The 55,244-nt window shown below is 35.7% G+C and overlaps 4 protein-coding genes across 5 annotated transcripts in view; all 4 read right to left on the reverse strand.

The window, feature by feature from the left end:
• Window positions 1-3,550: 3,550 nt before the first annotated feature.
• LOC6044713 (cytochrome P450 4c21) lies at window positions 3,551-5,585 on the reverse strand. Its single transcript, XM_038262532.1, has 6 exons — window positions 5,058-5,585; window positions 4,747-4,996; window positions 4,566-4,692; window positions 4,352-4,498; window positions 3,832-4,255; window positions 3,551-3,770 (listed from the first exon to the last, which is right to left on the reverse strand). Exons 1-6 carry the CDS (start codon window positions 5,401-5,403, stop codon window positions 3,610-3,612), a joined length of 1,455 nt encoding a protein of 484 aa, XP_038118460.1. The 5' UTR covers window positions 5,404-5,585; the 3' UTR covers window positions 3,551-3,609.
• Window positions 5,586-5,677: 92 nt separating this feature from the next.
• LOC6044712 lies at window positions 5,678-7,240 on the reverse strand. The gene is made up of 3 exons (XM_001862143.2): window positions 7,163-7,240; window positions 6,021-7,106; window positions 5,678-5,966 (listed from the first exon to the last, which is right to left on the reverse strand). The coding sequence occupies exons 1-3, from the start codon at window positions 7,196-7,198 to the stop codon at window positions 5,745-5,747; spliced, it is 1,344 nt and encodes a 447-aa protein (XP_001862178.2). The 5' UTR covers window positions 7,199-7,240; the 3' UTR covers window positions 5,678-5,744.
• Window positions 7,241-13,033: 5,793 nt separating this feature from the next.
• On the reverse strand, window positions 13,034-44,844 carry LOC6044711 (cytochrome P450 4C1). 2 transcript variants are annotated; one of them, XM_038262531.1, is made up of 5 exons: window positions 44,415-44,844; window positions 19,260-19,515; window positions 18,849-19,194; window positions 13,473-13,893; window positions 13,034-13,407 (listed from the first exon to the last, which is right to left on the reverse strand). In XM_038262531.1, exons 1-5 carry the CDS (start codon window positions 44,758-44,760, stop codon window positions 13,238-13,240), a joined length of 1,539 nt encoding a protein of 512 aa, XP_038118459.1. In that variant the 5' UTR covers window positions 44,761-44,844; the 3' UTR covers window positions 13,034-13,237. The 2 variants fall into 2 exon arrangements, with proteins under 2 accessions (XP_038118459.1, XP_001862177.1); XM_001862142.2 differs by lacking the exon at window positions 44,415-44,844 and adding an exon at window positions 33,093-33,606.
• Window positions 44,845-51,220: 6,376 nt separating this feature from the next.
• Window positions 51,221-55,244, reverse strand: part of LOC6044707 (cytochrome P450 4C1) — an 8,257-nt gene continuing 4,233 nt past the window's right edge. Inside the window, 5 exon segments of the mRNA XM_001862139.2 lie at window positions 51,221-51,462; window positions 51,520-51,641; window positions 51,643-51,932; window positions 52,003-52,173; window positions 52,234-52,360. Coding sequence (XP_001862174.2) covers window positions 51,305-51,462; window positions 51,520-51,641; window positions 51,643-51,932; window positions 52,003-52,173; window positions 52,234-52,360 — 868 coding nt within the window. The 3' untranslated portion in view covers window positions 51,221-51,304.

Raw genomic sequence — 55,244 nt, forward strand, 5'->3', positions numbered from 1 at the left:
ACGAATCAGAGGTCCATTTTTTTATATCTCGTGACGGAGGGTCGGAACGACCCCTTCCATTTTTGAACATGCGAAAAAAGAGGTGTTTTTCAATAATTTGCAACCTGAAACGGTGATGAGATAGAATTTTGGTGCCAATGGGACTTTTATGTAAAATTTGACGCCCAATTTGATAGCGTACTCAAAATTTCGAAAAAACTTATTTTTTGCAATTCCGTCGTGAAACTACTTACTTTTCCTGTCATTCTTGAACGACGAAATAGCCTACTTTTCTATACCAAAAATAACAGAATCGAATAGCAACACTTTTCAAAATAAATGCTGAAAAGTTCTACTTTTCAGCACTCAAATGGGTGCTGAAAAGTTGAACTTTTCAGCACTTGTTTTGAAAAGTAACACTTTTCAACATTTTTGATTTAAACGATTTATTGACAAAATACATGAAAATTTGACATAAAATTTCACTCAGTGTGTGTTTTTTGGAATTGCAAAAAATGTTGTATGGAACTCGTTGCAAAACTTGATTTTTTCAGCACTCTTCGTATTTATCCAACTCGGTGAACCTCGTTGGATAAATGTACGACTCGTGCTGAAAAAATCCTCTTTTTGCAACTTGTTGCATAAACTACTATTTCATCGAAAAAAAACTACTGAAAAAGACTTAAAAACTCTGCCATTTTCCGTTACTCAACTGTAAAATTTTTTTGAACATGGAATTATAAGGAAAATTTAATTTACTTTTCGAATCTACATTGACCCACACCCAAAGTTAAAGAACGAGGGGAAAGTCCTCCCGAAAAGAAACGTGAGGAAAGTACTATTTTGCATGAGTAAAGACCTCTCGCGTGTTCATTCGTTCATTGACGAGTTCATCCTATTGAGTGGCTTATATGGACAAATGACCGCCACTTAGTCACCGAAACATGAAGGCCTATACGGCAAAGGCACGGTTCAATAAGCCGAAGATCTTTGGTTCGAATCTCGGTACCGGAACTTTTTTTTTTTTTTGATAGATGAACTTTCTTGGAAAATGAACTCATGAGTAAAGTACTCACGGCAATTTCGGGATTTATCCTCTCCGTCCGCACACAGTACCATTTTACTACCGAATCGTGCTCTTTATTCTCTCGTATGCCGATGCCCAGTTCTGGGTGCAGAAGGGTCATTTAGAACAAAATTTGTCATTTGTAGATTTCGTTTTTTTTAACTTTGCAGGGTTAGTTTATTTTTCAGAGTGTTCTAAAGTTGTAGTGCTGACAATTACAAAAATTGATACCAAAACATAAGAGGTTTGCCTATAAACATCACGAGTCATCGCGATTTTACGATATTTTTTTTTTTTGAAAAAGTTGGTTGTCGTTGATTATAACCGATCATGGTCACCCACGACATACACGGACGACAAAACAAAGAGAAACGCAAAAAGTAACTTTTTCAAAACTTTTTTTCGTAAAATCTTGATAGCTAGTGATGTTTATAAGCAAACCCCTTATGTTTACATATACAATTTTTTTTATTGTCTGCTTTACAACTTTGCAGAACATTGTAATACTCTTTAAAAATAACCCTGCAAAGTTAGAAAAAACACTGAGTTTTAAAATGAAAAATTTTGTGCTAAATGAAAAAAAGTCAATGTAGATTTGAAAAGTACATTCAATTTCCCTTTAAATGACATGTTCCAAAAAAAAAAAATTACAGTTAAGTAACAAAAATTGGCAAAAGTTTTAAAACTTTTTAAAGTGTTTTTTTCGATGAAAAATACGTTTTTTCAGAATTTTGAGTATGCCATCAAATCGGGCGTACAAATTTAAATAAATGTCTCTTTGACACCAAATTCTCATCTCATCACCGTTTCAGGTTGCAAATTATTGAAAAACACCTCTTTTTTCGCATGTTCGAAAAAGGAAGGGGTCGAACCGTCCCTCGGTCACAAGATATAAAAAAAAACGGACCTCAAATTCGTGATCAGGGACAAAATGTATCCCTTAGGACAAATTTTCACGCAAATCCAAGAGGGGTCGGGGCAACTTTTCGTGTTAGTAAGTAGATAATTACCCACGTGTTTATGCGGAATGTTCAGAAAAAATAGGTGCACGGAAAAAAAATCTTGCCGGTTTTTTTTAATAACCTTTTGTCACAAAAACGAAATTTTGGTATTATTTGCTATAAAATGGTCTAAGAGACATTGAAGATTGGACCTCTGGTTGCTGAGATACAGCGGATTAAAGAAAAAGAAATAGGAAAATTGGGTGCTAAAGCCTTCAGTAAATTTTTATGTACAACGGTAAAAAACACCATTAATAATCATTTCTGGTCACTTTTTTTCTGAGTCTGAGTCAAACGAACCTCCATTTTCTAATCCGATGTCTCAGTTCCCAATGGTGCGATATTCAATGTTAAAAAATGAAACATTCGTTAAATTTTCCGATCTTCCCGCAAACAATATTATTTTCAAATTGATTTAATCAAGGCTAACATTTCAAAAGGGCGTTATATTGAATGTTGGCCTTTTCGTAATATTAGTGTTGCTTGCTTGGTCCCAATAGGTATGTGACGAGAAAAGGCATATTTTTTTGAACTATTTTAGTTTTTTTACGTTGAAAAATACGTTATTTGAAATTCTTCGGGGCAATTTCATCCGATTTCGTGTGAGTTGACGAAGAATTACCCTGTATAAAATAAATATTATATTAGTACCACCAGAAAAACACAAATATGGTATAAATTTCAAAGATAGCATCCGGGAACCGTGGTGTAGGGGTAAGCGTGATTGCCTCTCACCCAGTTTGCTTGGGTTCGATCCCTGATGGTCCCGAGAACGCCAAGGTAAGGCTGTAGAGTGAATAATTTGATTTTATTGATTTCAAAGATAGCACAACTAAAACAAAAAAATTAACTGATATGTTAAACTGTCACTATGGTTTTTTTTAAAATCAGATTTGATTTTTTTAAATAAGTTTGCGAAGTGAACTGAAACCAAACATATTGGATTGATTTTCATTTTCACCAAAAATTCGGATTATTTTTTTAGGCAAGGGGCCATCCGTAAACCAGGGGGATGAGAGAAGGGGGGGGGGGGGGTATTTGTTTGATCAGTTGTCCACAAGAAACGGTTTTTGGGATATTTTAAGCATCTGTGCAAATTTTGAGTGGAATTGGTTGAGATCATCCCACTCATAACCGGGCCTAAATCTGTTTAAAAAAAATGTTTTCATATAAAAATGGCTTTTTGAAATCCGTAATAACTTTTCAGGATCGAGTTTAACCGATTCGGTATGTTATACAAAGTTTTAGAGCATTAAATTCCCAATGGAAAACTCACTTTTAAGAATATTTTGATGGAAAAAGCACATCGTGCTGGCCAAGTCATACGTAAATTGGGTTGCCCATACATTTTTTTGATTTTCCCATACAAACTTCACTTTCGTGTATCAATGGGTAAATGTTGTCCAATTTTGCTCATATTTGGCCCAGAGTCCCAAAATAGCTCAAGGAACAATATTCAGCGTGTGCACACGTGTGGAGCGAGGTTTTGAGAAAAAGTTCCATATTCTGGGCAACCTGATTTTTATTGAAATTTTATTTATTGTTTGCAGAAATGAAAATAATTCAATTTCGTCTTTCAAACCGAATAGAATGCTCCGGCATCAGAGTCAACAACATTGCAAACTTGAACTTCACGTCCTCCATTGTTAAGCTCGTAGTCAACTTGAAATTTCTCAACAGATGTACAAGCATGATCTTGAGAGTCATCATGGCGTAACGATGTCCTGAAAATGAATAAAATCGTATAACCCACATACATTTGGTAACCTACTTTTCGCCACTGACCAATGCAATTTCTCGGCCCTCCACTGAACGGAAGATACGCAAACGAGTGCTGTGGTTCCTTGCTGCGTTCCCCGCTGAATCGATCCGGATTAAATCGAGTACTGTCCGCACCCCAAAGATCCTGGCGCCGGTGCAGCTGGTAAAAGTTTAGCAAAAATATCGTTCCCTTGGGAAATCGCACCCCATCCAGCTCGAAGCTTTCCCCCGTTTCTCGGGCAATTATCGGTGCGATCGGGTAGAGCCGTAGCAGTTCTTTGAGGAAGCTTTCCGTTTCATGAAGAGATGACAGGGATTGGGGTGAGATATCGGGGTGCGCGTCTGGGAAGATTTGCGTAATTTCCGAGTGGAGCTTGTTTTGTACATCCGGATGTAGAGCGAGTAGCAAACACGCATTAGCGATGGTGTAGGCCGTCGTTTCGCTGCCCTGTGGAACAGACATTAATCAAAAGTTTTATCAATTTTGAATCAATCGAAATGACGCAGAACTATGCGTGAACTGCAAAGTGTTCACGATACTCACCGCTGCAATCATGCTGTAAGCATTTTGGACTATTTCGGTGTCTGAAAAATTGCGTTTCACCAAATCGTTATCCAAAAGATGTTCAATAAATATTTTAGAGTTTTTGCTGGAGCTTGCGCTGTTCTGATGTTTCTTTTCGTTCAGAATCTTAAAAAAAAGAAGATTGAAATAGAAAATGAGAAAGCTTTCAAAAAAAAAAAAATAAGTAGCAAACCTTTTTAGTAAAATTGTAGCACTTTTCACGATGTTTCATTTCTTCGCGGAAATTTGGTGTGGGACGATAAACTACATCTGGTTGAAGATAGAGTGTATTGAAGCGATTACCAACGATTTCTGCAAGACTGTTGAAAATTATCAGTTTAGTGAAAATCACTTTGAAAATTTATTAAAATTGCCTGTTAAAACTCTTGATAAACTCTTCCATATCAGCACTCTCGGTCACGCTGATTCCCAGCGTTGTACCACAAACCATCTTCAGGGCACAAGGTATTGCATACTCCAGCACGTTAACCTCAGCACCATCAACAGAGGTCAGCTGGCTTATCAAATCCTCCGTGCACTCGTTGATTGTCGGAATGAAGTCGTTCAGAACTCGAGTGGAAAATGCCGCATTGACCGCTTTGCGCTGGCTTTGCCACAAAGTTTCTGAAAATTTCAAACTCTTCAATTTCCATGAATCAACGCTTAATTAACTCAAGAACCGTACTACTGGCCGCCCACAGTCCCTGATCCACTCGTGAGAATCGATAAAAGTACGGTTTCTCTAGACAGGCCGTGCTGGTGAGAACCTTCTCCACCAGATCCGGATGGGACACACCGATGACCGGTCTGGGGCCGAACCACAGCTGGAACAGACGGTTATGGAGGGCAAACAGTGCGTTGACAGCGTTGAAGAACGTTTCCGGGGATTTTCCCACCAACAGCAGCGCATTTCCCAACACGGGATACCACGGTTGAGCTCGCGGAATTCCAGCCAAGTAAGATGGCACTCTTGCGAGTTTCCAGTACAGGAGGAACAACACGATTGCCCCAAGTAAACAAAGCGAAAACATGGCTTTTCACACCTGGTTTGCTCTAAATTCCGACAATTACTGAATGGGAGGAACTAGCAAGCAAACATCAGAAGCGTTAGCTTCATTCATCTTTGCATGCTAGCGTTAGCTCGTGATCAAATGCGTGATTAATTTGTAAACAAAAATTTATTCAGCGGCAAGATGTGTCGAGATTACTTACTGTGTTATTAATTGCTAGATTTGTGGTTTTGAGGCTATGAGCTTCCTCTGTATGAACTCAGAAATGGTGAGTTCAAATTAAAGTTTGTTGAAAAGATCAAATTATTTGGATCTTTGTTTTCAGTATATATTTCATGTAATAATTTCATGATGTCACTACACTAAAACATTGGAAGCATTACTGGGCCGTCCGTCTGAACTCCGTTGCAGCTGTAGTACTGCTGAACCTGCTTGCCAAAGCTCAACACACTCTCGCGCAGCTTGTTGCCCAAACAGGCCTCAATCATGACCCCGTTGAAGATCAGTGCATCCTCCACGTGGTAATAGATCTCGGACGTCTTATGCTCGACAAACTCCTGTGTTTGCTCCAGCAGCTCGTCCATCTGTTTTGGAAAAGTTACGTTTAGATTAGATTCAAACTTTGACAGAATTCTTACCCCAAGAAGGCAATCGTCTAGTGTGAACTCGTCAAATTCTGCGACTACTTTTGCACACGTTAGATAACTCCTCATTAGAAACGTGATCACCTTATCCGTGGAGTCCAAAACGGAGGAAACCTGCTGGAATGCTTTCGTCATCTCCTCTTCGAACTCAACGCACTGGTAGAATCCGTTGAACATGTCCAGAATGGCGGGATCAATGAGCTGGAGATAGCTAGCTGCGCACTTCAGCTCAGAGTTACCGTCCAACAGATCGTCGAGGAGCTTTACCTTCAAAAATCCCACGACCTCTTCGGTGCCGTTGCTTATGGCCAAAACCACTTCCTCGATTTCAGAGAACCAAAATTCAAGAAATTCATGCAATTCACCTTGCAGGATGCTAGTTTCGTTGTCCAAGAAGTCCAAAAAGTCGAACAAGTTTGAAACATCCGGTTGTTCTTCGGAAAAGTCCTCCGGTATCGACAAAGTGAAGTTTCGATAACCACTAATCCACTTGGAAAAGTAGTTTGTAAAGTTCTGCTCTATCGGTTCGAGCAGAGAAGAGTTTAAACTGCTCAGGTGATCCAACATCTGAACTTCCTTCGATTGAATCCTCGTAGAGAACGAACTGTCTTCAAGCTTGCTCAAAATGACGGCAATGTCCTTCAGCGTTTGATCCAACTGCTCCCGATAGCAACGGGCAGTACGTTCAACCTGTTCTAAACTCGCTTCAAGCTCCTCAATTCGATTCTCCGTTACAATCTGGCACAGCCGTTCAACCTGATCCAGCAGCGGTTTCGTGACGTTCACAAAGATTCGATTGCTCGACTGCAGCGACTCAATGTCGAAGATTCGAACGCAGTCCTGGATGACGTTCTCCAGGTCGTGGTCAATCAGCTGAAGAACGCGCAGTACGGCGTCCAAACCATGCTGGTTCTGCTCGATGAACTCGTTGAACAGCTGGTGAACCCGTGCGTTCGTTTCGATCTGAGCTGCGTGATTTGAACGATGCTTCGAAACTACTTCCGGTATAGATTGAAGCTCTTTCGAGAGAGATTCCTTCATTTTGATGACTTTTGGGGGGAGTTGAGCCAGTGCTGTGCCCTGGAATTTAAAGTTTTGAGATGTCCTGTAACGATTCCATGAAAAAAAAAACTCACCAGAATCAACGTCACTATGAGGATATGTGAAAACATCTTGTTAGTACGACTGATAGCTTAAAATTGATAAGAGTAATGCACTTTTGATTCGTTTCATCCAGCGGCATGATGCATCAAATGACCACTTCCGCAAATCATTCCCAACGTTGCAATTTCCCCATTCGGAAATAACAGTTATCAAAACGTTCTAACGTCACCCCGTACATCATTCAGAGCAAATTCAACTCAGCTCTCATAGTAAAAGAAAACAACATTTCCCTCATTTTCCCCGCAACCATTTAGCTAAAACGATCAAATCCAAAACCACCGTTCAGCTCAACGAGCGGTGACAATTTCATTAGCGGTTTTTCCTTAATATGTTGGTACCTCAACAACAATTCGCCCTCCCCGATTCAAGTTTGTTTTGGACTCACGCGAGCAAACCGCTATGGAGCCTACAATTTTCGTTGTAGAGTTAACGAAGCGCGGAGGCAACAGCAGAGCCTCTGGTGGGAAAAAGGGTGAACTTGTCGTTGCTTATGTGTGTTGAGAAATTGAATTTTATGATTCGCCAAACCAATAGTGTCTGATTTATGGGTTTTGAGTACGCACTCGAACACAAATTTGTGTTCATTCGTCCATTGAAACGGTTTACTGCTACTGGCGAATGACCATTATGATTCATCGAACCATGGCAGCCGAAACGGTGGAGATTCGATAAGGCAAAGGTTTCGGGATCGAATCTGTTATCGAGTTGCTCGTAGAACAGCAACCGAATCGTGAAACCCTTAGCCTAATGTTGGTTCTTATGGCAATTTTAATCAACTTTCCGAATCTGTATAAAAATTGAGGTGTTTTCTTTGAAATTTCCGAGTTACAGCAAAAAAAACTTAAAAGAAGCGTCAAACCGTTGTAACGTCACGGCAGAATCTGTCTTTTACATTTTATTTGATTTGTTTTTGTTAAAAGCTAAAATTTTCACAAATTCCGTATTTTTTCGAAAACACTCAAATTATCAAAATTTGCAACAAGGGCATCAAACGAAGAGACATTTTGTTTGCTTTTTCACTTTATTAGAGTTTTTTTATGGAAAATACTAAATTGTTCACAAATGACTGTATTTTTTGTATTTTTTTTTTTTGAAAATTTTAATATTTTCGAAAAAAACAGGGTACAGTCATCCCTCATATTCGGAACAGTTTACAGATCATTGGCCGTTCAAAAAATCATAGAAAATCGATAATTGAACCTAATGATTCGCTTTTCCCTTCTTGTGAAAGCTTTTCTTGCGATCTTTCGAATGCTGTATCGAACAGCTGCAAATTTTAACTTTTATATTATTTTTTTTTAAAGAAAAACTTTGACCCTCAAAATCCACAAATTTGGATCACTTTTTTGTTACGATGTAAACAAACTTTTTTTCTCTCCAGGAGTACTTTTTTTACAAAATACTGACTTCACACTCTGAAACCAATAAAACTCATGATTAGTAATGTTTTATTTTAATAAAATAAAATCGTCTGATAACTTTATTGTGAAAACATCAGTTAAATTTAGGTGTTCCACAATTGTGGGAGGCACAATAAAATCTTACAATCATGGAACAGGCAATTTGGAGGTAGTGTTGCTCTGGATGAAATAGTCTTGAAAGGCAGGTTTTTGTTTAAAAAGTATTACTTTTACTTGTGAAATAGCAAGAGAATGTCCAAATAAAGGTCCTACAAATAGTAGGGTCGAAAGAAAAGTTGCATTTTGCATCCTATTGACAAATTACCACAAAAGTGTTCCAAATTTGTGGGTGTTCCGAATATGTGGGATGACTGTAGTTTGCAAAAATTTAGTTATTAAAAAAAACCTACAATAAATTTTAAAGCATTCGAAATTTCAATTCGTTTGATTTCCAAATTGCAAATTTCGATTTTATTTTTGTATTTTCAGGAAAATACAGTACTTTGTAGAGGTGGGAAAAATCGCTTTTTTTTGGAGCCGCTCCTTTTTGTTCGCTCATTAAAAAGAGCCGCTCTTTTGAACGGCTCTTGCGCTCTTTTTCAAAATTTTGATGAAAAGGTTTTTTTAAGAATCGTGTGATTTTATAAGTTTTTTGGCCAGTCCAGGCAACCCAGCAGGAGGAGTAGCAGCTGGAGGAAGGGTTTTAAGATACTGATGATGGCCGAAAGGAGAAAAGTAGGCCGAAACGTAAGAAAAAACGTTTTAAAAATTGTGTTTATATTCGTCGAAAAATATCAATCTAAACAAAGAAAGTAGTGAATATATTTCAAATCCCATGATGGTTAGAGAAATGCTTGACCATTTTGAGTGGTGTAGAAAAATGGCCCAACGGAAACCGGTATCCAGAACATCAGGGGGTACCATTAGGGTGTAATATGGTTGTATGAAAAACAAGTTGTCAAAATTTAGTGAGCACAGCAACTTTTCAGTTCCATTTGGGGTCCTAAACAACTCCCCAATGTTTGAGAACGATTGGTTAAGTCCCCACTTTGCGCAAAGCTATTCAATTTTCCATATAAATTTGTATGAGGAAAACCATTTTTTTGGATATTGATATTTAAAAAATCCACGTTTCACGCTACATTAAAACTGGATTCATATTCGGATGGTCTGGAATGTGCTCTACAACTTTCTCGAAGAGAGTATGGTGCCAACTTGCTCCTATAAAAGGATACAACGTGTTCAAAACTGATTCCTTTGTGGACCACCAATCAGTGAGATACTCCTGGATATAAGCTCCTGAAAAGTGCTTAAAAAGTGCAAAAATGCCTCACGGCAAGAAAAAGAGGCGGTCCTCACCAGCAGGATCGGCAGATTTGAAGAAGCTAAAGAATGCCGAAGCGCTACCTGCAAAGCCAGGCAGTTTGAGCAAGGACGCTCAAAATTCATCTGGAAACCCGTTTGCTACCCTCCCTGTGGACTTGAGCGAGAAGGAAGAATTTGAACGACGGGAAAAGTTGCCACACAATTTTTTGAAAAAAAATTCATCAGATTCGGTACGAAAGTGGCTTACCGGGTTTATCAAATCTGGTGCTTTACGAGCTTCTATTCGCTTGTGTGCTGATGGACTCAAAATTCTGCTACCTACCAGAAAGGATTACAACTACGTTCGGGATTTCCTGAACAACACAAAGATTGAATACAACAGCCATGACGATCCAGGTAAACGCCCCATGAAACAGGTCCTCCGTGGCCTGTATGACATGGATGTGAGTGTGCTGAAAGAAGAGCTCAAAACAATCATCGTGACTTGGGAACGTTATCGTCCAGTGCACCGTGACGTGACGCAATGTTCGAACTGCTTGCAGTTTAGACATAGTGGAAGGAACTGCGACCTGCGGAGGTGAGCACAAACTCAAGCTTGCGAAACAATCAACGATAACATCGAAGCGAAATGCTTCAATTGCGGCGGCGACCATTCCACCAAGAATCGAAGCTGCCCAAAACGTGCTGAGTTTGTAAAAATTTGGCAGCAATCGACGACGAGGCACCAACCAAATCGTCGCAAAACACCACCACGGACGTGGATTTTCCTGCTTTGGCGTCACCAGGAGCAGGATCAGTTTCAGTGGTTCCAAATCTGCAGCCATTGCCGTTGAATCAGCGGCAAAGAGTTGCAGAGAATACAACACCTCCAGGCTTCAGTCAGCAACCGAGGGAAAACCAACCAACATCAACGGGTGAAGGCAGTATTGACCTGTTTTCACCACAAGAACTTCTAAACATTTTCATCGAGATGACAACTACACTGTGTAGTTGCAAAACTCGTACAGAACAAGTAAGAACGCTTGGAGCATTCATCTTAAAATACAGTTCGTAGCTTACTCGTTCTAATGATTTTGAATATTTCAATGAATTTATTTTTTCTAGTTATGTTAGGTTTAGTTGTTAAAGTTATTTTTTTCTTTTTTACCCAAATGTATTCGATTCAATGCAATAATGTAAAACAATTTGAAGTAAATAAAGTAAATGTGATCAGTTAATAATAAAACGAAAAAAACAAAGTTGAAGAGCATTAGGCCATACCACTTAGGACCCCAAAAGGAACTGAAAAATTGCTGAGCTGGAAAATCGATTGTATTATTACACCCTAGTGGCCATACTGGGGTCGGATTGGTTTTTTTTGCATCGATGATAGATTTTGAGGATGACAATGAAGTTTCAATAAGATTTATGACCAAATTCTGTCTAACTCCAATAACCTCCATAATCGGTATCCGGAACATCCGGTATCGGCTCTACGTGACTGGAAGTTGATCCATGTGACTCAGAAGGGTTAAAAGAGCAAAATTTGTTGAAATTAATTGGTTTCCCAATTTTTTACACTGCCATATTTTGAGTAAAGAACACTGTTTTTGTAATGTTGTTGATGAAAAATGGAAAAAAATGAAAAAAAAAATTAAATGAAAGTCGTTCTGACACCAAATCTCAAACCTACTTCCATTTCAGGCTGCAAATCATTGTCGTACCGCCCCTCGCTACAAGGTATCGAAAGGTTGACCATGGCTTCGTGATCATCAACATTACACCTCAGAACAAACTTCCACGCAAATCGAAGAAGGGTCGAGCCACTGTTGTAAGAGTGGGCGAAGAATGACCCTTTAAGGTTAAGTTTTTTTTTTAATTTCCAAGCACTATTTGGTTAAAACATTATCAATTTTCCAATCTACAGCACCGCATTATCTTTGAAGGTCAATCCGACCGAAAGTGCTCTCGATGCATTGATTCAGAGCGCACTGACAAGTTCGCACCAGACCAGTTTGATGTTGTAATTGAACATACCTGCCAAGACCATTGATGAAGTCGAGCGGGTTTGTTGCAGGTTGCAAACCCGCATCGAACTTGGTCCATCATCAGATCCCCACCGTCTCCGACTGCTAATTTACTAGTGTCAGTTAGCTTATCTTCGCTCAACCTGCCAATAAGTTAGATTCCTGTGCTGATTTTCCCTCAGCTGTGATTGCGCCATGATGGAAAACCATCAACGCGAGGGGAGGTTGGGAAAATATGCGCTCAAGGAGTCATAACTTTTGCGTTAACCACACTTTATGGTTCAAGTCGCTTAGCTCAGACTTCGAGAAGCCAATGTGTGCATGTTTTCATGGGTGCTTTCGATGGTAGGGCTCTGCTAGGGTGAATGTAATTTGTCTCGAGCACGCGTAAATTTTTAATTTACCTGTCCGACCGGTCCCCATAATTATAAGTATGATTTACTAGCCCAACATTGAATTCTGGTTCTTGAAAATAACGTAACTATAATGTTTTTTTGTTGGTGGCTTTTCGGAAGTAAATTTCCGTTGACTTAGCATAACACAAATTTAATGATGTTCAAATAAAATTTTAAGGGTTAAGGGTCAAGGTTAAAATAATAAAATAGTACAGTAGAATACAGTAGAAGTAGAATATAACACCAATTTTTCAGACAAAATTAAATTCCTGGTACGTTGCAACGACTTTAAAGGATATCTAGAACAGTTATTTCAAAATGCGTTCACAAGCTTACCTTGTAATCGAATCTCTTTTTTTTTTTCGCTGCATCTTAAGAATGCCCAAGAAACCTTGCCAACTCCTTCTCTGAAGCTCACCGTACCTTACCATTCTTGCTTTGCTCACCACGGTAGCTCCTCAACAAGGGTTGCTCGACATCGATCAGGCGTAATGGCTAATTATACCTTTTAGACCGCCGGCGCGAGCTTTGGATTGCGTGCAGAACTGCCCAGCAACGGTTCCACGGGCTACTTGCTACTTGGACTGGTGTGATAACATGCTTGCTTTCGGCACCTACTACGATCGCATATCGCACAGGCAAACATGGCGTGACTGCCATGAATGTAATCGAATCGAAATTAATTCAATTTCGACTTGTTAAACAAACAAACCGCATGTTTTATCAGGTTTCTTTATTGTTGTTCAACGTTAGCGCTTTTGCAACACCCAACATACTTAAAGTTTAAAAAAGGGTTTATTTGTTCTTGGTAACAACGGTACAAGTGGCTCGTATTTGGATCAGTTTTATATCAGCAGTGTTGGATTAGGCTTCTGAAATGGCTTCAAGTTGTGGTCTCTCTCTCCCTCCTCTACCTCTCCTCAACCGTACAGGTTTCTCGGTTCAAGAAACACACGATGGTCGTACGCCAAGTGCATCGATACCTTGAACTTGAACTCCATGTCCTCGTACCGGATGTCGGTGGTGAGCTTGTAGTTGCGCAGCATTTCAGATAGAATCGTCTTCAGGCTCATCATGGCGTATCGGCTTCCTATGAAGGCGAGGGGGAAACAGTAGGGTAGAATCAACTTTCTAAACACAATCGATTCAACTCACCAATACAGCCCCTAGCGCCACCGCTGAACGGCAGGTACGCGAACGGGTGCCGGTTCTTGCTGTTCTCGGGCAGGAACCGATCCGGCACGAACTGGTCGGCATCCTCTCCCCAGAACTCTTTCCGGCGGTGCAGCGCGAAAATGTTCAAAATAAACAGGTTGCCCTTCGGGATGACGAACTCGTCGAGCTGCAGGTCGTTCAGCGTCTTCCGGCCGTAAACCGCCGCCACCGGACACAGCCGCTGGGACTCCTTGATGATGCGTTCGAGGTAGACCAGCTGCTTCAGCACCTCGTGACTGTACTCGGTGTTGGGCGTCGGGAACACTTCGCGAAGTTCGGCAACGGCCTTCTCCTGGATGTCCGGGTGCATTGCCAGCAGGAGGGCCGTGTGGGCGGCTTGGGTGGCGGAAGTTTCGTTACCCTGTGGAGTAGTTGGCGAGTAGTTAGTTTAATGAACTTTAATGAAAATGTTCAGATTTTGCATTTTAAAAATAGTTCACGAAGGAAAAGCAACCCTTAAAAAAAATCGAAAAGCTTTAATATTCATTGCAAAAAGTCAGAAATAACATATTAAAATGGCTGTGTCTCTAAAACTACATCAGCAAACCTTCTGAAACTTGGTCCAGAAATAATTTACAGTCATATAAAGCAAAATCTATCATTATCTCAAAATGCATATTCTTTAAATTGCTGAAATTGTATCGATTGTTTTGGATTTCTAATTGAAAATCGGATGTAACATCTTAAAAGGGCTGTATCCCAAAAACCACATCAGCGAATGTTTTAAGTTTTGCTCAGAGTTGCATTGCATTATAACGTTCATTATAACGGTATTTTGAGCACCGTGGCGGTGTCTGTATATTCTTAACATTAAGTCTGCAGGTAGTTGAAATTTTTATTCAAAACTTTTATTGAGACATTCGATCGCTTTAGGGGACCTCCATAAACCATTTGGACCTAGATTTGGACACTTTTGGTGAAGAGGCGGGGAAAAGGGTTTACTCTTGAAATTAAAGGAAGGCACCGACCACCTTAATTAAATTAAATTAAAAAACTTTTTTTTTAATTTCACCTAAATACGCCTATGCAATGAAAAAGAGCAATTTATTAAAAAAAATCAGCAAATTTTGACCATTTTCATTTATTTTATTTTTTATTTGGCTCATACTTTGAGGGGGCTTTCCCTATGACCATACAAGTCTCAATACAATTTTGGCAGCTGTCCATACAAAAATGGTACGTAAATATTCGAAAATCTATAACTTTTAAATGGAATTTTCTGATCGACACCAGTTAAGCAAAGTTGTAGATATTGATGAGGACTATTTAGAAAACAAAGGTACACGGAAAAAAATCTTGTCGAATTTTAATTTGAATTTTTTATACAAAATAAAACAATTTCCCAAAATTAGAATTTTTAAAAATTTTGATTTCTTTTTTGGTATATTTTGGGACTGGGACAAAAACCGCAACTTTTGAGCCATAGAGAAGTATAATAGGAGCAATTCCAGTTCAAATCAGGAATTTTTCTGGTACTTTTGTTCCCGACCCTCTCCGATTTTAATTAAACTTTTAAGACATGTTATCCTAGGCCTATATAAGCCATTTTTGTGTATATGGAGCCAGTTGCACTCGATAATGACAATTGAGAAGGGCGTAAGAGTTTTATTTTATTTTTTGTATTTTGTAATTTAAATATTGCTGTATCTCTAAGCCATTGCATCGTATCAAAAAGTGGTCAATGACAAACTTGTACGAAATTAGACAGGCTTTTAAAAAAAATACACTGAAAGAAAAATGCCCGCCTATACTGTGAAATTTTTAAATTTTTAAGATCAAAAGATAAATTTTATGGTAATGTCACGATTTTTTTTTCGTTAAAATTTTTTGTGAAGCATAAAAATATCAACGAGACTGAAAAATCTTTCTTTTTGCCTTTCTTACAAAAGAAAGGTTTAAGGTTTGCTTTTGGAAAAAACACTTTTTTCAGAAATCTAAAAAAATTCGTGCACGGCGAGGATTCGTCCCAGGAAAAAATCCTATTACTAAATTGAAGGTTTAGATGCGCTCTTTCGATTGAATTTCGGCCCGAAACCCGGAACTCAAAGTCTGATTTTTGAGAGCTCTTTTTCTGAAATACATGGCCGATGTCTGTATCCGCTCTTAAAAATTTGTGTCTTCCATCACTGGAAAACCGCTCGTAAAACCCACAATTTTTAAAAGCCAGATCTGTAGCCGTGGGGTCGGAGACGAACATTTTATTTTTCGATTCACAATTTTCGACCAGTAAATGTGGTCAAAGCCATTTTTAGAGGTATTTTTTGGACTATTTTACAGATAACATCATCAAATTTAAAGAATTCAGTTTCAAACAAAAAGCCGTTCGAAAACATGCGCCATAAACTGTTTGGGCCCAAAATTTGAAGCTTTTCCAAAATGTATTTCCAGAGATATAGCGATTTTAGTGTTTTTCGTCTTATTTTTACCCTATTTTTTCCTATTAAATTTTTGGATTTATACAAAATCATATACTGAACATCAAATTCAAAGTCCCAGCCCATTCTCGATCGAAAGCATTTGGTATGAATTGTATTCGAGTAAATTTGGGTATTGATCAGACGGTTGGTTCAAAAGTTATAGCTGTATGATTTTTCTTTATATGCAGAGTAAATTTCTCAAAAAAGGTAAGGGGTTATTCAGAATAATTCTCCCCAAGGATTTATTTGTAATTTCACTTAAATTTATCTTTCTAACTGAGTGTTCACGACTCGATCAAACTTCTCAGCAAATTTTACATCGATTGGATTCCGCACTTTTATTTGAGAGCGTTTGACTTTTTGCCTTTCTTACAAAAGAAAGGTTTAAGGTTTGCTTTTGGAAAAACGCTTTTTTCAGAAATCTAAAAAAATTCGTGCACGGCGAGGATTCGTCCCAGGAAAAAATCCTATTACTAAATTGAAGGTTTAGATGCGCTCTTTCGATTGAATTTCGGCCCGAAACCCGGAACTCAAAGTCTGATTTTTGAGAGCTCTTTTTGTGAAATACATGGCCGATGTCTGTATCCGCTATTAAAAATTTGTGTCTTCCATCACTGGAAAACCGCTCGTAAAACCCACAATTTTTAAAAGCCAGATCTGTAGCCGTGGGGTCGGAGACGAACATTTTATTTTTCGATTCACAATTTTCGACCAGTAAATGTGGTCAAAGCCATTTTTAGAGGTATTTTTTGGACTATTTTACAGATAACATTATCAAATTTAAAGAATTCAGTTTCAAACAAAAAGCCATTCGAAAACATGCGCCATAAACTGTTTGGGCCCAAAATTTGAAGCTTTTCCAAAATGTATTTCCAGAGATATAGCGATTTTAGTGTTTTTCGTCTTATTTTTACCCTATTTTTTCCTATTAAATTTTTGGATTTCTGCAAAATCATATACTGAACATCAAATTCGAAGTCCCGGCTCGTTCTCGCTCGAAAGCTCGACAAGTCGTCAAGACGAAGCTTCAACGCCAGCGCTTTTACGCTTGCGCGTTTTACGCTGCGCGTGAAAGTGTTCTTTCTGGCTTCTCATAATTGATCGACTAAGTGCAATAGCGATACATATTTTTTTAAGTTAATCATAGACTAACATTATAGACTGAGTACCCTTTTTTCTAATAATGTCAATCCAATATGTTTTTCTTATTTATATTTAAATGTTTTGCGACAAATAATGTACTTCTGAAATTAAAAAAAATGGCATTTGAGGTTTAGCCTTAAAAGATTCGAAGCTTTAGGTAAAATTCTTACTGGATGGTATCATTATGTTTTTGAAAAAATAATTGCACCAATATATTTCTCGGAGTTTCATCATTTTGTAAGAAAGGCTCTATTTCACCTCTGGTGATATTAAATCGGGTTTTTTTCGAAAAATTAAGTCTGCCATGTAGAAATTGCCAAAAACCACAAAAAACCTATTTTTCAATATTTTTTATTTTTAAAACCGCTATATCTTCACAAGGATTGGACATAGGACAATGGCCAATATAGAGACTTTTATGTAGAATGGTCTGAGGAATCCATTCTCATATTTGGGTTTTGAAAATTTTGAAGTTGAGACCACTTTTCAAAAAAAGTGATAGTAAATGATTTTTGTATTTTTTTAGGAGAGACATACCATCCTGCATTTTTCGTGAGTCTTTTTGTCACATTTGAGCCAATTTTCACAAAAAATTTGAACGAAAAAAATCGTGACGTCACTTTAAAATTTAACTTTTAAACTTGAAAATTTAAAAATCTTATAGAATTTGCGTGCATTTTTCTTTCAGTGGTTTTTTTTTCTTCAAACAGCTCGTCATATTTCCTACAAGTTTGGCATTGACCACTTTTTGGTACGATGCAACGGCATAGAGATACAGCAATATTTAAATTACAAAATACAAAAATATTTAAATCTATTCCGCCCTTCTCAAATGTCATTATCGAGTGCAACTGCCTCCATATACACAAAAATGGCCTATATAGGCCTAGGATAACATGTTTAAAAAGTTTCATGGAAATCGGAGAGGGACGGAAAAAAATAATCATAAAAATTCCTGATTTGAGATGGCATTGCTCATAGACAGAAATGTGTTATGGAGAAAGTAGATTTTTTTCAAAAAAATGTTTTGACAATTAAAAAGAACTTTACAGATTTTTCGTAATTTTGAATATTTGGCCCTTTTAAATTGTTAGTATTGATAACAAAATTTAAAAAAAATCGAAGGGAGTTTCAAAAATGAATTATTTTTCAAAATTGAAAATTTTCTTGTTTTTTTTTTTTCTTATATTCGGTGAATTTTCTTGAAATAATTCGAACTGTCAAAAATTCTCCAAAGCATCTACCACATTGGTTACACAAAACACTGTGATCTACTTGGATCAATTTTTGACAGTTCAAAGCCAACGAATTTTTTCAAGAAAATCCACAGCGGTTAACCAAAATCAAATTAACAATACAACTCCAATATTCAATGTATCTTGGGCAATTTTGTTAAAAATGTTTGAAACTTTAAAAAAATATTTTTAAAACAATCCAAAAACATTTTTTCAGTTTAAATTAAATTTAAAGTGGCATTTAACATCTCCAGCACCATTCCCTTAATCATATCAAAAAATCTAAAAATATAAAAATGGTAAAAAAGGTAAAGGTAAAAATGTGCAACACAAAGTGAAGTGTACTTGCAAGATGCTACCACACAATTTTAATAAGTGGTCTTGAAAACGAGTTGTTGGAAATCGCAAATATTTTTTCTTTTATATAGACAAAGATATTTTTCACAGAGATGACGTCTGGTAGATTATATTCGTTATGAAAAAAAATCGAACTTCCTATGAAACCCGACCAACAAACTTACAGCGGCAATCATCGTGTAGATATGATCCTGGATTTCGTCGTGCGAAAACGGCGTCCCGTCGGGCAGCGGAATCGTCAGCAGCTGATCGATGAAGATCTGCGGCTTCTTGTACGACAGCATGTCGTCCTCCTCCTCCTGCATCAGCTCGCCCGGATTGTTGTTCGATTCGGCCGCTCGCTGCTTCAGCTTCGCAAATTCCAGCTGCTTCTCGTGGATGATCTTATCGGTGAAGGCGTAGCAGAACTTGCGAGCCTTCATCTCCGCCCGGTAAAATCTTGTAAAGCGGTACACCCAGTTCGGGTGCAGGTTGGCGTTGAACATGCGAAGACCCACGTTGTGAAGGATACTGCAAGGGACCCCCCTCCCAATGTCAACATTAGGGTGAAACATGTACGATTAAGTTCTACTCACACTTCAAGCCCCTCGATAAACTGTTGCGTTCCTTCGCGTTCCAGTACCTTCCCGCCGAGCGACGTCCGGCAGATCATCCCCAGCGTGCAGGGTGACGTAAACTCCAGGATGTTGAGCGGTTTGCCCGGCTGGTAGTGTTCCTGCATGCTTTCAATCATCTTCGCCACGCAATCCGTGAAGATCGGGATGAAGCTGTTCAGGATGCGCGTGTTGAAGGTCGGATTCAGCACCTTGCGGTGGTTTTTCCACGTGTCGTCTGGAACGGTAGTAGGTTTCAGGGTTAAATTTATTATTTGATTTTAGATGTTGTATTGATTTGTTGTGCTTGCCCATTTTCCTCTTTGGTGCATTTTTTTCCTGTGAAAGTCCTGGAATATTAATCTAGAAAAGAGCTGGAGTGAGCTTTGTGTTACATAATGGTTAAAAAGAACATGGTTACTAGGGTGGCTCAGCATAATCGATTTACCAGTGCAAAATGGCGTTCTTAACACAATTTTGGCCAACAAGATAGCACGAGCACGATGATATGCAACTTGATATTAGGTCGGTGAAGTTTTAAGTGTCAACTACAATGTACCGACCTCAAAGCTGTGTTGAATTGGAGCCTCAATCAACACATATATATGACGTCAATTGCGGCACACTTAAATTTATTATGTGTTAAAACAATTTAAAGCATTGAAGTGTCGAAGCCATGTAACTACAAGTGTACAACACATTTTTTAATCGTTAACCATAACAGGCTTACATTTTTGGAATGTTACCGTTGGCATAAGCCTCAACTCAAGTTCGATTCCCTTCAAGTGGTCAACAGATAACAACTATTGTCTTTGCCAAGAAACGATACAACATAAATTGCGCGGTTTCATAATCGGTTGTACCAAAAGTTACCTTTCCCTTGTGCCACGAGTGTGTCTCCAAAGGGAACATAAAATATAGCCCAAATCGACAGATCGTGACATTTTAATGCTTGAATAAATTCTGCCACCGAAGCAAGATTTTCCCTTCATTTTCCTTTTGCCGATGGCCACCGGCAGCGACGATGTGTGTAGGTTTTTCCCCCCATCGTGAGCAATTCATTTATGTTTTCTGGGCTATTAATTTCATTACTACGATCCATTCAGAAGAAACCACGTGTGAGTTTGTGGTTTGGCTATGCTGACTTTTGCCTACAGGTGCTGCGGAAAAGCATATTATTTTCCGTTCGTTCCACCATCAGTCAGCTAATCTTGGGGGGGTGAGCCCGATAGCTACCTGAGAATACTATCGCGAATCACGAAACCTTGAAAGAATGGCTATGGTCCGCGATACGACTTCCGATCTGATGAATTGGCGATTGTATCGCAAGTCGAGGTTAACAGTTGCGACACCCTTTGATCATTACGTGGTTCACTGTACCACTCGGATCATTATGGTAAACAGCTTTGGTAAGTTACGCTGATCTACGCTGATAGCGGTGCAAACGGTGATTTATCAATCAGATCAGTGGTTGTCAGCCCTGTTTAGGTATTTTGTTTTTTCTTTTTGCTCAATATTGAACCACCTACTTAATTTTAATTTTAAATTTATTAAACAAATTTTGTGACTTGCAATTTTTTGCTTCGAAGTAATTCATTATCATCAAAAAATTTAATTACGCATAATTTCCCATTTTCATTTCATTTCAACCAGTTGAGAAACTAAAAAAAATGAAAAAAAAAAATTATCTAAAGCATTTGTTTCTATAAATCTGAATCCTTAAAAGCAATTTTATAATAGATTTGGTGCCCAGCAAGCAAAAATATGAGCTCTATGAACTTTTGAAAAAAAAAATATTTTTTGCAATATATTAAGGCTTTAGACCTTTCCAAAAGTAAGACTTGATTTCGGAAATATTGAAATAAATTCGATGGAAAAATCCAAAAATTTCACGAGGATATTGGCGATCATATGAATCTAATCTAATCTAATCTAATCTAATCTAATCTAATCTAATCTAATCTAATCTAATCTAATCTAATCTAATCTAATCTAATCTAATCTAATCTAATCTAATCTAATCTAATCTAATCTAATCTAATCTAATCTAATCTAATCTAATCTAATCTAATCTAATCTAATCTAATCTAATCTAATCTAATCTAATCTAGAGAAAAAATTAAAGCAGCCAGCCTTACTGCGTTGTGTTTATCGCAGAGAGGATTCTGTGAACGGATCACATTTCACAGAATCTACAGGAGAGGATGGATGCGTGGACATACCGTACCAAACGCTCCGAATCAGTTAGGTGTGGTGTGTTAGTGTGAATTTGGCAGAAAATTAAATTTTTATTGGGAAAAAGGGATTGGGTGAATTGGAATTGGGTTATGGGATAGAAGGGAAGGGTAGGAGGCTTTAGACCTTTCCAAAAGTTAAACTTGATTTCGGAAATATTGAAATCAATTCAATACAATAATCCAACAATTTCACGAGGATATTAGAGATCATTTTAAGAAAAAATATAAGTTTTAATAAATTTCGATGAAATCCAAATTACTTCCATATTTCATAGGAGGCTAATATGACCAAACTTTTGAGGTAACTTAGACATAGTTTGTGGAGTAAATTAGAATTACCTTGATGGGTCATTTGGACACCTATTGTGAGATATTTCGAACATCATTTGTGGGGTAGTTTGGGCAGATTTTGAAGGATTAGCTGAACATTTAATTTTAAGAACATATTTCTTCCGTTTAAAAATATAAAACAGGTTAAACTTTCAAATATAGACTTGAAATAAAATTTTATGTGAATAAAAAGACAAAAAATGTTTATTGGACATAAAAAAAACCCTTTTTAACATTTTGATTCTGAATTAGGCACATTAATAATATAGAATTTAATAACATTATAATCTATTTATCTTCAAGCCCTTTAATATAAAAAAAAATCAGCATAAGAAAAGTCAGAGATTTTTTTTTTAAATAATCAAAATTGGATTTTATATAAAAGCAATATGAGCTGCAATCCGATTTTAAAACATTCAGATAAATAAAATAATTATAACAAAATTAAGAAACTTATGGGTTTATTAACATTTTTTGTGCTTCCATTGCTTTCATAGTGTTTTGATGTTTAAAATCTCTCTTAAAACTCAACCAACCTTAAAAGTTAGTTAAAAGTACTTAGAAGCGTTGTTCACGGGTAAATGAAAAAAGACAAAAAAAAATCGTGCATCAGCTGGAAATTTCAAGTATTATGAACACAGAAGCTAGCGTGAAAATTTGAGCTCATTTGGTAAAGGTTTAGTGTGTGCAGTTATTACCTGAAGTTAGTGTAAAATCAAAAAAATAATAATTAGCTTTTCACTTTTAACCAACGGTTCTGATTGCTCGAAAGTGACTCATTCACTCGCGACCACAAATTAAAAGCGACAAAAAACTGCTCAGACCGTTTCCTACCGTTTGTCGGCTCCACACCAATCGTTACAGAACACTCTCTCTTTGCTCTCCCTCTCACTTCAATCGGGTAGTACAGCGAATGGTTCAGAGAGACCGATTGCGGTATGTCGCTCAGTCGCTGAGTCGAAATAGTTTGCGAAGGACTTTGTTTTACTAAGTTATCAAACTGCTCAAAATCTATGTCATCACGACATCAAAGACACATTTACAAGCAATTTCCAGCATGCCAAATACAAATGTACAGCAAACTGTGGTAGTGCATGCTAAAAGAGCGTCGAGCTGGTATGTTGTTAGATTCTCTCCTCGCTGAACGTATTCGTGTGTGACTCGGGTCGACGCGACGGAGTGGGCAAAGAAATTCACGAGTGTTCGCTCGCGACTGATTGCGAGCTGCAGTCGGCAAAGATTCGCTCAGCGAAGAGTGAGTGATTTCTGATCTTTGAACCGAAAATCAGACCCTTGACATTTAACGCTGTTTCTAGAAAGTATCTACACCAAACTCGATATAATTTTCTCGTCTTAGAGATTTTTTATAGGTTTTGATCCGGGGAACATCTTTGTGCAACATCACAAGCACTGGGAATTGATCCCGAAAAGATGCAGGTTTATTTTTGAGCGTGTTTATACATATTACAAAAAAAAACTTCTAAAACATCCTGGATCACTTCCTAACGCTTTGCGATGTTCTATAAAGTTGAATCCGAATTAAATCTATATGAAACCAAAAAATAGGAAAATTTGGAGGAGTTTTTTTCCTAAAAAGATGTAAAGTGAAAATTCTCCAAAGTAAAGTAGTTTCCTTCAGATCATCCAATACGAGAATCAAACTCACCGCCTCTGGCTTGGAAACCCAGCACGTCGAAACCTATTTTTTACCGGTTAGTATTCCTAGTGAGCAGATTAACTCTTTTAAGGGATCTGACTTTCCCGAGCCAGACAGGAATCGAGCCCATCACCTTCCGCTTACAAGGGGAAACCCGTAACCGGTAGATCATCAAAAAATCTTACATTCGAGGAAATTTAAATTATTTTTTATTTAGGGTCTGAGATTTCAAAAAAGTGTAGTTTATGGACGGACTCATAAAAACCCTGAAAATGACCAAAAATCGATATTTTGACAATTTGGGGCAATTCTGAGGGCAGTTTCGGATTCAAGGGTGAACCTATACACTTTTCCCTTGAAAATTAGACATTTTCAAATCAAAATTTCTGGAGTTAAAAAAATACCCCTAAGATTTTTTGAGCATTTGTAATGCTAAATCACGCGTTTCAAATGCAATGTGTTTATGTTTTAGATTTGCATCTTTTTTACCTTAAAATGAGTTTTTACCCTGAAGTCCAAATTGGCATGTCAAAAAATATAGATACAGTCGACACTCTGGTTGTCAATATCCAAGGGACATCGAGGAAGAGAATCATCAGTTTACAGAACGATGCTAAATGAAAACTCGATTGAAAATATGTTTTTCTTGGTATCCAGCTATGGGTGAGAATCATGGCAACGTCCAGCAAACAAAAACAAACTATTGTCAAACACCCTTCAAAGCTTCGTTTCGCAAAGAAAAATGTCTATGAAAGCCATGAGATAGTGACAAAATTGACAACCGGAAGAGATTTTTAAAGCAAACAGAATCCAAGGGACCGTCGAGGAAGACACCAAAGCTTCACCAATTTTCGGAAAATCCATTTTCACTTAATTTTGCGATCTGAACCAATGTGCACTGATCAAAAAGTTTGCAATGTTTGGCTGTGCATCTAGAAGAGTAATCAATTTCGGTGAGAAAGGAGCTTGTCTTTATTAAAATAACAGGTTCTTTGTTCCACCTTCCTCCACACTCTAGTGGGCGTTAACTATAGTTAAGTTTCAATAACCCAGCGACTGTTTTATGGCCTATCTACAATCACTTAGCTTAGAATAGTTAAGTAAAGTAAAACTTAGAAAATGTACACAACTTACGGCCGTCATCCACAATCAACTTAGAAAATTTGCTGGGCTGATATACGTTGCTATGCAGTTGTTTGTTTACCTTTGATATGGAAACGTCAACTTACCGTAGATTTTGAAATTTTCCAAACCATACGTCAAGTTTCTAATTTTATTCTTTTTCATTGTAGAAGATCAGATTCATTTCCATTGATTCAAACTCCTAAGCTAAGTGAAATTTTCTAAGTTAAGTGATTGTAGATAGGCCATTAGTTTTTGGCTGAGCCATCGGAAAATGTTCGGGCGAAATTTATTAAATTAGCTCATTAAAGAACCTGAGGTCAAGTTAGTTGGTTTTCCACCCTGTGCAAACGAGTGCAAAGTAAAGCAAAGTAGCCATAACGGTCTTCAAGCTGAGCTGGGTCGTACAAAGGTAAACTGGTTGGCCACAGGTTGTTCGACCAGTTCGAACAAGGCTTGTGAAAATGCAGGGAAACTTGGCTTACAGACAGCCTCACACACAAAGCGATCAGTGAATGCGAGCGCACGCGACTTTTCATTCAACAGAGGCTTTTCACACCACACGAGTTGAGACAGGTAGAAGTCGTCAGCTGAACCTCGATGACCGGCGGCTGATTGCATCGGAGCTCGGGTTGACGGCTGATCGGTTTACCGCTGCTAATGAGCATAAAAACGGTCAGTTCAATCGCATTACAGTCTACGATCAGACGCGCTGGCTGGCTAATACGGTATGCCTATTATTCATACCCAGATAAGTGAATTTGCTGATGTGCATAATGAATTTTATCGGGTCTAGAATGGCTTGCTTTACATTGTATTGTGTGTTCGCACCGTTTTTTTTTTGTCTTGACTGGGATCTTCTGATTAAGTCATTTTCGTGACACTCTGATAGACTAGAAATTATTACTTTTTGATTTTGGCTGAAGTTTCTTTAAAATCAAAAATCATGTTCAACAGTTTAGCAGGATTTTTCTGCAATTACAAAATTATCCCTTAGTTTTTTTCAACTTACCTCAAGAAAATTTCTAACATTGATAACTTTTATAGCATTATTAAGAGCGAGTTTTTCACCAATGTGTAACAGGTCGTATCGAGGTGCTCCGATTTGGATGAAACTATCAGCGTTTGTTTGTCTATACATGAGATGAACTCATGCCAAATATGAGCCCTCTACGACAAAGGGTAGTGGGGTAAAATGGGCTTCGAAGTTTAAGGTCCAAAAAACTAAAAAAATCTTAATATTTCTCGCATTTCCGTAAAACTTCATCAATTCCAACGCTCGTAGATGCATTTGAAAGGTATTTTGAAGCACTTCAAAATGGGCCATAGACATCCAGGATCGGTTTGACTTTTTCTCATAGCTTTTGCAAATTACTGTTAATAATTGATTTTTTTAAAACCTCAATATCTTTTTGCAACAGTCTCCAACACCCATACTCCCGTATGTCAAAAGATAGGTAATTATATGGACTATAAGCCTACGGTATTAACTTTTTGGCCAATCGCAGTTTTTCTCATAGTTTTTCGATTTTTCTACAACAAACATTTTACAACGTTAGTTTTTGCCCTGTAGGCCTCCATAGCGGCTTTTTTTGGTCTCAATTTTGTCATATTTGGAATCCTGGGAAAATTTCACGTTAGTTAGAAGTATTGGCGTGGTAAATTTGATTTAGAAAATAATTAAATAAAACATTATTGAAAAAAGAAATTGATTTTATTTACCCTATGATCAATACGTCAAATGCTGTATCAAGTAGGCGAAAACCTGTTTTTCCCCTAATCCAACAAATTGTTGAAAAATATTTTAATTCATTCTAAATGGCAATTTTCCCAATCAAATTTACAACTCCAATACTTCTAACTAACGTGAAATTTTTCGATGATTCCAAATATGACAAAATTGAGACCAAAAAGTGCCGCTATGGAGGCCTACAGGGCAAAAACTAACGTTGTAAAATGTTTGTTGTAGAAAAATCGAAAAACTATGAGAAAAACTGCGATTGGCCAAAAAGTTAATACCGTAGGCTTATAGTCCATATAATTACCTATCTTTTGACATACGGGAGTATGGGTGTTGGAGACTGTTGCAAAAAGATATTGAGGTTTTAAAAAAATCAATTATTAACAGTAATTTGCAAAAGCTATGAGAAAAAGTCAAACCGATCCTGGATGTCTATGGCCCATTTTGAAGTGCTTCAAAATACCTTTCAAATGCATCTACGAGCGTTGGAATTGATGAAGTTTTACGGAAATGCGAGAAATATTAAGATTTTTTAGGTTTTTTGGACCTCAAACTTCGAAGCCCGTTTTACCCTACTTCCCTTTGTCGTAGAGGGCTCATATTTGGCATGAGTTCATCTCATATATAGACAAACAAACGCGGAAAGTTTCATCCAAATCGGAGCACCTCGATACGACCTCTAGAACAAACCGAGCAGAATTTACAAATACTGCCTCTTAAACATTGTTACAGCACGCACATCCCAAACCAGTTTATATTTTAAACAACTCGATATTTTTGAACTGGATTTCAGAAAACGCTTCAGTTTTGAAAAACATTTAAAATTTTATTATTATTATTATTATGACATCAACTTCAAAAATGTCGAGTTGTGTTATCAGTGAAATATTAGTGAAACAAATAGTTTTTAACACAGTAATAAACCTCACTATCGCGACATCTTTGCAAACATACATTCATGAACAATAAAAAAATAGGCCAATTGATAAATGACACTTTTTGTATGCCAAAAACTACTGTCAGCCAAGCGAGGTTGTACTGTATTAAGAAATGCTTTGTACTAAAAGAAAATTTAAAATGTTCAAAGTATTCTAACTACTGATTGCAGAATCTATGCGTAAAAATAAGTTTTAAATTATCCATCCACATAAATTCAATGCCGAGAAGTGTGTTAGATTAGTTAGTGCATAAATCAGCAGCTTTACCCACCTAGTTACGTTCTTTTCTGCACATAATTGGAAAAAAACGAACAGGGTGTGGCTTCTTTTCAGCTGCCAAACCATCACTCACAACGAAAACAAGTGATTGGTGTTTGCGCAAAACCAATTACCTGTATCACTAATATTCACTGGTTTCATTAGGAGGCGGTTACTACTTTAACGTTCATTCATTTTAGATCATATTGCAAAAAAAAAATAGCTGAAAATGTTTTGAAATAAGTTGAGATGTATTAATTAGTCCTCTTTTTATAATAAAAATTAAATAAAAATGTTTTTTTTTTCGACAACTTAAGAGGAAAAAAGATTGCCAGAATGTTTATAATAAGAGTGAATTAAAAAAAAAAACAAACAAAACTTGAGCTCAGTTGGACTACTTTGTAATATTTTGTTATAGATTTAATAAGGCCGATGCTAATATTTTTCAAAGTGTTCCCAAGTGACCGGAATCGATGGGAAAGGCAAAAAAAATAAAACAATATAAATATAGAAATAACAATCCATAGTTTCAGCATTTGCATTATAAAAGTGTTTTAAAATGCATTTTACAATAGTTCAGTTGTTTTGCAATCATTAGTTTTCAAAAATGAGTATTTCTCTACCAACCCACACGAAATCGGGAAAAGTTGCCCCGACCCCTCTTCGATTTGCGTGAAACTTTGTCCTAAGGGTAACTTTTGTCCCTGATCACGAATCCGAGGTCCGTTTTTTGATATCTCGTGACGGAGGGGCGGTACGACCCCTTCCATTTTTGAACATGCGAAAAAAGAGGTGTTTTTCAATAATTTGCAGCCTGAAACAGTGATGAGATAGAAATTTGGTGTCAAAGAGACTTTTATGTAAAATAAGACGCCCGATTTGATGGCGCACTCAGAATTCCGGAAAACGTATTTTTAATTGAAAAAACACAAAAAAAGTTTTAAAATTTCTCCCATTTTCCGTTACTTGACTGTAAAAAAAAATTTGGAACATGTCATTTTATGGGAAATTTAAAGTACTTTTCGAATCTACATTGACCCAGAAGGGTCATTTTGCCTTCCTCACTGAGGTAAGGCTATAATCCTGCTCTAAAAATGAACTTTCTATTAAAAGCTCCTAGACCCACCTTCATGTATACATATCGACTCAGAATCGAAAACTGAACAAATGTCTGTGTGTGTGTATGTGTGTGTGTATGTGTGTGTGTATGTGTGTGTGTATGTGTGTGTGTATGTATGTATGTGACCAAAATTCTCACTGAGTTTTCTCAGCACTGGCTGAACCGATTTTGATCAAACCAGTTGCATTCGACTTGGTTTAGGGTCCCATACATCGCTATTGAATTGTTTGAAGTTTCGATAAGTAGTTCAAAAGTTATGTATAAAAATGTGTTTTCACAAATACCCGGATCTCAATTATATGCATGTAAACGATGTCCGGATCCATCATCCGACCCATCGTTGGTTAGGTAATTGAAAGGCCTTTCCAATGAGTACAAAACATTGAAGATCTGGCAACCTTGTCTCGAATTATGACCACTTAAGTGATATTTATGTACTTTTTTGAAGCCGGATCTCACTTAAATGTATGTAAACTATGTCCGGATCCATCATCCAACCCATCGTTGGTTAGGTAATTGAAAGGCCTTTCCAATGAGTCCAAAACATTGAAGATCTGGCAACCCTGTCTCGAGTTATGACCACTTAAGTGATATTTATGTACTTTTTTGAAGCCGGATCTCACTTAAATGTATGTAAACTATGTCCGGATCCATCATCCAACCCATCGTTGGTTAGGTAATTGAAAGGCCTTTCCAATGAGTCCAAAACATTGAAGATCTGGCAACCCTGTCTCGAGTTATGACCACTTAAGTGATATTTATGTACTTTTTTGAAGCCGGATCTCACTTAAATGTATGTAAACTATGTCCGGATCCATCATCCGACCCATCGTTGGTTAGGTAATTGAAAGGCCTTTCCAATGAGTCCAAAACATTGAAGATCTGGCAACCCTGTCTCGAGTTATGACCACTTAAGTGATATTTATGTACTTTTTTGAAGCCGGATCTCACTTAAATGTATGTAAACTATGTTTGGATCCATCATCCGACCCATCGTTGGATAGGTAATTGAAAGGTCTTTCCAATGAGTCCAAAACATTGAAGATCTGGCAACCCTGTCTCGAGTTATGACCACTTAAGTGATATTTATGTACTTTTTTGAAGCCGGATCTCACTTAAATGTATGTAAACTATGTTTGGATCCATCATCCGACCCATCGTTGGATAGGTAATTGAAAGGCCTTTCCAATGAGTAAAAAATTGAAGATCTGGGAACCCTGTCTCGAGTTATGACCACTTAAGTGATATTTATGTACTTTTTTGAAGCCGGATCTCACTTAAATGTATGTAAACTATGTCCGGATTCATCATCCAACCCATCGTTGGTAAGATAATTGAGAGGCCTTTCCAATGAGTACAAAACATTGAAGATCTTGCAACCCTGTCTCGAGTTATGACCACTTAAGTGATATTTATGTACTTTTTTGAAGCCGGATCTCACTTAAATGTATGTAAACTATGTCTGGATCCATCATCCGACCCATTGTTGGTTAGGTAATTGAAAAGCCTTTCCAATGAGTCCAAAACATTGAAGATCTGGCAACCCTGTTTCGAGTTATGACCACTTAAGTGATATTTATGTACTTTTTTTGAAGCCGGATCTCACTTAAATGTATGTAAACTATGTCCGGATCCATCATCCGACCCATCGTTGGTTAGGTAATTGAAAGGCCTTTCCAAAGAGTCCAAAACATTGAAGATCTGGCAACCCTGTCTCGAGTTATGACCTCATTAGTTATACATTGTGTTCTTTTTTTCTGGATCTAAAAAAATGATGAAACCACCCATATACCCATTTTTGGTAAAAAGTGAGGAAGGCATCAACCACGTAGGTGGATTAAGTTAGTTTTTTCATTTAAAACAAAATTTTAAAATTTCGTGTTTTTTCTAACTTTTCAGGGTTATTTTTTAAAGTGTAATAATGTTCAACAAAGTTGTAGAGCAGACAATTACAAAAATTTTGATATATAGACATAAGGGGTTTGCTCGTAAACATCACGAGTAATCGCGATTTTACGAAAAAAAGTTTTGAAAAAGTTACTTTTTGCGTTACTCTTTGTTTCGTCGTCCATGTCTGTCGCGGGTGACCATGAACGGCCATGATCGATGACGACCAACTTTTTCAAAACTTTTTTTTCGTAATATCGCGATAACTCGTGATGTTTATAAGCAAACCCCTTATGTCTATATATTAAATTTTTTGTAATTGTAGAACTTTGTAGAACATTGTTACACTCTAAAAAATAACCCTGCAAAGTTAGAAAAAACACGAAATTTTAAAATGAAAAATTTTGTTCTAAATGAAAAAATGACCCTTCTGGGTCAATGTAGATTCGAAAAGTACATTAAATTTCTCATAAAATGACACGATCCAAATTTTTTACAGTCGGGTTACGGAAAATGGAAGAATTTTTAAAACTTTTTGGTGTTTTTTTCGATGAAAAATACGTTTTTTTGGAATTCTGAGTACGCCATCAAATCGGGCGTACAATTTTACATAAAAGTCCCTTTGACACCAAATTTCTATCTCATCACTGTTTCAGGCTGCTAATGATTGAAAAACACCTCTTTTTTCGAATGTTCAAAAATGGAATGGGTCGTAACGCCCCTCCGTCACGAGATATCAAAAAAAACGGACCTCGGATTCATGATCAGGGACAAAAGTTACCCCTTAGGACAAAGTTTCACGCAAATCGAAGAGGGGTCGGGGCAACTGCTGTATGAGTTGGCGGAGAATTACCCATTTATCTTTGAAAAACAAGTACATAACACATAAAACAATATTGAAGAACCGTTTATGCCTTGAAGAATGGAAAAAAACTTAAAATAATGATGGAATTATGTTCAAAAATCAAAGTTTATGTCAAGCCCCCCCCCCCTTCAAAATTGATAGGAAAAAAAATATTTTTTCAAAAAACTTGTAAACTTTAATGGAAAAAGAAGTCTCATCAACTGAAAACAATCTAAAATGCCCTATTCTGCATTGATAATGATATTTAGCATTTTTGTTTTTATGAAATTCCAATGTACATCACCGCAAAAACTTTTTTTTTCTCGCAGAAATAAAATTTTCGTCCATACTTAGAATTTTGGAAATTTATGATAGCAAAACAACTGGGCAGATGTGTAATGCATTTGCATTCAAATGCTGGAACTGAGGCCTGTAATTCAATTTTTTAACCAGCAAAAAATCTGAAAAAATCATTAAAAAGTGACTACGCTATCTCAATTCAGGCGGAAGCATAAACTTTAAACTTTTCAGAATCAAGTGTATGGAGAATCAATATTGCGTGCAATTTACGGGTTGTACGCATCAAAGACGAACCGCCCGAACTCTCCAAAAAAATTCTAGAAAACCCATTAGAAATAAGAAATTCAATTGTACGAAATTCTGAGGACCTTCGTGTTTATGCTTCCCCATGAACTAAGAAGGTGCAGAAACATTGTTATTAGGTGTAATCTATCTAAACAGCAAATAATTTTGCCTTAAAGCTTTTTTTTAAATTTCATTTATTTTTAAAGAAGATATTCATGTTTAAAAAGATGCAAAATTATTTGTAAGCCAGACGCAAAATACAAAATGGAAATAACTTTTTCTTTACTTTTTTTATAATATTTGTTATTAAACGATTAAACTATTCATTGAATGCAACATAATGTGAGCATTATTACAACTATAATTGACTATTGAAATCACGAAATTTAGCTACATCATTTTGTCTTATAGACACATACTGCCCCTGTTTGCATAGATGTTCCATTTGCCTTTTCATCACTTTTGAGTTTTTGATCCGGTTTGGTTCAAAATCATGTGCTCTTTCAGAAAAAAAAAACCAAAATTACATTTGCGCCAAAACCTAACACGCAGCCTTATGAGTGGGACAAACTTGCCTTGCGTTTTTCTCAGCTTGCTGTATTTGCATATGAGCCATTTATCGAACATGGGCAGCATAAACTACCATCAAAAGATAGGCTCTACAATTTGGTCGCATTTTTAAGCTTTCCTCAAAAGGGTAGGATTGTATGATTGCAGCGCTTGAAAATTGAAAAAAAATGTTAAATCTGGCAAGTACGATTGAACAAGATACAACTTGCTTTTTAGTTGGATCTTCAGGTGTTAGAGCAGCTTAGTTTACTTACCGCACTCTTTTTTCAGAGTTAGACAACTTAAATCTGTTTTTTGTTTGCATATGTAGAAAACAATATAACACATTTGCTACTTTGTATGAAGTTGTATCGATTATATCTTAAACAAACTTTATATGAATTAGTCCATCTAAGCTCAAATTTGGTATGCATCCTAATCAAGATTGCAACACTGAGGACACCAAAATTTGATCCACCTGTGCACCCACAACACAACACACTGGGTGAAAAACACTCCCACACTTTACACTTGGAACGACACATACACTCGGCAGACAGCAGGCCCAGATCGACCCGCATGAAGCTGTACACGTGCGGCTTGTTCATGCTGGCCGTGTCGCACAGCACCTTCTGGATCAGATCCGGATGCGTTGGACACACGACGGCGATCGGCCCAAAGCACAGCTTGAAGATCCGCTTGTTGTCCTTAAAGGCACGCGTCAAACTCTGACAGATCTCGTACGAGTTCTTCCCCGCGAACTGGAGCCCATTGCCGAAGAACGGCACCAGCGGTTCCACGGCGGGCATCTTGTCCGCGAACCTGAACCGCAACTTGCAGAAGATGGCCAGCCCGGCCCAAACTACGGCGATCAACGCAACCGTCAACATGGTCCACACTTAATCACTGCAAGTTACACTCGGACAAAAAGGATTTTCCGACCCCGGATGGTACTGATGGTGGTGGCCAACTCCGAACGCCGATTTGACCACGCTGAAGACTGCGGAAAAACTGATTCTACGACCTGCCAATCAACACCGTTGGAGCCTTTTTTCGAGCGCGCGCGCGCGCGCAGCTAACTAGCCTGGCTTGACTTGCTTGCAAGTTCTTGGGCTCTCACTGGGCTGCTGCTACTGGCTTCTGCTGCGGGGTAGGGATATATGCGCTAAGCAGTGAGAGTTAACCCTGTACCGGAAAGCAAAAAGAATGCATTCACTACTGTGTATTGATAATTTTTATATGTAACTAGATTTTTTTTAAATATCGAGGAATGTAATCTAAATTGAGCAAATCTTTACGAAATCGGCATTTTTTCTTTTATTTTAACTTTTTGTATTTTTTTAACTTTTTTGGAACCTTTGGTGGGAAGACTCCAAAAACTAAACTAAGGCAACGAAGCCATTTTGCATCATTAGTTTGCCCAAATAATTTTCCATACAAATTTGGCAGATGTCAATACAATTGTAAAAATGATGTATGAATATTCAAAAATCTATACAGACATGCCTCGGTTTAGCACCGCATATGGGAGTTGCAAAACCGAGGCGTTCATAACCGAGGCGTGCATAACCGAGGCACAGAGCTTATGGGATTTTGGCTATATGGGAGACATTGGCTAAAATCGTATGAAAAATAATGCAAACATCGAAAAATTATAGTGTTTTGGAATCGGGATGATGTCAGCTTTCCATTTAAATTATAATTTCATGAAAATTTTCACAAAAATACGTATTTTTCCTGTATTTTATAAAGGCATTTTTTTCTCTAAAGAAATCAAAAATATATTGTTATTGCAATATAGATATCAAAGGTCAGTTTTTTTTAAATGATCAAAATTTAAACAAAACTACGTATTTTTGCAAAAAAAAAACTCAAAACTCCAGTTTTTACAATATGGGTACTGAACGATCAGGATTTTTTAATACATTTTGAATGAATAATCAACATATTTTAAAAATACTAAAAAATTTCATAAAACTACGTCTTCTCGTAAAAAAACTTAAACTTTCAGTTTTTACAATATGTGTATCAAACGATCAGGATTTTCTCATACATTTAGAATATAATAACACCATATTTTAAAAATACACAAAATTTTTATAAAACAATGTATTTTCGAAAAAAAACTGAAAATTTAAGTTTTAACAAAATGGGCATCAAATGATCGGGATTTTTTCATTCATTTCGAATGTAATAACGACATTTTTATAAAATACTAAAAAAATCACAAAAATACGTATTTTCTTAAATATACTTCAAGTTTTAAGAATATTTGGAAAAATTTCAAAAAAATATTACATTCAAAATGTATGAAAAAAATCCTTATAATTTGAAACTGAAATTTGGAGTAGTTTTTCGAAAATACGTAGTTGTGTGAAAATTTGGAGTTTTTAATTTTTTAATAAATTTTAAAATGTATGAAAAAATCTCGATCGTTCGATAACCATATTGTGAAAACTGAAATTTTGAGTATTTTTCGAAAATACGTAGTTTTGTAAAAATTTGGAGTATTTTTAAAAATGTTGTGATTGCATTCGAAATGTATGAAAAAATCACGATCATATATATATATATCGTATTGAAAAAAATTATAATTTTGAGTATTTTTTTTTGAAAATACATAGTTTTTTGAATGTTTTGAGTATTTAAAAAAAATGATTCAACATTCGAAATGTATGAAAAAATTCCAATCATTTGATGCCTATGTTGCAATAACAATAATTTTGAGTATTTTTTTTTTCAAAAAAAAGCATTTTCAAGAAGCAGAAAAATACGTATTTTTGTGCAAATTTTCATGAAATTATAAATTTAACGGATAGCTGGTATCATCCCAATTCCAAAAAACTATAATTTTTCGATGTTTGCATGATTTTTCATACGGTTTTAGCCAATGTCTCCCATACAGCCAAAATCCCATAAGCTCTGTGCTTCAGTTAAGCACTGGACCGTACTTAACCGAGGCAGCTGCATGAATCATAACCGGGGCAGTGCAAAACCGAGGTGTGCAAAACCGGGGCATGACTGTATCTTTTGAAGGATTATTTTGATCAAATCGGCAAAGTTTTAGGTATGGATAAGGACTACACTGATAAAAAATGCTACACGGTAAAACAATTTTTGGTGATTTTTTATTTAACTTTTTGTCACTAAGACTTCGTCGCCGTCATGCTAACTAGTCGTACGTGCATTTTGAGCCAATTGAGTTAAGAACGCCATTTTGTGCATCTCACAATGCCACATTCGATATCAATCCTAAAATATTCAATGAAAACCAAAAAAGCTCCGAAATTTTTTGTCACTTTTCATAAGAAAGAAGTTTTAATCTTGTCTAGCTATCTTGTCACTCCCTGAAAATTGATGTAAGTGCAACCAACTTCAACCAAACTTCGGGAGAATGCACAGAATGATCAGTCAAACAAATTGTGTTTGTTATTGTTCACATTGCGTGCTCTCGTTTTTGTTTATTCAAGGTCAAACATTAAAACGCATTTTTCTCGGAACTTCAAAAAGGCGGGTGCGACAAGATAGCACGACGACGTCGCCTTGATTTGAAAAAAAAAAATTGTTTTATTTTCAGTCAGGTCTTAATAATTTGGAAAAAAAATGATTCAATTTCATTTAACAATAGTTTTAGCTCATATTTCGAAAAATAACATAGGAAAATACAAATTTCGTTTCGTTTCAAATCTCATTCAAATTATAATATATAAAAAAATATAATATATAAAAAAAATATGTAAAAAATTTCTAATAAAAACATTATGTAAAGAGCAAAAAATGTGTAAAGCCAAAAAGAAGCCTAATTATCAGTAGTAATTTAAATTTATAAAACCAGTAATCTTTTGAAAATCACAAAATTTAACGAATGAAAATTTAATGTTCCTGCGCATTAAATTTATATAATTTTATAAAAAGGGAGAAGTATATTGTGAAAATTTGAATATACGAAAACATTTAATAACATTTCAAAATCAAATTAAAAAGTCGTGCAAAAACATAATTTAACATAAATTTTCAGTTATTTCAGTTTCAGTTATTTTCAGTTCTGTTTCAAATGCGGCACAAGATACTACGGCAAATTTCCAAAATGGCCCGCAGGTTTAAGCCGGCTGAGGTCCACAGCTATAGATCGTTAAAGTTGGAGAAAAAACCATTTCATACATAAATCACGGCGTGTTTTCTGGGCAACCTTAAGGAGAAAAAATAGTCATCGCTACTTTCAAATGAGTCTTATAGGAAATTTTCTCAGCTTTCCAATGCTTCTAAGAGCGAAATATTTCATCGGGAAATTTCTGAGATATCTATATTTTAAGTTTTTTGTTTTAAAATCCTTAATCATTTATTGGAAACTTTTAAATAACAGTCCAGGAAACTTGTCAAATGATGTGTTTCATGTGTCATTTATTCATAAAAATGTGCAAAATAAGACAAGAAACAACTTTGTAGAAGGTTGCAAACCGCTTAACATTTTGAAAATGAAGTTTTTACCGATTTTATGAATATGTGGGATTTATTCAGAAATTAAAATCATAAAACCGCATTAAAATATTATTTTTACAAGAACAACTAGATTATTACATAATTGTTGTGTACAAATAACACCGGTCTGCTCTGATCCAGCTTGGAGTTAGCTGATACAACCGATTTTTTTCAGGTTTAAGATTGATGAGGTTTTTAAAGATTTTTATGAATTTATATCATATTTCCTCAATCAAACATTAACCAGTTGCATGGATACAAAACATGTTAATGTTAAATACTCGAAATTGTACTGCAAAATGCTGTTGCAAGCTTTAGAAGAAATACTTTTCATTTGTATAAAATGATTGTTTTAGTTTTTTTTTATTAAATAATCAAGGAATTAGCAATATTTTAGATGTATAGGTATTTTAGATGTTTATAAGTCTCTCATCTTCAATCTCATCTTTTTTAAAAATGTTTTATTTCCTGATTTTTGTTCAAATAGTTTGGAAAGGAAGTTTCTGTTTGATTTTTTTTTGTTGAAATGATAAATAATATTGTTCGAACAAAAAAAAAGTTTATGACGGCGTTTTTAGCATTCTGAATTGGAAGACTCGAGTTTTATTGCTACTTTTTAAGTGCATTTTCAAAAGTAAACATTATATAAAATTTTATCTTTATTTTATTTTCATGAAAATATGACTTTTGAAGCTTGCAACAGTTATATGTTGTACATTTTCGATTTTATATCATATTTGTATTTATGTTCCTGGTTAATGTTTGTTTAAGAAAATATCAAATTTATTCATTAAAATTCAATAATACCATTCACAATCACAAACCTGCCAAAGTTTCGGTTGAACAAGCTCAATTAGAGCAGACACGTGATATTTGTACACCAAAAATATGTAGTAATCTATGAATTCTTGGTAATAAATATATTTTTACACTGTTTTATCATTAAAATTTCTGAATAAATCCCATATATTCAAAAACTCAGACAAAACATATGTTCAAAATGTTTAGCGGTTTGCAACCTTCTACAAAGTTGTTTCTTGCCTTTTTTTGCACATTTTGATGAGTAAATGACACTTGAAACACATCATTTTATAAGTTTTCTAAACTGGTAGTACAAAAATTCCAATAAATAATAAAGGAATTTAAAACCAAAAAACTTAAAATAGAGATATCTCAGAAATTTTCCGATGAAACATTTCGCTCTTAGAAGCATTGGAAAGCTGAGAAAATTTCCTATCAGACACTTTTGAAAGTAGCGATGACTATTTTTTCCTGAAAAGTTTGTCCTAGAAAACACGCCGTGAAATGTTTTCATTAAGTCGCAAATAACCCAAACAGTTTTGCGGTCTTCAACTAATTTGTTGTCATAAAACATTACATAGGAATCTTACACTTGATAATGATTTGACGTATTTTACGCCACCATTTGGTAAAATTTTAAAATTTTTTCTTCTTCCCATACATTTTTGCGAATTTCTCAAACAAACTTCAATGACTTCAAAATTTACCAAAATTTTCAATTACACAACAAACTACACACAAAAATAGTAGTTTATGCAACAAGTTGCAAAAAGAGGATTTTTTCAGCACTAGTCGTACATTTATCCAACGAGGTTCACCGAGTTGGATAAATACGAAGAGTGCTGAAAAAATCAAGTTTTGCAACGAGTTCCATACAACATTTTTTGCAATTCCAAAAAAATACACACTGAGTGAAATTTTATGTCAATTTTTCATGTATTTTGTCAATAAATCATTTAAATCAAAAAAATGTTGAAAAGTGTTACTTTTCGAAACAAGTGCTGAAAAGTTCAACTTTTCAGCACCCATTTGAGTGCTGAAAAGTAGAACTTTTCAGCATTTATTTTGAAAAGTGTTGCTATTCGATTCTGTTATTTTTGGTACAGAAAAGTAGGCTATTTCGTCGTTCAAGAATGACTGGAAAAGTAAATAGTTTCACGACGGAATTGCAAAAAAATATTTTCGAATGTAACATCATTTATGATGTAACACTTTGGCACGTCATTAAACATTTTAGTTTAAATGCAATCAGATGTAAATTTGCAACAAATTATACGAAAAAGCATGATTTTACGTGTGATTCAACGGTTTACTTCGAATCTCAAGTTTACATCAACTGATTTTACATGCAATTCATTTTTTCCGTGTCGAGTTAATTCACATTTTTTTCTGTGTAGTTTCCATCAGAATTCTTATAAATCTGCCTTGGTAGAAAATGTCTAAAATTTACGTCTTATTAGTTCTCTTTCGCAAATCAAGTTTTCTAAGTATTTTTTTTATTGGAATGAAACTCTGTCCATGCATTTCCAATGCCCAAAAGAAGTCATTTGCATCATTAGTTTTTCCATGCAAGTCTTTGTACAATTTTGGGGGCTATTCATAAAAAATGGGTACCGTTAACCGGGGTGACATTGATAGGATTTCAATTTATTTTTGGATTTTTTTCCAAGTGTTTAGGTTTTTTTCTCAAAATTAATGTACTAGAGTTGGTCACAAATCAAGTCCGGTTTTGATATAGCGGGAAACGTGGATTTTTATTGGTAATATCAAGTTCCAAAACATTGAGTTTTGCCATTCAAATTTCTATACGAAATTGAATCACTTTGGAAAAAGTAACGACTCAACCAATCGTTTTAAAACTTTGTGAAGTTGTTTAGGACCCCAAAGTAATTGAAAAATTCCTATCCCACAAACTTATTTTTTTCAGGCAAACTTATTACACCGTAATGACCAGTCTTATCCTCTGTCCTAACTAACATTGATATTGAATATTGCTCATTTTTGACTAATAGTCTGAAATCCTAGAAAAGTGTATTTGACTTGTGAAGCGAGGTTTAGTTTTTTGTATATTTCAAGAATGTTCAAGTGTATGCTACCATTCTATATCGTAAAATCTGGGATAACAAAAACAGATGTTTTAAAATTTACAAAAATGTTGTTGCAAACATTTTTGAATTCAGTCAAAATTAATATTTCTTCAAAATGGAATCGATTCGCCCAGAGTTCAGAAATCCTCGGCCGACCGGCCCATTCTAGTCAGGCCACTCTACACCACCTGAACAACTCTAAAGTAAATTTCAGCGCCAGGGTAAGTTGCAGAGCCAGCCCAGGTCCAGCAGTGGCTGCCTGCCAGTCGCTTTCGGCTTAGCCCAGCCAGCAACAACTTGCTGCCGTGTCCACGGATGTACTCTCCATACCTGGTACATAGGGTATTGCGTGTTAGCCCGAGCCTACCCACCAGCGTGGTTGACTCTGGGGTAAAGAATCGTCATATCGGTGGGGTGTTGAGGCGAGTACTTCCTGGATTGATATTTTTCTTAAAAATTGTCGGAAGTTTACCATCAAGAATGTAATTGATTGGGAGGCCTTGGATCGTCAACCTTCGTACTAACAACAGCACTTACCCTATTGAGTAGACCAGTAAAATTAAGTTGTGCGTGCAGACTAAGCCACCGATAACCAATTTGTACACAGTATAAACAGTAGAAAGAGTCCAGCGCGCTTGGACTGATAGGTGAAGTAATCGTTTAATCAGTGGCCAGACAGTGTTATATCACACGTGAATACGCGCTTGTCAAAACTAGAACAAAGCTGAGAGCTTTTGAGCGCTGACAGTTCGCATTGTTATTTGTTTTTTTTTTTCGTTTTCCTTCTGATGATTTAATATATGCTTAATTTCACTCATTTATCGAAGGTTTGCTGACACGCAACTTTGCTTAATTAGTTACACGCGTTAATAAGACGAGCATTAGGGTGACAATAAAAAAAATCGACATCAGGGATACTCTCTGGCTCGATTCTTTAGGGAGTAATAAGTAACTGTGCTAATTTTGAGCCAAATCGGTTAAGGTTGAGGGGTCGCTTTTTATACTTGAAGTTTATATGGAGAAAATTGCAAAAATGTGTGTAGAAAAACATCGTTCAGTATTTTTTTGCCAGGTGGCATGGGTCTCACTCAAAATTGTCTAAGTGTGAGATTCTTGTGGGATTTTTTTTTAAGAAAAACATTTTTATATTACATTTTCGCGAATTTCCCCATATAAACTTCAACGATAAAAAGCGACTGTTAATCTTTAATTGATTTGGCTCAAAATTAGCACCGTTATTTATTAATGACTAAAGAATTGAGCCAGGAGGTATCTATTGAGATTTTCCAAAATTTTAAATTTTTCTTGTCACCCTAACGGGCATTCACGTCAGCATATGAGCTTTTTAGGCACTTCAATAAATTAGTCTAGACTTCAGAGCCACGCGATGAGATGGATATTGAGCGTTGTGTGAACTTGAACTTTAGATTGTAATCAAACAATAACGATTTATTTCATTGTTTAACGCAATTGCATAATGTATTTATCATTTCATTGAATGATGCATATTATGCGCTCTTTCAAATCAGCACAATTTAAATCGATTTGTCAATGATGATTTTTTTTTGATTTTCCGTCTAATTAAAAATAGCTTTGATCGCATAATCAAAAGAAGGGGTAATACAATAACTATACTTTTCAAATCCTGCTTCAGATGCTTTAGATACAGGAAAAGGGCGTTGGTTGCGAAAAAAAATTCCACACTTGAAACTTATGGCTAGTTCTTACCGGAAATATTCAGAACTCTACACGTGAACCGGTTCTGTGGGATGAAATCCGACCAAGATGCGACACATGTGGTCCACGTGAAAACTGGTTTACAAAGTAACGATAAAGCTCAGGTGTTGTTTTTGAGAAAGAAAAAGTTTATTTTTAGAACATCCAAAATATTTCCCTTTACTTTTGCTGATTCATCGTGATATGTTTTGTAGGTCCTTCTTACCAACATAAAAACTTTTGAAATAAAGGTGATGAGCTAATTTTGTGGCAGAGAGAGAACTCTTTGAGATCTCATCAACCCTGCACAATGCTAAGCAGAATTTTAGTCGGTCCACCAGTTGTTTGCATTATTGTAATGCATTTTTTGTGAATGGTAATTTTTGTTTTAGCGTATATAAGGCCAAAGCAAATGTTATTTAAAACAATTCCTTGCCCCTACAAAAAATATTAGTTGCTAATTTTTATATCTTTATTATTTTATTGCTTTTTGATTCGGTTAAGACTTTTTGGGATGTTCCCAATGCACAGAGGTCCGATACCGAAATCTAGCGTGACAAAATTGATAGCGACCACACGTTAAGATTTAGAGCTTTAGTGTCTTGGGGACAAATGATCAGGGTCAATAGGGACATCTTTTGGTATGGTGGACATTAGGGTGGTGAACATTTTAGGATGGATCAGAATTTTTATTTGGGGGGATGATGAGATAGCGCTTCGGTGTCTGGAGCAAAGTTTAAGGGAACATCATTCTGAGCATCTTTGCTGAAGATCACAAAGCTCTATCTTCAAACGAAAAGTTTGTAGAGCCATTTTTTGTGATTTAGGTTAGGGAAAAACGCGTTTTTCGAGTTTAACAACTCACACTCATGTAGTAGCGAGTTTAACTCATTCTATCTCAATTTATAAATGAGCATTTTTGGATCGTTTTTTGACCATAACTTTTGATAGAATTGACCAAAATTCGATTGTCAAGAATTAAAATGTTCATTTTGACAAGCTCTACAATTGTCTAGAAGGGCCCAAAAATTTACAAAATAATTTAGTGGTTTTAAAAGAAGAAACAATTTTTAGCTGAAATATTTCACGCCATTTTTCATCGTATTTTGGCTCTTACTTTCGTTTAAAAAGTCTGATTACCGTTCTCTTGGAAGATAAATGTGTGTTTAGATGAGCTCTACAAATATTCACAAGACACCAACTCGCTACAATATAAGCCTGAGTTGATAAATGCAGAAAATTAGTTTCTTTTTTCATAAACACCCTATAACCTAAATCACAAAAATGGCTTTACAAACTTACGTTTGGAGATAGAGCTTTGTGATCTTCAGCAAAGTTGCTCAAAATTATGTTCCCTTCAACTTTTCTGAAGACACCGAAGCGCTATCTCGTCATTCATCAAAAAAAAAATTCTGGTGGACCACCCTAATGTTCACCTTACCAAAAGATGTCTTATTGACCCTGACCATTTGTCCCCAAGACACCATAGTTCTAAATATTAACGTATGGCCACTATCAATTTTGTCACGCTTGATTTCCACTGTGCAATGATGAAAAAATATGAGAATATTCTGTTCAACTTTTATTTGAAAATCGACAAATAATTTATTAATTTAATTTTGGTGAAAAATGGAATTTGCAAATAGCAATGTTTTTTTTTTTTTTTTTTTGATAAAACGGCCTGCTTGCAATTCAAGAATACTTTTTGAAACAAAACCACCCAGCTGAGCAATTCTCTACGAAATCGGTCTTTTTTTTAATAATTTTAATTTTTGTAATTCTTTTTGATGATATTTAATTTCATTTTTTGTCACTAAAATATAATTTGCAAAAATAACACTATTTTTATTTTATTATATTATATTTTTTACTTGTTTTAGTGGACAGCAAATGCCAACTTTTCAGAAATTTCCAGAATGTGCAAAAAGTCGTTGACCGAGATATGAACTTTTGAATCAATACTGATTTAAAAAAAAAAATCGGAACATTGGTCGCAAAAATTATTCACCTGCATTTTTCGATGTACAATTAAATTTTTACCTCAGCAAGTCTCATCTCAAGGTTTTAATTTTGTGAAAATATCTTTTTCTCAGTGATATCCAATTAGTCTTAATTTTTGAACTAAAATTTTGAATTATGAGACTTTATTTTCGTAACCAGCAATAAAAAATTAAAGAAATATAAAATTTTCTCAGCTTATCAATGTTTTTACTTTGCCAACAAAAAAAACTAAACATTTTTTGAAAAATGTTTCCTCAAAATGCCTATAACTTGTAGACATTCCACATTATCAAAAAAAGTGGATTTTTTAATTCATCAAATTTGTTAATTTCATCTAAAATTGGCTTTTGGAATTATTATGGCAAATTGTTCAATATTTTCAAAAAATTGCATTTAAAAAAAATATTTCGTCACTTCTGTGCTATCCTACGACACGTCCTATCTTTTTATATTTTCTCATTTAAATAAGATATTCAAATAAATAAGTAATTAATTATTCAAATTTAAAATTTGCACAATCAAAAGAACAATTTTTGACCCATACAAACTTTATAAGCGTTAAACAATAAATTTGTGTGTTTCTACAGTAAAACAATGAATATTTGTATCGAAACACTATTTCATTGGACCTTCCCAACATTGCACCAACCAAACTTTACCAAACCAAACAAAAAACTGATGCGCAGTGCACATTTCCGAATCGAAGCACTTCATCGGAGGGACAGCACAACAAACCGTCGAATTAATCAATCACTGCAATCCAATATCTTCACCGGTTTACGTACACTCCGAAGACAGCAAGCCGGTGTCCACGCGCAAAAATTTGTACTGATCGGGCTTCTCCATGCTGACCGACTCGCACAGAACCCGCTGGATCAGATCCGGATGCGTCGGACAAAGCACCTGAATCGGTCCGAAGCGCAACTTGAAGATTCGCTCCTGGTCCCGGGTGACCCGCCACAGCACCTTGAATATCTGGTACGAATTCTTCCGGTAGAACTCCAACCCGTTGCCGAAGAAGAAACGCTGGGGTGGAACCGTTGGGATTCCGTCCGCGAACCGGTACCGCAGCCGGAAGTACACGTACGCGGCCAGCCACAGGCCGGCGATCAACGCGAGGGTCAACAGCATGGTTTCACTCCCGGGCTCGTCCCGTAAAGTCTAAACCTTTTGTTTTTTTTTTTCGAATTTTCTTTGCACCGCCGCCACGCAGGAGAATCACCGCGGAACTGAACGAGGTGTCGCTGAGTTCCACGTTCTTGGCGCGATTATGCTGTCCTAAGCAGGTGAGAAAACGAGAGTTCTGTTCTGGAGCAGTGCCGGGGTGAATGCGATAAAGCAGGCAACAGTTTCTTTGTTTAAAACGGTTGCCTAACTTGAGGGGCTTATGACGGTTTTGGGCTTGTCTAGATATATAAAGCTGCTTCAGGAAAGGAAATGTCTTCGCGCCGCTAACGGACGTTTGATTTACAAGGAAAACTACTCAGTCGTAAATAGACTTTGCACGCATTGCGAACTGTCGTTTGAAGTATATTTTACTCAGTGTAAGCAGATCTAGTTTAAATCTAAATATTCTATAAATCAAATCCCGAATGAGGAAACTGATTACAAAGCGGTTTCAGGGGTTATGTCTAAACTAAATGTCAACATTCCATAAGTCGCCTTCCCTAAAGTATCGTGATAAGGTCCAGCTTGTGATGATACACTACCTTCCCTTTACTAAGTAATCGAATCCAGAAGGGACATGATCACCAGTTGTGTAATTCCGAGCCAGGATTTGAATCCCAATCCAATGTTTTTTTTTATTGGGTACGTAAATCCGTTCCGATAAAAATATTTTTAAATGTAGGCTTTTTGGTTCCGAAACCATCAATACAGCATTTTCAATTTTCATAAGACCTTTTCAAGCGTTAGGCATGGATTTTGAAACTTTAAACTGTTTTAATTTAAAATCTCAAATAATCACTTTTTATTAGCGTTTAAGAGAGCCAAAATCGGCTTAAATGACGGGGAGTTATGATTGTTAGAAAAATGTGATTTTTGCAAAAATCGATTTCCTTGGTTGCGGCGTACACAGAAAAAAATGATGGTATTCATCAGGAAATTGTGACAGATATTGTGGAAAAAAATATAAAAAATGACCTTAGAAAATGATGAATTATCATCAGAAAAATTTGAAATTTTGCACAGTTATGGCGGCTGCTTTTTCTACGTTGGCTTTGGCATTTTACAAGAGTCGTTTGTTCTGAGAAGCTGTAAAGATGAATTGATAATTATGTTTAATGATATTTAAAATTGTCATTAGGACTCTTAACTGTTGCGGTGTCAATCCAGAAACCGAAAAGTGATGCGTGTTATGCGAGAGGGGCCATCAAAGAATGCTTCTCACCAAACCAATTTGATAACACTCAGAGATATTTTAGGAATTTATTGGTCCTGTTTTTACTTACAAAATGAACATAAGGTAATTTACTTCAAATTTATCTTTTTTTGAAAAATTCAAATTTTCATAATATTTTGGATGAATAAGTACGATAAACAAGGCATCCCGACATCAGATTCTTCGCGAACTTTTCAAACCCCAAAACCCAACAGGCAACTTTCTCCAAACTTAACCAAAAAAAACACCACTTTTTAACACTGGAACGCCCAACACATGTCCAACTTACACGGACGCCCAAGCCTCCCAAAAAAGGTGGAACGGTAAATTCAACTCGCTGGTTCTCGGGCATTATTCAACCAATCGGGACGATTCTTGTTTCCAGTGATTTGTAAGAATGTCTTGATGATTCTAGAACTTTGCAGAACTTGATTTGAAAAATATCTGTAATTTCTGCGACCGAAAACATCGTTCCACCTTTTTTTAAAACGACTGCCTCCGCGGAATTTTCGACGATTGAATCACTAGGGTGGAATCGAAAATAGGTTTCTTCAGCAACACATTTTTTGGGTTCCTTTTAGGATCCCAAACAACCTCCCAATATTGGGAGCGATTGGTTATGCCCACGATTGGCGCAAAGCGAATGAAATTTACAGTCGACTCTCTGGCTGTCGATCTTCTCGATATCAATATTGCTCCATCTATCGATGAATTCTTTAGTCCCTTCAAACTGCATACTTCGATTGGCTTTATTCCTCGATATTTTCTCTTGCTTGAAGGATCTCTTCCTCGACGGTCCCTTGGATTCTATTTGCTTTAAAAATCTCTTCCAGTTGTCAATATTGTCACTATCTCATGGCTTGCATAGACATTTTTCTTTGCAAAACGAAGCTTTGAAGGGTGTTTGACATTAGTTTGTTTTTGTTTGCTGGACGTTGCCATGATTCTCTCCCATAGCTCGGTACCAAGAAAAACATATTTTCAATCGAGTCTTCGTTTTGCATCGTTCTGTAAACTGATGATTCTCTTCCTCGACGGTCCCTTGGATATTGACAACCAGAGAGTCGACTGTATATGGAAATTACTATGAGAAAACTTGCATTTTCACATTTTTGAAATTACAAAATTTATGTCTTATTATTTTATGAAACTAACACCGTAAAAGTATAGCTCTTGATGTCCTTAACAACTCTCTCGAAGACAGTATGGTGCTAACTTGCTTCTAACAAAAGTTACATAGCGTTCAAGAGAGTTGTTGCTAGCATTGCAATCAACGGATTCTATTAACACATAACTACCAAAACGAAGTAAACGCCACGGGACATAAGATTTAATGAAGTTTTTTTCAAAACTATTGTTTTCTTATAATAAATATTTGGAAAGTACAAAATAAGGATTAGGGTTCGTTTTAAGGCTCATTTTATCAAACTGCTATTTTTCCTAGATCAGTAGTGTCCCTACTAATGACTGGCACCTATTATAAAGTATGATTTAACTTCTGGTTATTTTTGGTGAGAGCTTTTAAAAAATCTTGTTCAGGTGGGGCAAGTGTACCATATGGATTTTTAGCATGGAAAAAATACGAATCGCTGCAACAACATATTTTATTGAGAAATAAATACATAAAAGTACTTAAAAACTGATAAACAATTGTAAAAAAAATGTCCATGCAAAATATAGTGATATAATGAAAATTTCCTTTTTTTCATCAAAGCAATAATTTTTTTTCGTGAAAACGATCGAATTTTTAGCAAAATATTATTTTTTAATCTAAAAATGAAAGAAACATTTCAAATACATTCTAATCTGATGTATCTAAGTGATAACAGTTCAATTGTTAGCAAATTAACATGTTGTTTGATGCATTGTTCCTCTTGCCCCAACTGGTTGTTCATCTTGCCCCACTAGTTGAGTAGAACGTACGGAAAATCAAAATTTTTAAAATCAATTTTTTACATAAAAAAACTGGATTTTTTAAAAACTCATTCTATCAAAGGCTTAGTCAATACCTGGAATAAGATGATTATAAAAAAATCCGACAGATTTTTAAAGTTTTTGATGGGTTATAACTAGCATTTCCTTAGCTTGTTACACTTGCCCCACTTTCCCCTATTTCAACACACTACTTTTGAAAACTCTGTATCTTTTTTGTGACGCACTTTAGCACCATACTGTCTTTTGGAGAGTTGTTCAGGACATTCAGGGCTATACTTCTACGGTGTTAGTTCCATAAAATAATGAAACATGAATTTTGTAAATTCAAAAATGTGAAAATTCAAGTTTCCCCATAGTAATTTCCATACAAATTTCATTCGCTTTGCGCCAAACGTAGACTTAACCAATCGCTCCCAAATTTTGGGAGGTTGTTTTGAACCCTAAAAGGAACCCACAAAATGTGTTGCTGATTGGATTTTTATAATTTTAAATTTTTCCATATAACTAGATTCCACCCTATTGAATCACGATCCGACAGGTTTCTGTCAACCACTTTTCAAAATATTGCGTTTGACAGTTGTTAAAGTCCCTGGGTCAAAAGATGATTGAATATTGTACCTAAATTTGATGAATATTACTCAAGTATACGAGTAGCAAAAATAATGTTGAATATTCATCAAAAATTTGTTAATATTATATGTGTAAAACCTGTTCGACAAAAAAAATCGTTATTCAACAATTATAGAGGTAAAATTCATCATTCTGTTTTCAACTTTCAATTTTTACATTATTTTTTGCTGTGATAGGGTACCTTATTGATCAAACAAAAAATACGGAACTAATTCCAGGGTTGCCGAACCTCCGGTTTGTGTAGGCTTTTGATTTTTTTCAATAACTCAATTCTAAATTCATGTTTTAAGTTTATATAAAACTTTCATAATTCATTGAAGAAAAACACTATTATTTTTTTTTGTTTTTTTTTATGATTAAGCAATCAAATGTTGATAACTTGGCGTTGTGTCTTGGATTAAAACATTCCGAATCAATTTAGAGTAGTTTAGTTGTTACACTTAAGATCAACAGTCCAAAATATGACAAAAAATTAATTTAATCCACCTATGTGGTTAGTTCCTCAATCCTTACAAAAAGATTCTCATAAATCTGATCATTTGATTAAGAAAAACTTTGCATGATTGTCGTGATTCACTTATTCCCTTCGAACTCGATATAAAATCCTAAATATATTTAGCGAAACCACTTAATTTATTGCATTTTTGGCACACGCCGTTTTCCTTTATTTTGTTCCAGACATAGCTCCATTCACTCAGCCTGAGTGGCGTACGATTTGTAACGTCCAAAATCGTTTAAATTGAACAGTTTTTTTTTCTGGTGGATCGTCAACCTCGATCAACTCTTGACATGTATTAATTAAGTAAACGGAATCACGACGCACTCGTTGATGGTAATTTGTTTTCGATTTAATTGCTGCACTGTTTTTGATTACTTGAAACATTTCCGATGATTAGGCTTACAAACGCAGAACTATTGAACCAAATTTGATAGACGGGTTGCTGTACAGTACAGTACAGTAATTTCAAATTTCAAGCACTATGTTTTAACCCACCCACAGTCGCGTACGTATACTTTGTATACAGTTTGCAAGGGCACTTGTAAGAAAGGCGAAAACACGCGAAGGTTAAGAGCTAATTTTTCTCCAATGTGAAACAGGTCGTATCGAGGTGTTCCGATTTGGATGAAACTTTCAGCATTAAATTTTGTTTGTCTTTACATGAAAACAACTCTTCCCAAATATGAGTCTTCTACGTCAAAGGGAAGTGGGGCCGTTTTACCCTGGCCGTTTTAAAGTTTGAGGTCCAAAACAAAGTTACCAGCTATACTATGGCTACTCCAACTTTCTGTTTTCCATTTCCATAAACTCGAGGACTTTCTGAGCTTAACTTCAAAAATATCAATCAACCCCAGACAACCCCATTTATGCTCCGTTTACCTACATTTTGAGGCCAGTAGTCCAAAGTTGATGCGCAAAAACCGGTACTGCTGGGGCTTTTCCATGCTGGCCGTTCCGCACAGCACCTGCTGGATCAGGTCCGGATGGGCCGGGCAAAGCACCTGGATCGGTCCGAAGCACAACTTGAAGATCCGATGCTGGTCACGGGTGGGCTTACACAGCACATTGAAAATCTCGTAAGAGTTCTTCCGATAAAACTCCAACCCGTTGCCGAAGAAGAACCGGAAGGGTGTAACCGTTGGAATTCGATCCGCGAACCGGTACCGCAGCCGGAAACACACGTACGTGGCAATCCAAAGGCCGGCGAGCAACGCGAGGGTCAGCAGCATGATTTCACTGACGGGTTCTCGTAATGTTAAAACTATTTGATTTTACACCTCGGACATACTTGCACGAGTATCACCACGAAACTGAACGAGGTTTCAGCAAGGGCGCTCGTTTGTTGTTGGCGAGGCCGTTTGTTTATACAGTACATCCGTTTTTTTGGGATACAGTATTCACACAATTTTGGAACCTTTTTTTTGGGCTTTGCACCATCCACAAATGAAAAAGAAATACATGTGGTTTATAATTAATTATATTATCACTGTTAGAATAATATTTCTGATTCAAAATTCTTGATTTGCTATATAAGGAAAATTCAAACTTGTTTTGGTAACCAGATCAGATATCGTCGTTTAAATTCAAGCACATATTCGCAAATTTACAACATCTTACAAAAATTTGCATAGTCACAAAAAAAATATTCATAAATGAAAATTTATCTTCGAAATAAAAAAAAATCTTTTGGGTAACTTTAGATTTAAAACTTTTTTGAATCTTATAAAATCCTATAAAATGTCAAGTTCTTCGATTTTAATACTATATTTAATTAATTTCGATTACTATAATTATCCCTATTTCAGGCCGAAAATTTATGAAAAACAAGTAGTACACTGCCTCTGATCGCATAAATGTCCTAAATGCATTTTCATCGTTTTTGAGTTATAGATGTATACAGAAAAAAAATGATGGTAATATTTATCAGGAAATGGTGACAGATTTTGTGTCAAGAAAATGATAAATTTTACCTCTGAAAATAATGAATTTTCATCAGTTTTTGATGAATATTCATCAGGTTAAACTTTTTTAAAAGGTTAAATTAATCATTTTTTTTTAAACACAAAATCTGTCTCCATTTCCTGATGAATAATACCATATTTTTTTTTCTGTGTACATATAACGAATTACAATGTCTTATTTAAATCTTTTTTGTTAAGTGATTTGATAACACTTAAAATGAGATATTTATTATTTTTAAACACATAACTTATTATTTTTACATTTGGACATCACCGTCGCTCCAGTCGAATCTCTGGATCTGCGGCTGTCCTCAGCAATGCTTCAAATCGAAAACAGAGATCTTCCAGCCGCCAATCGGATGTAAGCTTAAAGCTCCTCAAAAGATGCACCACAACTATTTTCATATTGATCATCGCATATCGATAGCCTAAAATCGAAGCATCTTTCAGTTAACTAAATTGCGATTATTTTCGCGCTAACTTACCAAGGCAATTTCTGTTTCCCCCACTGAACGGAATAAAAGCATACGGATGTCTTCCAACACACCGTTCCGCGGAGAAGTTCTCCGGATCAAAGCGGTCTGCATTCGGTCCCCAGATGTCCTTGGTTGTAAATACTGACAATCAGTATGTTTCCTTTGGGTACTCGAAATCCGTTCAAATCAACATCACGAAGTGTTTTTCGAACCACCATCGGTACCACTGGAAATAGTCGCAAGCACTCTTTGAGGAACATATCGGTGTAGAGGAGCTGATTGAGGGACTCTGGAGTGAAAATCACTTCTTTGTTTCGAGGGTATACCGTACAGATCTCTTGATACACTTTTTCCTGGATATCTTGGTTTGCGGCAAGTGCTATGGCAATGTAACCCAAAAAGATTCCGGTAGTGTCACTGCCCTAAAGTTCAAAGAAAGCTGTTTTACATTTATCACCACCTTTCAAGCATTCAAAACCTTTTCAATCTTACCCCAACAATCATCGTGTAGAAATTGTGATTGATTTCGATGTCCGAAAACTTTTTTCCACTGTTAGTATTCAGCATCTGATCCATGAAGATTTGTAACTTGCAGCAATCATCATCTTCTCTTTTGAACAGATTCATTCGTCTTGAGTGTCGCTCAGCAGCTTTTCGCATTATCTGCATATAGAAAACTCAATAATAACTACAGAAATTACTTTAAATTTATCAAAAATATACCTCATCACCATACTTGTAAATTTCTTCTCTAATCTTTTCATCTTTCTTGTAATCTTTGGTCAAGCGGTACATCCAATCAACATGCCAATGAACATGAAATAATCTCTTGAATGCCAAATGGAAAGTTCTGACGAGAAAAAATAACAACACTTTTATTAACACAAACTACATTCCGAAGCCATCATACTAGCTTGCTGATAACATTTGGGTGGATCAATTTATAGGTTGGTTCAGCAATGTTTATTTTAGTGGGATGGCGAGATGGCGCTTATTTTAACGGGAAATTTTGAGAATAATTTTTGTGATTATGAGGAATTTGTCAAAAAAATTTTTTTTTTTGTTTAGGCCGATGCAAATATTTAAAAAAGTTTTTGTCCCTCTGCCCTGGCCGAGGTCAAGGGGGGGGGGGGCAAAAAAATAAAAAAAATATAAAAATTTAAATAACAAGCCATAGTCTTCACATTTAAATGAAAAAAGTGTTTTAAAATGCATTTTACACTAGTTCAGTTGTTTTGCAATCATTAGGTTTCAAAAAATCTAAGATCTGACAAAAACAAAAATTGTATCGAAAAAAAAGATTTTGCATCGAAAATTTTCAAAAAATATTAAGATTTTTTAATAAACCCAAACATGCTAAAAATGAATTTAAACGCAGGAGAATGTATTTTAATTTGATTTCAGTTGGTTGCACTTGAATGTTCATTGAAATTTTGAAGTTTATTGTAAAAATATTTTTTTTGCCCCCTGATTTTTTGGGCCAATTTTGAAGGGGGGGGGGGGTGACAAAAACTTTTAAAAATATTTGTACCAGCCTTATCAATTCTAGCATAATAGCGAGTAGGGGGTTTCTAGACATTTTTAGAGCTTATCAAAACATACATTTCTTTCCAAGAGTAAGTAAATCGAACCTTTAAAACAAAAGTTTTTGCCTAAAAACAACTAAAATTACGCCGTTTTGAAATGTGATTAACATATACATCAAAAACAAAAACAAAAACAAAAACAAAAACAAAAACAAAAACAAAAACAAAAACAAAAACAAAAACAAAAACAAAAACAAAAACAAAAACAAAAACAAAAACAAAAACAAAAACAAAAACAAAAACAAAAACAAAAACAAAAACAAAAACAAAAACAAAAACAAAAACAAAAACAAAAACAAAAACAAAAACAAAAACAAAAACAAAAACAAAAACAAAAACAAAAACAAAAACAAAAACAAAAACAAAACAAAAACAAAAACAAAAACAAAAACAAAACAAAAACAAAACAAAAACAAAAACAAAAACAAAAACAAAAACAAAAACAAAAACAAAAACAAAAACAAAAACAAAAAAAAACAAAAACAAAAACAAAAACAAAAACAAAAACAAAAACAAAAACAAAAACAAAAACAAAAACAAAAACAAAAACAAAAACAAAAACAAAAACAAAAACAAAAACAAAAACAAAAACAAAAACAAAAACAAAAACAAAAACAAAAACAAAAACAAAAACAAAAACAAAAACAAAAACAAAAACAAAAACAAAAACAAAAACAAAAACAAAAACAAAAACAAAAACAAAAACAAAAACAAAAACAAAACAAAAACAAAAACAAAAACAAAAACAAAAACAAAAACAAAAACAAAAACAAAAACAAAAACAAAAACAAAAACAAAAACAAAAACAAAAACAAAAACAAAAACAAAAACAAAAACAAAAACAAAAACAAAAACAAAAACAAAAACAAAAACAAAAACAAAAACAAAAACAAAAACAAAAACAAAAACAAAAACAAAAACAAACCCGGGCAGAAAGTCGCATCATGGGACGAACAAAAAAATAACATGAGTTGTTTTTGATATCATGGCATGTTTGCTATTTGTTCCAAAAACTCTTAAAATGCGCGCCAAAATCTATGTTCCTTTCTATGTTTGTAGACCTTTTATCATCAGTTGTTAAATTTTCATTTTCTCATGATATTACCGGACTTAGAAAAAAATCGAAAACCGAATTATTTTGGGACTTAGAAAAAAAATTGACCTCTTTATAATGAGATGATGTTATTTTGTTTTATCATGCTTTCACTGGACTTAGCAAAATTTCGAAAGCCAAATTATTTTAGGACTTAGAAAAAATTCGAAATCTTTATCATGAGATGATATTATTTTGTTTTATCTTGTTTTTGCTGGACTTAGCAGAATTTCGAAAGCCAAATTATTTTGGGACTTAGAAAAAATTTCGACCTCTTCATCATGAGATGATATTTTCTAGTTTTATCTTGTTTTTGTTGGACTTAGTAAAATTTTCACTCCTTGACAAAATTTCACTTTTCCTACACTTAAAATATTTTTTAAAACCCTGGATTATGAGATGATTTATAAAGTTAATTTTTTCAAGCGGGACTTAGCTAAAATGACAGTTTTGTTAGTGGACATTTTTATTGATTTTTTTTCACTTTAATTTACTTTAAATGCACTAGTTAAACTAATCACATTAAAAAGTATTTTACCGCATATAAAATTTCATCGCAAAGCGCAAAAATGAGCCCACGCGCTCGCTCACTCTCTCTTTTTTCTCTTCTTTCGTTCAATGCTCGCACGCAACGCGCGCGACATGTCGTGACAGGAATCGGCAATCGGCAGACAGACAGCTTTTGCGTTCGTGGCGGGTTGGTTTGTGTACGTTTTCGCGCAGTAGTTTTCCGCGGATAAATTGTAATCCGCGAATCGCCGCAAGTTGTGTGTACGTTCTATGGCCGAGGGAGTGTGTGTTCGTTCGTTCCGTGGCATTTGGGAGCCGTGATATGTTGTGGTTAAGTGATTGTTTGTGTTTTTGTGGCGGGGGGCTGCTGTGTTTGTTTACGTTTTTGGTGCAGTAGTTTTCCACAGATTAACAACAGCCCGCGAATCGCCGCTGGTTGTAAGTGCGTATTTTGGCCGTGGGAATGTGCGTTCGTTGGTGTCGTTTTATGTGAGAGTTGCGAAATGTTGTAATTTATGTGAAAGTTGATGTTTCTGTGGCTCTGT

Source organism: Culex quinquefasciatus, chromosome 3, assembly GCF_015732765.1.
Source record: "Culex quinquefasciatus strain JHB chromosome 3, VPISU_Cqui_1.0_pri_paternal, whole genome shotgun sequence".
In the NCBI taxonomy this organism is placed as follows: domain Eukaryota; kingdom Metazoa; phylum Arthropoda; class Insecta; order Diptera; family Culicidae; genus Culex; species Culex quinquefasciatus.

What these genes read in the sequence shown, in the direction of transcription:
- LOC6044712 (XM_001862143.2), bottom strand. Translation starts at nt 7,198, where the DNA reads ATGTTTTCACATATCCTCATAGTGACGTTGATTCTG. An exon ending in TCATAGTGACGTTGATTCTG is followed by an intron (nt 7,107 to 7,162) that starts GTGAGTTTTTTT and finishes TTTAAATTCCAG; the next exon opens with GGCACAGCACTGGCTCAACT. An exon ending in TAGACGATTGCCTTCTTGGG is followed by an intron (nt 5,967 to 6,020) that starts GTAAGAATTCTG and finishes TTTCCAAAACAG; the next exon opens with ATGGACGAGCTGCTGGAGCA.
- LOC6044711 (XM_038262531.1), bottom strand. Translation starts at nt 44,760, where the DNA reads ATGCTGTTGACCCTCGCGTTGATCGCCGGCCTGTGGCTGGCCGCGTAC. An exon ending in CGGCTTGCTGTCTTCGGAGT is followed by an intron (nt 19,516 to 44,414) that starts GTACGTAAACCG and finishes CTACCGTTCCAG; the next exon opens with ACGACACGTGGAAAAACCAC. An exon ending in TCTACACGATGATTGCCGCT is followed by an intron (nt 13,894 to 18,848) that starts GTAAGTTTGTTG and finishes ACTACTCCACAG; the next exon opens with GGTAACGAAACTTCCGCCAC.
- LOC6044713 (XM_038262532.1), bottom strand. Translation starts at nt 5,403, where the DNA reads ATGTTTTCGCTTTGTTTACTTGGGGCAATCGTGTTGTTCCTCCTGTAC. An exon ending in TTTATCAAGAGTTTTAACAG is followed by an intron (nt 4,693 to 4,746) that starts GCAATTTTAATA and finishes AATTTTCAACAG; the next exon opens with TCTTGCAGAAATCGTTGGTA. An exon ending in GCTACAATTTTACTAAAAAG is followed by an intron (nt 4,499 to 4,565) that starts GTTTGCTACTTA and finishes CTTTTTTTTAAG; the next exon opens with ATTCTGAACGAAAAGAAACA.